Consider the following 72,089-nt stretch of genomic DNA (forward strand, 5'->3'; position numbering starts at 1 on the left):
ATTAACCACGCAAAATTTGCACTGTAGTCAAACTGGCAGTTATCTATGCCTCAATATAAAAGTGAAATTGAAATCTGTCACTCATTATATTTACATATCATAGTCTAAGATCAAGCTCACCCTAAATTACACTAATAAAGCCAAATTTGTGGAAATGGGGACCTAAGGGCAAATCCAGAAATCTTGTCAATTCTTTTATGTTATCTCACTCACAACTTAATGATTAGGAAAACGCAAGGATTCTTATTAACATGCTAATCACCTGTTTCTGAGTTTAGGGGTAGAATGTGTCTACATGTTTTTCTGGCTTTCTAAGTAGCCACAGATCATTCATAGATCAGTTTAATACTCTGTCACCTTGAAAGGCTGATATCTTGACTTTGAAGTAAGCTTGTGAAATAGAGATGGATATTGAAAGACAGAGTACAGACTGTCAGCAGAAATGTTAGAATCCCTATTCTGATTTTGATGTCTCTCTAAGGCTAGTTTTGCATCTGTAAAGAGGAACCAGCTCTCAGTGTGTACTATGGGAGAGATTGAGAATGGCAAAAGGAAAAATAGCGTAAGGGTGTGTGGTACACAAGAAGGCAAACAAACTAAAACCAAAAGCAAATCTTTCCATGACACAGTCCTGCTGCAGTCAGCTCTGTGTGTCCTCCTTATATAAAGTTCAAAACATTCCAGAATATTTCCTAAGAATAATATTTTTTGAAAGATACAATGCTGAAATTCTAGTATTCTTCTTGACCCTAATTACCTTTACTTTACTTGTATCATATAGTTACCTGGGTCTGAAAATATACTGGATTTTGAAAAACCCTGATCTCTGAGGAGGAAAAAATGAATTCTGGCATGACACCAAATCTGGTGGCTCCAAATTCAGAATCATTCAGCTGAGTATATAATCTCTTGTCAAAAACATTGGAAGGCTTAGAAAAACCTTCAATTTGTTTTTTAATTTTCTAATAAAACCTTCAACCTGTCTGTAACACATACTCCTAGAATTGTCCCTTAGGGAATTTGACAATCTTAACAGGTATGTGTAATTATAACCAGTGTAAAAAAAAAAAAACACAGAAGATTTTCTAAATGTTCATAAATGATTAATTTTTAATGTCAGAGCTGAGGCACTAGCGGTTCTGTAGAATTTACGGATTAAAGTGTTAAAGAGCGCTGACATTTTCTGGCACACGCTAGTATTTTTGTTCATCCGTACTGAGTGATTATAGAATCTTATAGAAATACAAACACAGTCCTTGCTTGGGCAAAAGATAAACAACCTTCTCTTATTTTGAATATTATCATCCATAATGACAGCTTTATTGGATACTATGTATTTTATAGAAAGATACATATTAGAATGCATTTGTATTTATGAAATGAATCTGCACTATTTTATAACTTAGAAATCTAGTTGGTTTTTAAAACTGGTTAAAAAATAGAAAACAACTGCTTTACTTAACTTATTGTCCATGCACTTAACTATGTTCTTAGAACTGAGAGTCACTGCCATTAATACAGAAGTGGTACCGTGTGTAGGATTTGAGGGCTAAGATTAACTTTGAGGGAACTCAAGCAGAGATTCCCCTGTGTTTCCAAGGTGTCAGTTCATTTTTAAGAAGGCTTAGGAGATAACATAATAAGGGCCAAGAACTTCTGCTTTCAAAAATCCTGGCAGTGCTGCTAAGAGATATAACCTTGTACTTCATCAAAGAGGAAGGTTCCCTGGACTCTTGTAAAGAATTAGGCAGGTTTGTAAAGCTGGCTAATTATGAGTATGTAGACCCAATAAAATTTCTCATCCTCAAACAGTAAGTATGCTCCTGGTTATTGAGATAAAAAAGAAGGTTCAGCCAATAGAAATACAAACTCTGAAATGAAAAAGTCAATAGAGAAATATAAAAGAGGTAAAACTGAGAAAATTAAATGAAAACCCACAACAAGATACACCAACAAATACATCTGAGAGTCTAAGCGTTAGAGACATGCAATGATTAAAACTAAACCTACAACTTAGATCATAGTGCCTGGGGGAAAAATATATTTGAAAATGTAATTTCAACAGAATGTATACAATGCAACAATATAGCTAACAGTAATTACAGAAATTAAAAGAGGGGCATCTAAACATTTCTGGGAGAAAGGAAGTGAGGAAAAAGCTGATTCTTAGAAGGCAAGTAGAGATGATTGTGTTTACAAATGATGGAAAGGAAATCCAAGAAGAATTACTGTTACCAAAGTCAGAGGGATCAAAGACTATAATGTATCTTTTGGAAACTACCATTTTTTTTTTTTTTTTTTTTTGGTACTGAAGAACTATAAATTATACAGGAGAAAATGGTAATAAGAAGATTTTGGATATGGCTACAATTATGATCTTAAAAGGCATGGTTCTTCTAGGAAATTTAAACTATCCTCTATGAAACAAGGAGATTTTAAAGGACTATAGACACTTGGTCACTCTGCCAGAAGTTGAAGAATATAAATTTCCGGAAGAAGAAACTAGATTCATGAGGAATAATTAATGATTATTATACTGAAGGCAAGAGATAGTGGTGTCTAAACTAGAGCATGGAGTGTGCCCTAATTTAGAGCTTTTCAAGAGAGTGTGTGTGTGTGTGTGTGTGTGCCCTCACACACGCACGGGTGTGAAAAAGACCTAACTGAGTATCTTCCTAGGTGGAGATACGTATACATGTATATAAATTTAGGTGAAGTTCACATAACATACAATTAGCTATTTTAAAGGGTACAATTTAGTTGTATTTAATATAGTCACAATGTCAATCACCTGCTCTAAATTTTGTGCTATAAAAATACCTTCTAAAAAAAATACCTTCTATAGTTTAGTAATCATTTCTCATTCTCCCCTTCCCCTATCCCTTGGTAACCTATAATCTGCTTTCTCTTTCTATATATTTGCCAATTCCAAATATATCATGTCAGAAATCATACAATATGTGACTTTTTTTGGTCTGGCTTCTCTGACTTAGCATAATACTTTCAAGGTTAATCTAAACCACAGTACACATCCACAGTTTGTTCCTTTTTATGGCTGAATAGTAGTTCATTATATGTATGTACCAAAATGTTTTTATCCATTTATCCACTGATGGACATAGAGGTTGTTTTGACTTTTCATTATTATAAGTAATGCTGCTATAAATACTTGTATACAAACTTTTGTGTGGATGTATATTTGAATTACTCTTGGATATATATGTAGGAATGGAATTATTGAGTCATATGATAATTCCATGTTTAATTCTTTGAAGAACCACTAAATTAAATGTCTTCTACAGTGCCTGCACCTTTTATATCCCCACTAGCAATGTGCAGGGGTTCAAAGTTCACATCCTCACCAAGACTTATTTTTCATTTGTTTTAATTAAAGCCATCATAGTGGGTGTGGAGTGACATCCCATTGTGGTTTTGATTTGCGGTTTTTAATGACCAATGATGTTGAACATCTCTCATATTCTGGTTTGCCACTTCTAATATATATTTAATATTTATATGATATATAAGTATATATGGTATTTTTGGAGGACATGTCTATTTAGGACTTCTCCCCATTTTTTAATCGGGTTGTCTTTTTAATTGGTTATAAGTGTTCTTTATGTCTTCTGGAAGTTAAATTGTTATGAGTTATGATTTGTAGATATTTTTGGCCATTATTTAGGTTGTCTCTCCACATTCTTGATAGTGTTCATTGAGGTACAAATACTTTTAATCTGAATGAAGTCCCATTTATCTAGTTTTGTTGCTGCTTATGTGTTTAGTATCAAAACAAAGAATACATCTCCAAATCTGAAGTCATAAATAGTGGCCTTTATGTTTCCTTCTATCAGCTTTATGGTTTTAGCTCTTTTAGGTCATTTTTCAATTTCATGTTAATTTTTGTATATGGAGTGAGACTGGGTTAATTTCTGGGTTCTCAATTCTATGAGATCAGTCCACACATCTCTCTTTCTGCCAGTATTATACCGTTTTAATTAGCAGTAGCCTCAGAGTAAGTTTTGAAATTGGTAAATTGAATCCTTGTGCTTTGGTTTCATTTTCCAATATTGTTTTGAATACTTAGGGTCTCTTGCAATTCCATTTGATTTTGAAGATAAATTTTTCTATTGTTGCAAAAGATGTCAATGGAATTTTGAGAGACATTGCCTTGAATCCATAGATCTCTTTGGCAAAAACATTGTCATTTTAGTATTAAATCTTTCAATGTGTGAATATGGTACAGGATGTCTTTCTATTTATTTAGGTTTTAATTTCTCCAGAATGTTTTGTAGTTTTAAGCATACAAATATTTCATCTACTTGATTAAATTTATCCCTAAGCATTTTATTCTTTTGAATATTATCGTAAGTGAAAATGGTTTCTTAGAAATCTCCTTTTTGGATGGTTTATTGCACAGAGAAACAAAGCCGATTTTTAAGTGAAAAGAGCTTTTTAAGATATATATTTTTAAAAAAATATATATATTTAGAGCATCTATTAGTTGGCAACCCAGGATTATGTTTTAAAGAATATTTCTAGCTTTTTGTAAATATTCTTCTCCCATTACATAGGTTGCCTATTAGTTTTATTGATTTTCTATCACTGTGCAGAAGATTTTTATCTTATAAAGTCCCAATTTTTGAAAATGACCTATGTAATAAAGGGTTGTATCCAAAAATCTATAAAGAATTTACGAAACTCGACACCCCAAAAAACAAATAATCCAGCTAAGAAATGGGCAGAAAGCATGAACAGACATATTTCCAAATAAGACAATCAGACGAATCAGACGGCTGACAGACATGTGAAAAGATGCTCAATGCCACTCCTCATTAGGGAAGTATAAATCAAAACCACAAGGAGATGCCACCTCACTCCTATCAGAATGGCTAAAATTAACAACACAGGAAGTAACAGATGTAGCTGAGCACGTGGAGAAAGGAAAAACTTTTTGCACCGTTGGTGGGAATGCAAACTTGTGCAGCCATTCTGGAAAATAGGAAGACTCCTCAAAATGTTAAAAAGAGAACTAGCCTATAATCCAGGAATTACACTAATAAGTATTTACCTAAAATATCCAAAAACACTGATTTGAAGGGGCACATGCACCCTGATGTTTATGCAGCATTATCAACAACACTCAAATTATGGAAGGAGCCCAAATGTCCAACAACTGAGGCCTAGATAAAGAGGAAGTGGTAGGTGTATATACAGATCTACCTACTACACACACACACACACACACACACACCCCACACACAATGGAATATTACTCAGCCATCAAAAAGAATGAAATTCTGTCATTTGCAACTGACATGCATTGACGCAGAGTATGTTATGCTACACAAAATAAGTGAGTCAGAGAAAGACAAATATCATATGATTTTTGTGATGGATGAAATTCCACTTACACGGGGAATTTAAGAAACAACACATAAACATGGGGGGGAAGGGAGGAAAAAAGGGAGAGAGAAGCAAACCACTGAGAGCAAAGTGAGGGCTGAGGGAGGGGAGATGGGCGGGGGACGGGCTCAACTTGTGGTGGGTGTTAAGGAGGCACTTGTGATGGGGCGCCTGGGTTAAGCCTCTGCCTTCAGCTCAGGTCATGATCCCAGCGTCCTGGGACCGATGCCCGCACCGGGCTCTCTGCTTGATGGGAAGCCTGCGTCACCCTCTCTCTCTGCCTGCTTGGGATCTCTGTGTGTCAGATAAATAAATGAAATCTAAAAAAAAAAAAAAAGGAGGCACTCGTGACGAGGAGCGCTGGGCGTTGTGTGTAAGTGGTGACGGTGAATGACTAAACTCTGCTCCTGAAACCAATACTACACTCTATGTTCACTAACTTGAATTTAAATAATATCTTAAATAAAAGGAAATTGCTACAGAGCAATAGGTCTAACAAGTCAGAGGCAGTTTTAAGCCCGAAGAGGTAAATAAATATCTTTAGCCTTCCCGGAGGGCGCAAGGCCGGTGAGGTCCCTCCCGAGCACGCCGCGTTTGGTCCCGAGCAGGCGCCTCGCACCTGGCCTGGCCCCGGGACAGGCTCGGCTGCAAAGGGACTCTCAGGGGGACAGAAGTGGAGGAATCGATGAGCATTGCGGTTTGCTTCCCAGGTGGTGCGAGCCAACCTCCTCCTGGACAGTCTAAGAGGACAGACTGGCTGCCCCGGAGACCCCGGGAGCTTCTCAAACCGGGACTCTCCTGCCAGCCCCGGTAGAACCTCCGGACGCCGAAATCCTGCAGAATGAGGCTTCGGGGAAATGCGGTCCCGGCGGAGGCGCTTGCGGCCTGGTCTCACCGTCCGAGCAGGGCTGGACGCGCAGCCACCCAAGCCCGCCCTCGGTGGACCTTCCGCGCGCCCCTCCTCGCTTCGCTCACGTCCCTGAAGTCGGACGGGACACCGGGGGCTCGAGCTGGTGCACGGCTTGTTCTTTGTTTGTTTGTATGTATGTACGTATGCATGCATGTATGTGTATGTATGTGTATGTATGTATGCATGCATGTATGTATGATGTATGTATGATGTATGTATGCGTGTATGTATGTGTATGTATGTGTATGCATGCATGTATGTGTATGTATGTGTATGTATGCATGCATGTATGTATGATGTATGTATGATGTATGTGTACATGCATGCATGCATGCATGTATGTATTTAAGGTTGGGAAAAAAAGATCTCTGGAGTGTGTCATGTAGTGTTATCCTCACCACAGTGGAAACCCGAACCCAGTTCCTGGTGAATCGAGGCCCGCAGGGGCAGCGCAGGTCAGAGAGGGGCCTGACGACAGACTCAGAGCAGCCAGTTCGCACCCCGCTGCTCTCCGCGCCCGCTGGGCTGGACCTTCGCTCAACTCTGTCCCTTGTTCATCGCACAAACGTCGGCCGTTGACCTCGGGCGGGTGAGCGTCGGCCGTTCGGCGCGAGCCCGAGCAGGGGCGGGCGGCGGGCGGTCCGCAGGAGCCGAGGGCGGTCGTGCGGCCCGAGGACGGGGCTGAGCCTGCCCCGAGGAGAGCCCCCCACGGCGCAGCGCGGTGGCGCCGACGGCTCTCCGCGCAGGAAGGACGCGGGGACTTGAATGGTGCGAAGTCACTCCGGCGCCACTGCAAGAAACGGACCCGAGGGGAGGCTCCTGCTCGCGGGTGGGGGCAGGGGGTCGGCGCGACCTCGGCGGCGTGCGCGGCGGCGTCTGAGAGGCTGAGCCGTCGGGGACGGAGGGGAAAGCGGAGACGCGCGTCACGGGTGGCCGGGCGGACCGGACTCGGTTCATTCCGGGGACCAAGGTGTGCACTTGACTGAGGTACAGCAGCAGGAGAATTGTGTTCGTATTTTGTCTAAAGTCCAGGAAGAAAACACAGTTCGTTTCCTGGATTTAGACCCACCGTGGCCCTGGGCTGAATCCTGGCTGGAGCCATCTAGAAGCAGGCAAGGGCCTCGCTGCTCTAACGGCGGGAGGAGCGGGGCGGCCGGGGCAAGTGTCCCCGGAGCGTAAGGTCGGCGGGCGGGGGGTGTTATCGGACAAGGGCCGGGGCCAGCCGGGACAGAAGCACCGCGGGGCAGCCCTGGGACACCCGACGGGAAAACAGCAGGTGAGGGAGGAGAGCGCAGGCCTTGCGGGCCTCCGGGGCCAGAGACCGGCCTCGCCCCCAGGAAGCTTTCTGGTGAAGGGCGCGCGGGCCGCCGAGCGGATGGAGGGTGCAGAGCGGGACCTCTCCATCTCGCTCCTTCTGCGCGGGGGAAGCAGCCTGCGGCAGCTGCACACCCCCAGCCGGGGGCGGCCGGACCTGGCACGAGGGAAAACACCGACCCAAGTGCGGTGCTGTCCAGATACTAACCTGCGCTGTTGACTTGTCATCACAAATCAGACGACTCTGACCCACGCATTAGCAAAGTATGGATACCAGCGTAGATACAGAGACTCAAACTGAGCTTTGATCAAAACTTTGCTTAGTGCATCTTTAGCTTATCTGTCTTTTACATCAGCGTGGCCCCTGGTTAGCTCTGCACTGTTACTCTTCAGGACGCTTCAGATGTGTATGAGGCCCTCTTTGGGTTCCTTAAATATCCCAAACTCACTCTTTTAATGAAATATTCACATCTATCGTTACCTTGGCTAGGAACGCTCTTTCCTTGGTCTCCTGCACGCTTGGCACCTTCTAAAAATTCAGTATTACGTTACAGCTTGGATCTTTGGGATGTATTTTCCTAGCTCCTTCCTGTCACATAGATCAATGGATAGATGAAGGAAAAGATAGAAAGAGAGAGGGAAAGGCTTCTTAGAGCCCCATTCATTTTCATATAGCCTGTCACATTTGTAATTTCACCTTTGTCTCTGTTTGCTGTGTATCTTCTCTGGTGGACCGTACGATTCACAAGGCGGGAACTTTGTCCCTTTCACATACATTTTACACTTAGCACTAAGCTTAGTACACATGGCCCCTGGTTAGATATTTTTTGGGGATGAGGAATAAATATACTGGGTAGTATATTGAATCACTATATTTAAAAACAAATTCCAATAAAGACAGAAATTGAATAAATTATAACATAAATATATGGCAATATTAGGAAGTCACTAAAAATCACGTTTCAAATATTTCCTATGGCTAAGGGAAATGTTTAACACATAACAATGAACAAAAATGCTGAATATAATACTATATATGTATGCATATATATATATATATATATATATATATATACAGTGAAATCAGGTTTTTATCTATTAAGCTGCTTTTTACTGAGTAATGCTGAGAAGGATGTACCACAGGGTATATTGAAAACCACTCTTTTAATTTAGATAAATACGAAATTGAGATAATGAAATGTTTTGTTATAAAACCATGTTTTATAGAGATTAGATAATAATCCTAACATCATATTGTTAGAAAATAGCCGTGTTGAAAACAGGAATCCAGTTATGGCTTAAAAGTTCATGTTTTTTACCAGTACACTGCAAGATTACATGTTAGCAATGAATATCTCTGACTGGAAAGAGGTTATTATTTTTAACACGTTTTCTCAATTTTCCTTAATGGTTAAATATTACATTTTACTTCAGAATGAAATAAGTGTTCTTTAAAAAAAAAGAAAAGAAGGAACCTAAATTTTGCTTTTAAAGATAAGGACACTATTAGTGTCAAGATTTTTTTTTTTCCTCTTTGTGATGTTTGAGCTTCTAAAGTCTGTTAGTGTTAACACTTGCATTAGCTAGCTTAATTGTCCTACTTAATCATTTCAACACCAATTTTAAAAGACTAGGTCTATTTTTGGAATTACTTTCAAAGTTAGCTTGATTTTATTTTTATTTCTTTTTATTTCAAACGTGTTTAGATGTAGAAGACTATTAGGATGTTTTATAATATGAAGCATAGTGTTTATCCAACCTTTAAGAATTAGTAAATGTTTAGTTTTCCATGTATTTGAAATATTCACCATAAATGTCCAAGTTTGTACATTTAAATTTTTACAAGTGTATGTAGCAAAGGACTGCAGATGGATGTTAATACCAGTAGGTAGGTTTGCTTGGTGCAATGTTACTTGGTAACAATATTAAAGTTGCTTTCTGTATATTTTACATTTGAGAAAATGAATAGATATACAAAAGATACTGATATCTGCATCTGCATTTGCCTCTGTTGCACCATGTGTCTACCTATCTACACATGTGCAAATTCAGAATGAGGGAGAGAGAAATTTAAAAAAGAAATATGTGTGTCTGTGTGTATCCCTCCAAATATTATATATATTTTTTATAAAATATATATTTTATTTTACATATATATTTTCCGAATAACTTATTTTTCATCTTATATATCTACCCATCAAATATTTATGTGTATATATCTTATATATTTCATATATGCTTATATCGTGTTTTATACTTTACAATGCAGAGCTGATTCTCATCATCGATAGACTCCATACTTGCCAATAAGCCTACTTGCTAAACATATTTGCAGCCCCCAAATCAAGAATCACACTGTTTCCACAGTCATTTGAGGACATGCCGAGTAGTAAAAAAATGGAGTTGTCTGAGGCTTACATTCCCAGCAGAGGTCAAACAAGAGGACACGGCCTTCTAGTTTTAGCTCTCATACATTACACGTGTTCTTTTCATCGTGGACTTAGTGCCATGTTTTTTCACATTCATGTGCTTTTTCTTGATGATTTTGCACTTAAATGGCCCCCTCATGTAGTGTTAGCAGCCAACTAGTGTACCTAGAAACAACAAGGCTGTAATATACATTATGGAGAAAACACATGTGTTAGATGAGCTTTGTTCAGATACAGGTTATAGTGCTGCTGGCTGTGGGCTCGATGCTAATAAGTCACCGCTAGTGTACATACAGAAAAAGGAAGAAGAAATTCGTCAATCTGTATGTGAGATCAATCTGGAAAGTGCTAGGGTAGCGTCTGTACTAAGTGATGAAGCTATGGGGAAAAAACAGAAAAGCAGCTAGAACTGTGGATTCATGAGCTAACAACAATAAGATAACTCCGTGAATAGCACTGTTGTAAGGTTGAAAGCCAAAGAAAGTTACGGTCATGTCACCCAGGGTCAAGAAAATGTTAACCCCTTCTTGGTAGTAAGTTATTATAAACAAAGAAACATAATATTTACTATTTGCAAGAAATGTATAGTAAATAAAGCAGAAACACACATTAAACAAAATTTATGTATTGATTGGTTGATGAAAAAGTTATAACCTGAGGCTTGTAGGAACTTAACGTTCTATTTCTTCCAAGAACACTGACTTAATAGTCACTAATGCAGGGTTTGCAGCCACTTTATAGAATTTAACTTCTGTAAATAATGATAACTGACTCTGTTTCTCTTTGTGAGATATATATATATGTATATATATCTTTTGTCTTCAGATACATTTAATTTCATCTCTTTCCACAGATAACATTTAGAAACAAGGAAATACCAGCTATACCGAACACATCTAGCAGCAAGGTCTGTCTTTCTAGAAACCATTCACAACTAAAGTAACCAGAGCTCACAGGTGATTAGAGAGTTGAGGCGAGAAAAGTACAAGATGACCCTGGTGCATTTTGTTGCACCAGGAAATTAGGAAATGCTGACAGAATCATGAGATAATGTGAAATGAACACTGAAGGTAAATAAAGCGGCACGCACTAGCCAAATCTTGGACAGTATGAGCATTAAAATAAATAATACTACTGGATTACAGCTCATTGAATAAAACAAAGATCCATTTTTAATAGTGTTGTAAGTAGGGAAGAAAACAATATCCTTCCTTAGGACACAACATAGAAGGATTAATGAACTATAAAAAGAAAGTAAGATGTTAAAGTTAGTAAGTAGAAGTTTGATAAGTAACAGAATATATGCAATAGTCTCAAAGTATCTCCCAAGAAAATATTTACTATTGAAAAAGGAAACAATAACTTTACAGTGGTGAAAACTGGGGGATACTTAGACCATCTGAATGATCTAACATCATCACTGTTGCAACAAACCTACATCACACCCCTCCTGAGAAGATTCACTGAGGACACTAGCCCTTCAGTGATATTCTTGCCAAAAATACATGACCTACTTCTATCTTGAAGAAACAGCAGAATAACCCAAAATTGTTCTATAAAATACCTGACCTGTTCGCCTCAAAAATGTCATTTAAAGAAATACAAAGAAAGGTTGAGAGATTGTTTCTTACCAGGGAAGACTAAAGAGTTATAACAACTCAATGAAAGTGGGATTCTGGTTTGTATATTGAGCTAAAAAACTTCATGGAATTCACATATGGATTTTGGGTTAGATCGTAGTGCTATATCATAGTGAAATTATCTGATTTTGATAGCTATACTGTAGATAGACAAAAGAATGCTATTTTACTTAGGAAGTGTAAATCAAAAATTTTAACAGTAAAGGGACATAATATTTCCACATCTCTCTAAAAAGTTTATAAAATATATGTTTTATACGTATGTGCCATATATGCCTCTAGACACTATGTACATATACACAAATATGTGTATGTGTGTGCATATCTGTGTGTGTGCAAAATACTAAAGCAAATGAGACAAAACTTAAACAGTCCATGAATCTGGTTAAAGAGTCTGTGGGATTCCTTATGCTATTCTTGAAAATTTTTCTCTAAGTTTTAAACTACCTGGGGCACCTGGGTGGCTCTGCGGCTTGAGCATCTGACTCAGGTGGTGCTCTCCTGGTCGCGCGCTCAGAGGGTGGTCTGCTTGAAGAGCCTCTCCCTCCCTTTCGCCCTCTCCCCACTTTTGTGCACATCGCCTTTCTTTCTCTCTCTCTCTAACAAATAAATAAATCTTTTTAAAAATTAAAATAAAATTTCATCAAAAGGAGAGTCGCCTGGGTGGCTCAGTTGGATGAGTAAACGACTCCTGGTTTCAACTCAGGTTGTGATCTCAGGGTCATGGGGTCAAGCCCTGTGTCGGGCTCCACACTTGACAGGGAGTCTGCCTGATGATTCTCTCTCCCTCTACCGCCTCCCCTCCCCCCCACTCATGCATGCGCTCTCTTTCTCTCTCTCTCAAATAAATAAATCTTTGAAAATTATATCAAAAAGATATAATTTACAAAATACATAAAATACGGATTTTTATAAATGACATCACATGATAATATCTCAAAAGTTCTCCTTTTTAAAGAAAACAGTTTAAACATACCACACAGGCTGAGCAATTTTTGAAAGATCTTGTTATAATGATGATTTTTTTTTTCAGAAAATAGTTACCAAAAAATAAAAATACCTCTGTTTCTTTCCTCTCTAGAATCTAGTCAAAATGGGTGGAAATTTAAATAAACAAAATCCAGCACTTGCTGGTGTGAATGACATTTAATTTGTAATTCTTTAAAATATTTTAAAAGGATCTAGTTTATTGCTAACAAAAATTATTATTAACAATGAACTTCCTAAGAAAATAATCTGAAATGCCCGTTTAAAATTCATTTGTTACAACTCACGTCATGTTACTATTTAACACTGTTTAATCCTTAGGCTTTGCATGTGCTTCTTAGTAAAAAGTATTACATATCTGTCTCTAAGTTTAGCCATGTAACATTTACAAAGGTAAAATATATATTTAGGGAGACAGTTGGTAATTTTAAACTTGGTGAAAAACTGGTTAACTATTTAAAAGTGACAAGAAAATTAAAGGTATGTAATAACTACCATTTCTTTAAAGGCAGCTTGTTATTTTAGGGTTATTATGAAATATGTGTTAAGAACATTGTCTCTGAAGCCAGATTACCACAGAATACTCTTATGTAGATGTTTACAAGTTGTGTGATACTTGGCATACTTTGTTAACCTGTTAAGATGTTAGTTTTCTCAGGGTGCCTGGGTTATGCCTCTGCCTTCGGCTCAGGTCATGATCCCAGGGTCCTGGGATCGAGCCCCGCATCAGGCCCTCTGCCCACCAAGGAGCCTGCTTCCCCCTCTTTCTCTCTCTGTCTGCCTCTCTGCCTACTTGTGATCTTTCTCGCTGTCAAATAAATAAAATCTTAAAAAAAAAAAAAAGATCTTAGTTTTCTCACCAGTAAGCTATGAATTATACTGATATCCACTTCATAGGATGGTTGTGAGGAATACATATATTAATATTTGAGCTATTACATATGAAACATATTAGCAGTGTTAGCAAGTGCTGGCAATCATTATTCTCAAAAGTAAAAAAAAAATAATGTCTTTCAGTTTATCAAGATAAAAACAAAAGCATGTTACACTGAAAATGTTTCCTTGGATCTGTATCTACCTGAGCATAATTGGAAAACAGTGTTCATCAAAACAACACAAAATAAATGAATAATTGTCACCCATTGTTATTTCTAGTATGCAATTTCCATTATATTTCACATAATTGTCACCTATTCTTATATCTAATTCACACTTTCCATTATTCTCCATGTTTTTTTTTCTTTTGTCCTTCAACCAGTTCTTTGTGTGTCCTATTAAATCCGTTCCACTTTCACGCTCTTTGTTCATAGTCTTCATCATTTCTTTTTTCTTCTCATCCAACGAGTATCTTTTCCATTTGCTCTCTGAAAATATTTTCCCTGTCTTGGCTGTCACTTGGCCTACCTTCTGTCAGAGTCTGGTTTCTTCTGTGTTTTGCAGAATGTCTCTCAGAGACGAAAGATCTTTAGAGGTACATGCGGCAGTGCCAATTTCGTAGGGCTTCATTTCTTGGAGTTTGCTCTAAATAGTCTTAAGATTCTGCTCAACCAGTTTTCACAACTATTACTTTCCAGTGAAAGTGAATGCAAAGAGCAGAGGGTTACAGGCCTGGGTCCGGACGTGGCCTGTCACACGCAAGCTCCCATGGCAGCTAGCGGGAGAGGGTCTCTGCCAGCCCTTCCAAGGCGGCGCTTACGAGGACTATGCAAGCAACTTACTCGTCCGTCCTTGTCGCTTGCTGCTTCTTACCAAGGTAATAATTCTTTCCGAGTGCTATATCTATTTATAACACATCTTTTAGAAGATACATATTTGAGGAAATAAATGCATATTTGCAACTTCTAGGAACCCAGTGATGATTATTGACAGTAATGCTAAAAATCATAAGAACATTGCTCTCTTCAGAATGCCTGGCTGAAGATTTTACTCAAATTCTCACAAAAAAAAGTATCTATCATTGCATTGCTCCAGGCATGATTTTTAAAAAGAAAATATTAAAAGGAAAAAAAATCAGATTTGTAAATATCTTTTTGCATGTATACTTACTATCAATTCACAACAAGTTACTTACTAATTATTTTCAATATTAGTGAAAGTAATCTGAAAACTCATGTTTACTATCTTCATTAGATTATATATTCATATTTTTTAAGTAAAAATGACATGAGTCGCATGAGTTTTTCCATATTGGTAGAAATGATTTCAAGTATCTTGAATATTCCCTTAAGGAATAAGCTACTTAGATTTCTGAATGATATATTCACTCTCCATGAGTCCATTTTATTCTTCTTTGTTTAATAAGGTTTGAGGTAATTTGATTATAATTGACAATGCATTAAAGTTATTATGAGATCATTACCTAACATATTTTCTTGGAAACATCTGCAATAATTCTCTGAACTCCATGCCGTGGTCATCGTTTATTGCTGAATTCATCTCCTATGTTTTTTATGTTTAAATCCTAATTCAGGTTTTAGCTTGTGAAGTTTTAGCAAACAGGGATCTGTTTGGCATGTTAGAAATGCCAAAACTCATGAAACAAATAGTAGGAAAACTTGATATTCTGGCCTCCAATGTCCTTCCTTTGCTATTTCTTGTAGCTTTCTATCTTTGAACCATGAAACAGCATTCTAACAAAATAAATTTTGTTGAAAAATATGCTTTTACTTATTGTTTCATAAAAATCTCGAATCAAGAAAAAGACAATTTTCTTCCTTCCCCGATCCACCTTTTGTTCTTCCTTTTGGTTGAGAAAAAAAAAAATAGGAAAGGGGGCTTTTATTTTGATAGATATTTTAAAATTTCGGATTTCAAATAAAATTAATAATAATAATAATAATAAAGGAAATTTCAATTGCAAGAAGGCAATGTGAAAATGTCTATTCATCAGGGAAATTCTGTTGTCAAGCACTTTATATTTAAATTTGTTTTAAAAGCATGCCTACAATTTATTTATTTATTTATTTATTTGTAAAAATATTTTTATTTATTTATTTGACAGACAGAGATCACAAGTAGGCAGAGAGGCAGGCAGAGAGAGAGGAGGAAGTAGGCTCCCTGCTGAGCAGAGAGCCTGATGTGGGGCTTGATCCCAGGACCCTGAGATCATGACTTGAGCTGAAGGCAGAGGCTTAACCCACTGAGCCACCCAGGCGCCCAAAAGCATGCCTATAATTTAAAGTCAATGCTTTCCTCAGTGGCTTTTTCACGTTGTCTTAATTTTTGCCCATTGAATAGGATTTGTTTCAGTTGTACTTTTGATATTGAAATCTTCTTTAATTTTTACTTTCTTTTTTCTTTTTTTAATTTAATTCTTCCAAAGAACTAACTGTCAGAATCTGTGGTACCAGGAGAGCAAAAAGAGACTCATATTATTTGAAGTACTTCCATATTCCAGAATAATAATCTCCATTGGTTCATCTACATCTATCTCATCAGGGATTCCCTTCTAGGTACCCCCCCGCCCCGGCAAAGATCTTATTCATTTATTTGAGAGAGAGACTGAGTGAGAGAGAGCATGAGTTGGCGGGGGAGGAAAAAGCAGACTCCCCACTGAGCCCCTACTGAGCAAGGAGCCTGCAGTGGGGCTCCATCCCAGGACCCTGGGGTCATGACTTGAGCTGAAGGCAGACGCTTAACCAACTGAGCCACCTAGGTGCCTGCAAGGTATTTTTAACTTCAGTTTGAATACACTTATTTCACCACGGCACCATATTTCTTTGTTGTCAGATGTAAAAGAATCTTTTTTAGAACTCGTAACAACTCTCTGTAGGTTTCTGTGTGCAGAGGACTGCTATAAAGAACTGTAAGCATGAACTGTGAATTGTGATTATCTACTCCAGAGTCCGACATTAACTTCTGATCCGCGCCTGATGACTTCCAGGAGTTTTTCAATGTAAGTTTTTAATATGTATTTTTCATTCTTTATATTTCTGTTTTATTATATACATATGTATTCCTATGTATTCCTACATATTCCTATATATATATATGGATTATATATATGGAGAGAGAGAGATTTAGAGGTTTTAGAGAAGAGTTTATAAATAACTCGGATAATGATACTGTGTGGGTCTCAAAGACGTTGGGAATACAACGAAAGAATAACATTACTCTGTAGGAAAAACTAAATATATATATATATATATTTAGTTTTTCCTACAGAGTAATGTTATATATATATATATATATATATATATATATATATACATACCACTGATACTTTGGTACTGTGGCTCCTACAAAAGTAATTTCTTCTGAAACTAATTTTTTTTCTTTCCAATCTCTGTCAAGCCTTCTAAATAAACCTAATCATGAAAGTTGTAATCACCTAGAAATGGAAATCACACCCATTTTCAAAGCACATGAAACAAATCAGGTGGGGACGGTACTTAATACGCTTGTTAGACACGTAGATAACGTAGGTGATGAATGCAGCGGGAAGCAGGGTCCCTTCTGCTTGTCAGGTCCTTGTTGTTTATCTCTTGCATCTTTCCCAGCACATGCAACTAACAGAGGCTCAAAAGCTCTATGTCACCTAATTTCATTATAAACAGGATTCATAATGATGACAATTTGCAGCAAGTCCTACGTTTTTGTATGAATATGTGAATTTATTTAGAAGATGAATCACAGTGACCATCCACTCAGAGATCTTCAGAGGGAAAAATGCTTTCCCGATCTTTTTTACTTAAGCCCACAGGATTTTCCTCTGCCATTAGCAAACTGAACTGAAGAAGCTGTTTAACAGTGATTTTTAAGTTTTACTCCTCTTTGATGCTTCAACAACTTAAAGGATATACAAGATAAATTGCACTGCTGTATTTTCTTTGTAATAAAATAATTTTCATTCTTCCATTCTATATTTAAAACAAATCATTTGACACTCTTTTATCTGATTCTAGTAATTTCATGGATTTTATTGGATATTAAATACTATATACTTTTGTTAGCTTGTATTTACTCACCAATATGTGAAACATTCAAAGAGACTTTTCAGTACTATATGTCAATAAACAGAATGTGGCCTCCATTGTTCATGATGACATTTTTAAAATAGTCATCTTCTGACATATAGATGTGCTTGATCATTAAATGTACTGCAACACAATTATTCAAAAAGACAAATTATTTTTGAACCATGGTCATACACAACGGAGTCAGGCCACACTCAAATAGTTACAAACTGACTTATAAAGGAAGTAAATTAAGACACAATAGAGCTAATAAGCAGAAAAAGGCCAATCCTGCATTTCTTTTTTCAGCATTGTTTTAACAAGTACAAGAGGATAACGTGACTTCTTTCTTGCTAGCTTTGCTAGCTACATACCTAGAACTATTTCTTCAAACATGTTCCAGAAGCTCTAAAAACAACAACAACAACAACAACAAAAAACTGAGCAGAAAATTGAAATTTGGGACAGTAAAGTATTAAAGAAAAAAATAATTTGTATGTCTTTGACAGAAGAAATAAATTTCTGTTGTTTCTAATAAAGGAATGTTCGAGGGGCACCTGGGTGGCGCAGTCTGTTCAGTGTGTCTGCCTTCAGCTCAGGTCATGATCCCCCTGGGATCGAGCCCAGGGAGGCTGTTTCTCCCCCTCCCTCTGCTGCTCCCCCTGCTTCTACCCCTTCTTTCTCTGTCAAATAAATATATCTTTGAGAAAAGAAAGTAAAAAGTAAAGGGGTGTTCTCAATGAAGGAAAAATAACTGAATTTTAAATGAAGTCACTTATTCAGAGGTTGTAAAATAGTAACTGCTTTCCATACCAACAGCGCCAGGGTGCAACTCTGTAGACACTGAGGTTTCACAGTAGGGGAGTATAAATTCAGTAGTTATTATATTGTTATTGTTATTGTTATTATAATTATTTTAATTTCAGAGGGCTGTGGGGCTAAATCGTCATTTAGATTTCTGCGTGATTTCTGAATGAATCAAATTTAACTTTATCAGTTAACTGTGCTAAAGTGTTTGGGCATCTTTTCTTTTCCCAGTTTATTCCATTCTTAGTTACATTAAATAGTATTTATATGGAAATTAAATATTCGTTAGTATCTCCCAGCATGTGGATTAAAAAGAAGTCAATGTATTGGTTAAAACTAAAGTCTTGGCTGTAGACCACATCTGAGGGTTCTTGGAAGATTTTATTTGGATGTTTCTGCAGGAGCCAACAAGTACCCAACAGGTACCCTTTCAAGACTTGAAAGTCAGATTCGTATGCCTCTATACAACGTCTGCTTTTGGAGCTTGTACTGTGTCTCTACTTGGGTTTGTTCTGTCCCCCCCTTGTTTTTTTAAAGATTTTATTTATTTATTTGACACAGAGAGAGAGCACAAATAGGGGGAGCAGCAGTCAGAGGAGGAAGCAGGATCCCCACAGAGCAGAGAGCCCAACCTGGGGCTCTATCCCAGGACCCTGGGATCACTACCCGAGCAGAAGGCAGGCACTTAACTGACTGAGCCACCCAGGTGTCCCTGTTTGTTCTGCTTTAATCCAAACTTGACCCAACAACCATCTGCCCCAGCCACATTACGAAAACTTTTTGCTGCTTAAAAGAAAATATGTTAAAACAGGAAATTGTATATAGACATATGCATGGTTTTTCATATTCTCAAGTAAGTTTCCACGTCCCAAATTTTACATAATGAATGTATTTTATTGTATATCAGAAAAAATGTTTTAAATATAAGCTAATTGAGAAGTTGATTTGTGTCCTATTTATAAGAGACTTTTAATTTGGGGGCATTAACTTTAAACTTACAAGTGCTTGAATAACAATTACTTTAAAATTTTATTGTGATATTATAAAATCAAAAAAAACAAAGAAGCTTCATAAATAATTTAGAATTCACTAATTCTAGAGAAAACTCTATTATATTATTTTAAACTTTTAATTCAGTTAAATATTTACAGAATATTTATTAGTGAACATGTATCCTTAAAGACTAATTCAGAATAAAATTAGAAATTAATGGGAATATAGAAAAGATATAGCATAAAATAAGATTTATGACCTCAACTAAATCCAAAAAATATTTTCAGAATATTTGAGCTTTATTAATTTAGAAATTCAGAACTCAAATCACAAAGATATGTGTGCAAAGACAATTTCAGAACTAGCCATAAACTTTTTAAATGGAACTCTTTTAGAAAGTTTTAAATACATCAGTTATTTCTAAGGCTTTGCATAAATTTTCAATAGAGGCATTCTTAACGAGAACAAGAATTCTGAGCTCTAGCTACCGGTTCTTGGCCCATTTAATAGAAGTGAAACTTGATTTGTAGCAGAAATAAATTTGATGCTGGCAATGAGACAGACTCTCTTCGGACTGGTGTGGTAGTAACAGTGCACATCTCCGAGATAACTTTCACTCCGCACGTTCTGCCAACATCTGAGCAGTTGCTTGTGGACAGTGTTAACAGATATCAGGTATAAAAAGTTAAATGAAGTAAAAGTAACAATTTCTACCTCCTAAATATTTCCCCAGCTCATCTTCTCTTCCAGTTCCCAAATTTTATTTCTGTCCATCATTTCTATTCTCAGTGTAAGATCTTCCTAAAATGTTCTACTATATTTTCTCTCTCTAATCCTCTGTCATTTTTTCTTTACACTAGTTCTAGTATTTTTCTAAAAATAAAACATGATGACTGATGAATAGATAAAGAAAATGCGGTGTATATATACAATGGAATATTACCGAACCATCAAAAGAATGAAATCTTGCCATTTGAAATGACATAGATAGAGCTAGAGTCTATTTTGCTAAGTGAAATAAGTCAGACAGAGAAAGACAAATACCATAGGATTTAGCTTATATGTGGAATTTAAGAAACAAAACAGGCAAATATGAGAGAAGGAAAAAAAGAAAGAGAGAGGAGCAAACCACAAGTACTCTTAACTATGGAGAAGAAACTGAAGATTGACGGACGGAGGTAGACAGGGGATGGGCTCTATGGGTAAGTATTAAGGAGGGCACGTGTGTTCACCAGGAGTATTACATGTAAGTGATGAATCACTACATTCTAGTCCTGAAACCAGTAGTTTACTAAATATTAACCGTCTAGAGTTTAAATACAAATTTGAAGAAATGGGAGGTTATTAATCTCCTCTTTTTAATCTTTTAATAAATCAACACAATATAGTTATACTAAGTGTGTAGTTACAGTCAGGGAAAACAAAAACAAAAACAAAAACAAACGACCTGTATGTGTCTCTTACCACATGACAACAGTAAAGAATCTGAAGAGGAAGTTCATGTCAGCTGAGTAGAAATCATTTATTTCCTATGGATTTTAAAGATAAAAAAATGAAGAAATTTTCCATAACTACCGTACTTAAAGTAGATCCTATATTCTATACCAAAACATCCTGTTCTACTATCTTCTATGTATGGTTATCCATCCATACATAGAAATCTATGTCGTTTATCTCTGCATCTTTGGTTCATAGAGAGAGAGATATAGACAGATAGATATCTATACTTTTTATCTATCATCTTCTATCTATATTTTCCCATAGTATATTTAGATGGATAGATTGATAGAAATCAGTTATTATATGGCCTGCCTATTATCTTTTGTTCCCTGTTGTATTATTACACTCCTTCAGGGCAGAAAATACATGTGTATCTTTCATCCCACTGCTTAAAATACTATTTGGCATAATACATAATTCTTACTGAATAAATTGATGATTACTGAATGCTGTCTGTGCAGTAGAGGAGTGGCTCAGCTCACTGATACACTACTAAAGGGTATGAATTAGTATTTTTCTCCTGAAAATAATTTTGCCTATATGTCTACAGTGAATTAGAAATGCACATTCCGTTTGGTTCAGTGATTACTACTTTAAGAGTCTATGCAAACTACTACCACTACTACTACTACTACTTCACAGACAAGACAGAACCATATATTTTTTTAAGCTTATGAACTCACTTCATTGGCAACCATATACTCTTCTCCTCTTTCCTGTTATGATAAAAAAGTTATCTCGGTTCATTTCTAAGGCCAACCATTTAACTTGTATAATGTTGCCTTCTGCAGCACGCACGGTGAAGTTGTGCATTGTTCCATTGATTTATTGATTTTGCACAGCCTCTCTAAGTTCTCCTTCATTTAAGCTCATCTGTCTTTGAAGAAAGGAAAAATCAAAAAACAAACACAATGAGAACAAACAAAAACAACTGAAGCCCCATAACAGCTAGTAATTACCCTTTATACTATCTTTCAAAGTCATTTTTTGGGGAAAAAGTTTCTATAAAACAACTGGCTTCATTTCCCCCACCAGCTACCCTCTCTTCAATTCAGCATCTAGAAAATCTATGACTCCCTTCATCCATCATATAAAAATTTTCAATATTCTGCATATAACCTAAATAATAACAAAAATAGCAATAATAGAAATAACTAGTTTTTATACTTGTACCGCCTTGGTCTTGTGATATGTATTTTATGTGTATATTCTCATGTAATCTTCATTGCAATCCTATGGGATAGATACTACTGGTAACCCTCTACATTTCACAGATGATAAAATTATGCATTAAAGAAGTTAAATAATTTGCCCAGAGTCACAGAGTAAGTAATGACCAAGCTGGGACTTACACTATGTCTGATACCATCTCTAAGATTCTGCTGTACTATTTCCATAATCCTTTAAAATATTTGCAAATTATCTGTATTTTTAGAGATTTTTTGGTGTGTCTTAATCTGAATTTTTTAAGTATTCTACTGGTGAAAACGGGCTTATTAGTCACAAAAACATTAAATTTAGTATCATTTTTCTATTATTTTTCTGTTTAATTTTTATCAGCTGAGTGAGAAAATGCTAAATGGATGTGTTATTTAGATAGGATAGCAATCTTAGTACATAGTCAACATCTAAATTGATAACGTATATAGCAGAATAATTTTTAGGTAATTTTGTTGTTTTATATTTAGTTTTTGAATGTCATTTGTAATTGGACCTTGGCAGGATATGAAAAAAAAAAATAAGCACCTTTTATCACAAAGCCTTGCAAGGGAATAAGGGAAGAGACTGCTGTACTGAATATGATGAAAACTATAAAATGATTAAAATGATAGTAATTACCCATCCCCAATTCCATTCTCCTATTCCCAACCGCGTAATGGAAGACTGCGGCTCGGAGCATCCTTTTCCTGTTAATATATACTGGCAAACTTGCTAGATAGATTTATGACTTTTTAATCTTGGCTCACTTAGTTCTATTTCTCTAAATTCAGAGAAAGAGAGAGAGATAGAAATACAAATACTGATAGAGAGATTGAGAAAGTTATTCTATTGAATGCATATTAGACCAGTCACAACACCCCTAGTTTATGAGACATTTAAAGCACAATTCTGCTGACCTCCTGCCTTGGGTACTGTCTTCCAGAGTGGGAAGAAAAGAAAAGATCTATCTTTTATTACCCAGCAATGTGGACAGTCTAACAATTAATGCTTTAGCTGCTGTATAGGCTGTTAAATTTAATAAATCTGTGCATTTCTCTAGCTAGTAGATGGATATCTTTTCTCCTTATCTTGTTTCGGTCACAGATTCAAACCCCTTCTCATTTTATAGGAAACCACAGTTGTGAGGTGAGACCTTTCAGAGGCAAGACACTGTGTTCAAATTTGAAGCCAAAGGTTTACATTCCAAAAACTGCAAGAAGTCATTAATTACATCAGCAAAAATCGGAGGCATGTGTGTGGCAGTAGATTCTGAAGAAGGTTCATCTAGAAGATAAGAATGTCGTTTTTAATCAGCGTTGCTTCTTTTCCATATGGGCGCGCTTGCCAGAAATCTTAGACTCGGTGTTTGAGCAGTTGTAATCATTTCCTCTACTAGTGGATGAAAAGCATTCAAAGGCCTCTAAGCTGGAAGGAACTGAAATGCCAGGCACATCAGTCAGGATGCTGGGACAACGGGCACTGAGGAGCTTTTAACAGAGTTGTTATTTACCAGGATGAAGACGAGATGCGGGCAGGCCACAAAGACGGCAGCATCCCCTTTTAAGAAGCTAAAATTATCAAGAAGGGAGACATACACTATAAAAATATGCTTATCTGTTCTATGAAGAAAAAGAGCATATAGAACCAGGATGGGGTTTTATCGAACGAGAAGTAATAGTGTGACGGTAGTTCAGTAGTGAGATGGGAAGGAACGCCTCTGAAAAGAGTGAGCCGTGTGTGTTCTCGAAGGAAACGCCTTACTGGCAGAAGCATTTACAAGTGCACAGGCGTGTTTTAAAAACTGCAAGAAGACGAGTGTGACTTGTCTTCAAGAGTAGGTGAAAGAGGGTGTGATGCTCTCCCAAACCTCTAAACTATTTATGCTGTTCTTCTCTGAAGCCCAACCCCAAATCCTTCTTGTCAAGAAAATCTAAATCATCCAGTGTGAGTTGTTTGACCACTACAGTGCACACCACTCTGCTGGGGTAGGGTGAGTCAGCATCAGGATTGCCCGTAGTGTTCTATCTTTTTTTTTTAAATGATTTTATTGATTTATTTGACAGACAGATCACAAGTAGGCAGAGAGGCAGGCAGAGAGAGCGAGAGGAGGAAGCAGGCTCCCCGCTGAGCAAAGACCCCCCCCCCCCGATGCGACACTCGATCCTAAGACTCTGGGATCATGACCTGAGCCGAAGGCAGAGGCTTTAACCCACTGAACCACCCAGGTGCCCCAGTGCTCTATCTTTTTAAACAAGTTTGAGAAAAGGGTTTTGGCCTGGTGGTTGTGAAAGCATGCAGGAGGCTAGAGAGGGAAGAAGACTGAGCTCTCTAGGGGCAAATCCTTACAATAGTGGATAGGAGCTTAGACCAAGACTGTGATGTCTTGGGGACATCATAGGGGAGGCTGAGGGTAAGGAAAATATAATAGAATTATATAATACTAGAGTTGGGAAAGGACTCAAATAAGTTGTTTGTTTGTTTGTTTGTTTGTTTTGTCAAGTCACTATAAAACACTGGAAGCCAGAAAGTTTTAGAGAGGTTAAGGGACTTTTTTTTTTTTCAAGGTTGAGATCACACACTAATTAGGGACAGCCCAGAGATCAGGATACATATCTTCTGATTCCTCATAACTGATGACCTAGAAAATAATGTGACTTAGTTCTGAGGAAGCACTTTCCTAGAGATGCCCTGAGAATACTTCCAAACACAATTAATTAAAACAGAACTGGTGGCAATGTTAGAAGAAATCAGAAAACAGCATTAAAAACAGAATAAATTTAGTGTACATCAAAGTGTGTCATCATGGGAATGGCTCTCACATCAAACCCTGAAGGAGAATAATGTGGCCTCAGATCATTTCAGAGCCTAAGGCATGAATCTTCCATGAAAAATGCTGTTTGTCTGAATTCTTGTAGTAAAAATATGGGCACTCATTAAAGTAAAATCTCATAAGGAGAAAGAGAAAGCCACCAAAACTAGTTGAGCAAAATTTCTTCACTGTGTTAATGCAGCTGCAGAAAATAGCAAAAAGTATGCATTTAAGATTTAGAGTCTACATTACCCTTACTTGAATCTTTGCTTGGCCACGTATTAGATATACAAGATGGGACAAGTTATTTAATCTCTCCAAACTGCAGTTTCCACATTAATTTAAAAAATAGCAAAAGAAAAAAAAAGTGGATTCTACTCAATATCACCAGCAATATTTTGAGGATTATTTATGTCCTACACATTTGTAAAATGTGTCCTACACATTTGTAAAATGTCCTACACATCTGTAAGCTCCTGATTTGCAGAACAGTCAGAGACATTATTTGACACAGAGACTTTCCAAAGGGGTAATTCTGAATTCTTGATCTAGAGTATTTTTCTTCTCTTTGTTCGCTGTTCTGTTTCCTAACTAATAAGATCTTTCAAAGGTAGTTACCGGGAGTGGGATTTGGTGAAAACATTTGTTGTTCCCAGTAATGTTCCCAGTAATGAACGTTGCTCAACTGCTTGAGGTCCCCGAAGACTGACACTCCAATAAAGGCTATAGCGAGTAATTGGCAAAAGAAAGGTTAAACTGGAGAAGCAGAAATTTCTAAGTTCTAAGGAGACGGTTCAAAGAATCAATGAACTAATTAAAAAGTTAAAAAAAAAAAAAGTGAAACCATGGATGGGTCTTGATGTCCTCAAGTACTAAGAGACACAGTTGTCATGGAGGTGACTGAAAGGCCAGAATGTTTCTCCAGAAAAAAATGAATTAGGGCACACAACGTGAATGGCTTCAAGAGACGGAATACACCGGAAAGACATTCGAATTACTGAGAATTATAAGGACTTTAGATCTTCCCTTTTCCTTTTTGTAATTAATGAGTCATCTGTTTCAATTTTCTCATTCACAAATGAAGCTGGTGATACTTAAAAGCGACAAGGAATATTCCCAAATCCATTCAATAAAAGCCAAATAAATATTCGTTAAATAAATGTCTTATACTAGAGTTCAAATGAAGAAAACTGGTGGGGACTTGAGTCATCAGGGAGTGTGCCCTGGTGGCAAATTCCACGCTTGGTAACTCTAAGGGACCCAAGCAGTGACTAAGTGATGACAGACAGTTGTGCCTCAGGTCACGGCTCTGGTTACAGCTATTTGGCAAGGTCTTATTTATCTATTATTTGATTATTTATTTTTGTATTCTGCACTTTGTATTTTAGCTTTTTGGTAGTATAACTTCAAGGAACAAACGTATATGTAACTTCTCAGCATAAATGTATGCCTTTTGGCTTATCTTAGTGCATCAGGAGAGGCCGCACACTGACAGAAGGGCCCGCACTTTCCCTCTCTGGAACAGTCCGGCCTATACTGAAGGGGAAGTACAGCAGGAGTTCACCTCTGAAGTCTGTGCACCGCCCTGCTACTAGAGTAGTGTTTCTACTTTCTTACGATGTTACACGTAAAAAAATCAACTTTTACAATCAATATTTTTGTGCTTATTTGAGGATTCTTAAAAAAGGGTTCATTCAGCTTAAAAGAATTCCCTTAAGTACACAGCCAAATTTGTGTTACCCGTAACAGTAGCAAAAAATAAAAACAAAAACAAAAATATCCCCACCAAAATGAAAACTATAAAGGTATTTATATATATTCAATTATTACACATTAATATTTATGTCTGTAGTATTTCAAAACCTTACCTGTCCCCCATCTGCTAATTTGTTGACAGCTCATGATGAGAGCATTCCTTTCTGCATTAGCTTGCCCCATATACCATATATTGTCTCATATTTTTCCCCTCAACTTAAAACATCTTGCATCCTCTTTCTTACTGATGAAATAGTCTTAATCCTATTTAAGTGCTCAACTACGGCATTGTCCCCTCCGAGAAGCCTTCCCTTTGCACTCAGGTTGGATGATGTTTCTACTCTCTGCTCCTATTCACAGTCCTGTCCTATTAGCATTCTTGATATTTTACCTTTTATAAACTGTCTACTCCACTCCCAGAATTTTTTATTAGAGGGCAGTAATACTGTTATCTTCATCTTTCACCGCCAGGGCCCACACACTGACTGTTACTAGAAGATGTGTAATAAGTGCTCATTAAACAAAAGGAAAATTAAAACACAGTGTAAATCTCCCAGACACGCTGACATATATAAGCATACTCTGGGATTACTTACTTGAGGCATCACGATCTCTTTTGACATACACTTCAATTAGATACAGTGTGCTTTTTAAGGAATAGACAAAGAAATTCTAATTCCAAGAGTAACTACCACCTTTTGGGAGAAGTGGGAAGACCCCTCTCCCCCACCTTCTATAAACCGAGACCATTATTGTTAATGATATTTTGTGTACGTGAAAGGTCTCTTGGGGAGAAACAGTTCTTTCTGATATTGAATATAAATTAATTGTAAAGCCTGTTCTGTTCCCTTTTTTCCCCCAAGTGGATAAAATATATTCATGATTTGAAAGCTGTAAAAAGCTATTCTGAAACTATCTGCAGACAAGGTTGCTATGGAAACCACATTTTTTTGAATAGTACAATAAATAGTCGTCTAAAAGAATACCGAACACAGTGCACCTTGCTCTAGTAATTATAGGGGGTCTAGAATTGAAATATCTGTGACATGTTTTGCTTTCAGGTGTGTCACCACAGCATATTTATTACCACAGTAGAATATTTTTTTGTAAAGAGGTGAGATACAAAATGTTTACTTGCAGCAATAACTCGAGATCTAGAAGGAAAAGAACAGAGATTTTTGCTTCGGGGTTCCGTGGGTCCCACCCCTCTTGCCTTACCTGTACCTACGCCACAACTATAAACCAATGAGGCTAAACGCTTGAGATGATAAATCACGAGATTCACTGGAGATCTAACAACATAGAAAATGAAGCTTTTGAGGATATGTGCAAGGCTCAGCGAATTCTAGATCATCTGCCCTCATATCTTCTAACTTCCGGTTGAGACACTAGACACCAAAGAGACCAGGAGAATGAGACGGTGTAGAGTAGAGATGAGGGGTTGTGAAGGAAAGAATTAGAAGGACATGCTTGTTCCATCTTCTCCTTGTGTAACTGGGCTGTGAAAGATTGCCTACAAGTTAGGGGAGAGTCTCTGAACACAGAAGCTAGTTTTCATTCTCACCAGACACTTGGTGCCTGCGGTATCTACAGAAGTGCTTGGTGCTTTAGGGGTTGAGGGAAGACAGTCTTGAGTAGTGGCCCTGCACAAGGTGAGCAGACCAAGGCTGCCCATGCGGAGCCTTAGCTTATGGAGGCAAGTGCTCAGGAAGGCTGGCATGGGCTCGAGTGGCCACCCAATGGCACAAACAGAGCAGGGGACTTGCTAGAGGTCAGGAACTGGGGAAGAGGTCCCGTCTCCATGTCTTACTTGTGCACAGAGGCAGACGAGACCCATGATCATGCCCACAATGAAGTCAACATTCATCACTACCCTTCATGAAGGGGCAAAGGAGAGATTTCAAGGAATAAGCTTTGAATTGGACAGGGGCCACATTTTTAATACCCAAACTAAAATGATTCTTGACTTGACCAATATATTTCCTACAGGCAATAAGATTGGTCTTTACTCTTGAGCAGAATGAAAAGTTCTAAAGGAATGTAGTTTGTTGTTCTAAAAAAAGTTTTTCTTTTCTCACATATTATTACATTTTTGCCTTATACACATATCAACTTCACCCACAGATATGATGTGAATAGTGGGAGGTTGCCAGTTCTGTCCAGGGTCCTAAAGAGTTGGGACAAGAAAAAAAATAAAATGAAATATTTAACCCCAGAAATTCTGATGTAAGATCCTTTTCCCCCCAACTCTTCTATTCATTCCTCTCATTATAATGAGTTCCCCTAAGCCCTTCTTGATACTAGAAGGAGGAAGGTAAAGCATGACAATAAGAACACTGGTATTCTAAGAGAAATTGATTTTCTTGTCCACATTCTGGGAAGATAAAATTAAAGTGCATGGCAGAAAATAATCTTGCCATAAATGTCTAACAGTGTTAATGCAAAAAGAAAAAAGAAACTTTACTAGTGTACTATGCGTACTAGCTAGTTACTTAGTAGGAAACAAAACAAATTACTTGGAAAAACTTGCACTCTTCATCATAGAGGGAGAAGGAGAGAAGGAAGAAAAGGCAGAGGAAGTGGGAAAGGGAGAGAGAGCCGGAGGAAGGGAGGAGGCAGCAGTCATGCTCATTAAGTCTTTTTCAAGTGTATCTATATTTGTAACTTTTTATTTTACCAAAGACACTCTTGTTACACTTATTTGACACATTCGTCAGACTGCATGTCTTTAGAAGTTACCTGAAAGACCTTATATATCATTAGAAGAGATGCAAAACTAAGCATGTTATTTAATTTTCATATTAAATGTCAAGACTAGCTCACATTCCATAATAATCCAACATAAAATACTGATTATTAGCTAAGAAAGAGAAACAGAACCGTTTGAAATAAATTCATTCTCAGAACTTCACAGAAGAAATAAATACATCCAAAGTTCACTCAGCTATGTTAGATGTGCAACTTGAAATGTCAGAAATTTTCATTTATTTGTCAAATTTAATGTTTCGAATTAGACTGTTAGTTTTTAAACATCCCACAAGCATATGACGAAACAATAATCAGTTGCTGTCACAAATATGAGCCTGCACATAGTTAAAGTATTCTCTATTACAATCAGTCTAATTGTTTCAAGAAGATTTCTCTTTTATAATTTTGTTTTTAAAAGGATGTTAGGTCAATTAAGTAAGTGGTATGAGATTGTGTGTGTGTATTGGTGAACAAAGACACAGAGAAAGACAGAAAAAAAGAGAAACAGAGCTCTACAAAATTGGTCATTATTATTTTAGAGAACATAAAAAAGGTCTCAGATTTTAAAAAGCCATTTTTATTAAAAATTTCCTCCAGACAGTCCACGGACTCCAATTATACTTTTCAGATTCTTAAAGCTACACTTAGTAAAAATAAGTTTCTTCCTACTTCTGGTTGTTACTCTCCCCTGATATTCATGATCGATTTGGAAAAGAAAAGGTCACTTCAGTGGGGACCCCCCCCACCAGCTGCATCACCAGAAGGTCCCAGAAGTAAGCACATAGTCACAGGCACACTGGTTGAACATCTTGTAGAAATGGTATGGGACTAATTGATCAGCAAAGAAGCTGACAGTCTAGAGCAGAAATCCATTTGCAAGTTTACATGTTCAGTAACTACCCAGGTTGTAGCAGTGTGTGAGAAACAGTAAATTAGGTAGAAAACCTCCAAATGAGATTCTCTTAATCTATTCCACAAATGAATAGAAATGTATAGGAAACAGAAAAGAACTTCTTGGCAAAGTTAAACTCATGATTATCTGCTAAAATGAATATTCTAACAAAAGTTTTGTTCCTGAAAATTTGGTTAAAATTCACTGAAAATGCATTTAGCAACATATAAATACCATTTTTACTGCTGTTGTTATTAATATGATTATGATTATTGGTTAGTGCTTATTATCTGCTGCAAACAAACAAACAAAAAAATGACTGGTTGATGTCAATCTTTGTTTCATAATAACAACCCTAAACTTAGGGCTTAAAGCAGCAATTTATTATCTGTCACAACACTAGGGATTGACCCAGCTCAGCTGGACCATTCTTGCTTTAGGTCGAGGAGGGTCCCGGCTGTGATTTCAGTCATCTGAATACTCAGCTAGGCCAGCTGAGGACTGATCTTCAATCCTTTCCCTGTCTTGTTCTTAAGCACGGATCTATATGGATTCTTTGTGACAGTAAAAACTGGGAACTATCACAACTTGAACTCTCCCTAGGCCAGTTCATTCTTTATCCGTATTTACAACAACCTTGGAACACTCTTTCCATACCTCAACTACTTAGAAGAGTAATTTACACATACCAAGGTCTCAATAACTATATATTACATTAAATTGAGCAGGTCACTTAGAATATTACCACACTTACGCATTTGATTATCACTTTTACAAAGAAGCATCCGCACAGTGTATGAATTACACGAAATGAAACAATCCTGAAGGATCCACTACTTATCTTGAAGATTTCTGCTGGGTAGGATCTCTTACGCTTCTAGATTAATTGTTGTTGTTGTTCTTCTTCTTTTTAAATCTTTTTTAGAGGGTGGAGATGTAGAGGGAGAGAAAGAGAGAATCTTAAGCAGGCTTTATGCCCAGTGTAGAGTCTGACACGGGGCTTGATCTCACAACTCTGAGATCATGACCTGAGCTGAAACCACGAGTTGGACACTGAACCAACGGAGTCACCCAGTCGCCCCATATTATTGTTTATTTTGGAAGGCAAGAAGTGATAGTTGAGGTTTTAGAAATAACAACAACTAGTAACAACAGTTAACAGTATGGAGGTTCCTCAAAATACTAAAAACTAAACTACCATATAATATAGCAATCCCATTTCTGGGTTAATATGCAAAGAAAACGAAAACGGAATCTAAAAGAGAACCCTGTATTCCCGTGTTCACAGCACCTTTATTCACAATAGCCATGAGACGGAGACAACCTAAGTGTCTATAAACGGATGAATGGATAAAGAAGATGTGATACACACACACACACACACACACACACACACACACATAGATAATAGAATATTACCCAGCCATGAGAAAGAAGAAAAACGTGTCATTTGACAACACGGTTTGCTCTCGAGGGCATTCTGTTCAGTGAAATAAGCCAGATGGAGGAAAACACTGCACAGTGTCATTCTTATGTGGAATCTAAAAATGAAAGTTAAACACATAGAAACAGAGAATAGAAAAGTTGTTGCCAGGAACTGGGAGATATGGGGAGAGCTTGGCAAAATGGTACACACTTTAAGCGACAAGATGAATAAGGTATAAAGATCAAATGTATGACATAATGACTACAGTTGATAATACTGTGTTTTATAATTGAAATTTGCTGAGAATAGGACTTAAATGTTCTCACCAAAAAAAGAGGTAAATTAAAAAAATTTAACACTGATTAAAGTCATATTATCACTTAACGCAATATCAAATAATTACATGAACTATCTCATTTGGACCTCATAATTATCCTGTGAGGTTCACATTGGTACAGTCTGATTTTGTGACAAGGAACTGATGGTTGGAGAACTTATTTAATGTCACACAGATATTGAGTTATGGAGCCGGGATTGGATACCAGTTCTTAATCCAGATTCAATTTTCCTAACCACAGTGTTATATGAGTGGAAAAAGCAGTCCTCAAAGAAACAAGTGAGAGATGCATAATTAATTACACATTTATGCATAAAACGTCACAATGCAATCCAGTGGCAGTGTCCCATAGTGTCATCCTTCAAAATATAATGTCTTTTGGGGGGTGCCTGGGTGGTTCAGTAGGTTGAACATCCAGCTCTGGATTTCAGCTCAGCTCATGACCTCAAACTCCACATCAGGCTGTGTGCTCAGCAGAGAGTCTGCTTAAGGATTTTCTCTCTCCCTCTCCCTCTGCCCCTTCCTCTGCTTTTGTGTGTGCTCTCTTTCTCTCAAATAAATAAGTAAATCTTTAAAAAAAATGCAATGTCTTTTGGAGTTATTACATTGAATCATACAAAATTGCCACTTTGTAGGTCTTAAAATTTGAATATTGACAATTTCACATGATTCAAATTAATATTAACAGTACAAATTAAGCATTTTATATAACATCAACAGAATCCTAATAACCAACACTTTATATTTTAATAGCATGGCACATAAAAAGCAAATAATCCAGTTTTGAATTAGAAAGTTGCCAACAGTATTACAATAAATATTACATTGTCAGAAATACTTAGTGCAATATTCAGAGGGTCATCTGAGCGATATCAAAATATCATAAAGTAAGAGATTTAACTCAGATTGATTGTGTTGTTCATAACAAGTGATAATAAATGATCTAGAAGAAGCTGAATTCATTCTTTTATTGCTATTAAATAATCTAATTTTACAGTCACCAAATAATATTGTCCTTAAGTTTAATTTATGTAATAAAGAGCAAATCCTGAATGTTTTATATGTAATTATATTTGTGAGTTTGTGTGTACTTAGGGAAGAGTATGTATATTCTGTAGAATCTCCCTGATAAAAACAAATCCGGGGAAAAGTGATTGATAGACGTGTAAAAGAAAGTCACTCAGGCTGGGAAGGTCAGCTTGCTCACTGGTTGTTAAGGGGCCTCTCCAACAAGATGTTGTCCAGAAGTCTCTCCAAGTTGGTCTCTCCAACTCACTCGTTGTGAGTTTGTCTCATTGCAGGATCTGGAACTCCTTTTTGCAGGCTCAGAGACTTGAATTTATGAGTTGACAGGGTACTGGTCACATTGAAAACAATGAACATTACGCCGTTTTATACAAAGTATGTTTGTGTCTTAATTTCTCAGCAGTTTGCAGGGAAAGCATGAAGTATGAATGAAAAGAATCAGGTTTAAGACTCACAGACTTTATGGCAAGAGATTAAGGAAGATTGAGTTAGACTTCTGGTATACACAGATTACTCTTTCTTGGATAGATATCTCTTCTCTCTACAGGGCCCAAAGAGAAACTAAACTGGGATTGTTGATCTTTGTCTGTGATGCCCTCAAAAGTGTTAGGGATATCTTCCTTGACTATAACTCCTGTTGCAAAGTGGTTACACTTCTGTACTTGCCACTCACCCCCCCATTCGTTTAAAGATGAGTCTGTCTATCTACCTATCTACCTATCTATCATCTATTTATTTATTTTAATTTATTTATTTGAGAGAGTGAGAGTGGGAGGGGGAGGATGGGTCAGAGCAGAGGGAGAGCGAGCCTTTTTTTTTTTTTTTAAGATTTTATTTATTCATTTATTTATTTATTTATTTATTTATTTGAAGGGGAGAGAGCACGAGCAGAGAGGGGAGGGGCAGAGGGAGCGGGAGAAGCAGACTCCCCGCTGAGCAGGGAGCTGAAGGTGGGGCTGGAGCCCAGGAGCTTGATATCATGACCTGAGCCGAAAGCGCAGCAGACACAACCAGCTGGGCTCCCCAGGTGCCCTGGGGGGAAGTGTTAAGTGGACTCCATGCTGAGGGCAGAGCCTGACTTGGGGCTCTATCTCAGGACCCTTAGATCATGATCTGAGCCGAAATCAAGAGCGTAACTGACAGCATCACTGTGGCGCCCCAAGCCTCCATTATTTTAGACCGAAAGTGAGCCCCTGACCCCAAATAACTGATCTCCAGGCTGACCAGTCATCTCTGACCACAGTGTGTATCCTGGTTTGAAATGACGAGTTAATCGGTTTTCTCTTTCAGGGTTTGGAATGGGAGTAGGAATAATGTCATTACTTCGGAATGGTGAAATTGAAATTGTAAGGAAACGGTCACGCAATGTTAGCAAAGAAGATAAAGAGTAGAGGCTGTGTTAGTTTATACAGTGAGAAGAATGAAGTATTCTACAAAGAGAAACAAAGTAAGAGTTTGTCCTTACAGCGAAGCCCTTCAAGCAAAATCATTTTCTCCATACTATTTAAGTGTCTTTGTTTCTTACAACTTATAGCAAGTCAAAGAAGCACTGTCAAAATGTCTTCTATGATTTTTTTCAATTGTTTATTGCCTGTGAGTGCATATTTGTGAATAATACATTATTCACTTTATCATCATAGACTTTTCTTCCCCTTCAGTTATTCTTTCTCTTTTAAGAAGACTTTGAAAGATTTTATCACAGATTATTTTATGAGTTAACTCAAAGGGCAACACAATTTCTCTTATTTTCAGCTTCTTCATTGACTACATCTTATGGTTTCCCTGTAATCTGCTTATGATATTAATAAAGTTAAACTGAAATTTCAATATAGGAATATTTACCTATTGTAACTTGGCATTTACTTTAGGTCCAGTTTGGTATAATAATTAACTTTACACTACTAGGAATGAGAAATGTACCAATTGGATGTCTGAGAAAGCAAAAAATAGTAGAATTTAGACAATATATTTAAAAAAATAATTTTATCTATGCCTTTTACAAATTGTCCCAAGTAATTTCTAAGTATTTTACAAATATAAACTTTTAAACTTTTAGCATACATTTTATTATCCAGTATGCTATGAAATCTGAAATTTAAAAAAGGATCAAAGTAAGGGGACTAAGAGTACTTTCCATGATGAGCAATGAGTAATGTATAGAATTGTCAAATCACTATATTGAACACCTGAAACTAATTCAACACTATATGGCTGCAATGCGGGAATTAAAATAAAAAGAAATAAAAATAAAAGATTAAAGTGTACCCATGGCACCTTATCAAATGTAAATATAGATATTGGAAAGTGCTTGTTGTATTATAATCTTTATTGTTTTTGCCAGAAAACTTTGTATCAGATTTAAGACTCATGGAAACCTGACCACATAGATTTGACACTTAAAGTGATTTTATTTATTTTTACAGAGAACTGTATGAATTCAAGAATGGATTTCACTACTCTTAAAAAATAGGTCTGTTTTTTTCCATTAACTTGAATCATAAGTCATCTTTATCAGTCTTATTCCCTTTGAATTGGTGCTTTTATGTTCCCTAAGAACATTCTGAAGTACTTTCATTGCCTGGATTTGGTTCAAGGATCCTGGATATATAGAGATAAGCTACCACCTCAAATTCTCAAGTCAACATTAAAATTTCAATGACTTTTACTATTGTTTGGTGTTGTGCTCAATCTGAATTTTATCCCAAATCTGAAATGGCAATGCAACCTATCAAAAACAAAAATTGAATAGTAGCTTAGTACATGGTCTTAGTGGAGATCAGATTAATAAGGAAATCTCAGAATTACTTTCAGGGTGTTAAACTGTTTAGTAAAAGAGGTTATTTTGGAGTAATCAATAACTAAGGTTTAATTTCCAGACTACCATTAAGACTCTTAACAAAGTGGCATGTACGTACATAATTTTGCACCCCTCATTAATCTTATACATCTCTTTTCCACTTGTGAAAGTGAGGCAGGATATCCTGTATTAATGTGTACAGGTAGCTATCTATTTAAAATATACTTGGGCTAATGTTGTGTACACCTATAAGTCTGTCACCTTTATTGCTTAATACTTAAACAATAAAAACTTAATAATAATTGGATTTTAATCAAAAATAATGACGGGGTCACAAAGAGATTGTCACCATACCTTTAAATAAAAGTTATCATGCTCTATTTCTTCAAAAGATGATAAAGACATATTTATACACTCTTTTCTCATTGTCTACTTCCCTAGACAAGTTTCCTTAATTCTCTGATGGCTCTAACTGACCACTCAGGTAACTTTTGCTTATTGATTTCTAACATAACAGTGCTGTGTTACCAAAAGATATTTCTCCTGGTCTAGTCCTTTGACTAAAGATTTTCACTAGTATTGATTGTCTCATGAAATAATTGTAACTTTGAAATTCCTTTTTAGCTGGGCTTCTAAATCAAATCAAATCTTATTAATTTTCCTAATTGTTTTACAACTCTCTCTGCAGGTAGGTTATGAGGAGATCCTGGGTTCAGCAGCTTTTTGATGTCCATCCTCATGCTTCTAAGTGATCACTTCCTGCATCCAACACCAACAACACAATTGTCAAAAAGACCTGCGTGTGCAAGTGAGAGTTCCCAAAGAAGGTCTAAAGGGTATCTGGTCCTAATAAATGCTAATAGCAAGTGCTCTGTGAAAGGAAGTACCTTAATTAGAAAGTTGAATTTCAGGGCAACTGGGTGGTTCAGTCAGTTAAGCAACAGGGTTTGGCTCAGGTCATGATCTCAGGGACTTGGGATTGAGTCCCCACTGGGCTCTCTGCTCAGCGGGAAGCCGGCTCCCTCCATCAGCCATTCCTCCCTCTGCTCGCTCTCTTTCTCTCTCTCTCAAATAAATAAGTCAAATATTTACAACAAAAAAAAAAAAGTTGAATTTTGTGGATCATTTCTCCAGAAAAAATAAATATTGAAATTAAAAGAAAAAAAATACACTTAATTTAGGAGGCTCATAGATCCGGAGAAGGTGTGTTCAAGACTTCAACTCTTACTACAGTGTTCACCAAAATTTAAGGACTCTTCTTTGAAAACATCAGGAATTGGAAATTGTTTCTGCATTGTTAGAAGTCCCTGCTTGAATATATATACAACACTGTATATCATAATACATATGTGTTTATGGTACATTATACATCTAACATGTGTTATATATAATATATAAAATAATTTTAAAGGCTCTGAAAAATCCATCTAATTTTATTTATCCAAGCTTTTCTGAAAACTTTGTTTATCTGGGAATATTATTTCTGCACAAGACATCTTAGTATATGCTATAAGAATCCCAAGAACACAGGTAAGAGATTACTGTACTAATCACCTTGATACAGTAATCACCTTGTACAGATCAACTTGATAAATACCAAAGTTTCCTCTATGAATAAGTCATTTTTCAAAATTCAAATACAGTTTGGAGTATATTCCATAATTAATACATAATGGGCACTTTGAGCAACTTTATATTTATAAATATATAACATTTTGAGCAAAGAATATTAACTAAAATTGATTTGACTTGATAAGCCTGACTGAGTAGGACACGGTTTAATGCCTCATGCATCCTTCAAAGCTTGTCCTCACCTTCCTATTTCTAAAAATGAAAGTAAATATTCCGTGCAGTAAACTTCTGTTATGATCTACCAAACAAAAGCCTCTATAACTCTAAGATCTAAAGTGGCATGTGTACTTTTTAAAAGTTGCAGATTTCTCAAGGACTACGAAGCATTTTCTTAAGTTAATGCATTTATCTCTTACACAGTTTCAGTGACCCTCTCAAACATTTCAGGAAAACCATTCACATTGTGTGTTTTATTGTCCATAAGAACACCATTTAAGTCATGGGAAATAAACAGTTTTCAGTGAACAGACTGACTCTTCAGAAAGTTCAATTTCAAGTTAGTTATTTCATACTCAGAATTGTTTCCTCTAGAAGCAATGTTTCCTTTAGAAGCACTAGGTAGGGGATACAATACATCAAGTTCTCAACCAGGACACTTCATCACCTTTTATAAAATGATTTCCTACAATAGGAGTTAAGCAATGATAATGATAAAGATAGCTTTTTAAAAATTTTTCTCTTATGAATTGTGTAATTCATAAAAATTTAAAAATTTTAAAAATTTTCTCTTATGAATTGTGTGATCATCAAGTTACAATGTTCTGGGCAGGCATTCTACTTGTTGTGGTAGAAAGTCTATTTCCTGGATTAATCTGAAAGAAATTTCCATTGATCAAACTCTAAACTATGTGCAGCAAACTAGACAATAAAAATATGTTGGCTTGAGTATAAAAATTACACCAAAAAGCTTTAAATTAGTTTCCAAATATGTTCATGTAGTTATGAATATCTTAATTAGTGTTTCTGAATTTTTTGTGGTCTATATGCCCTCTGGAAAATCTATTGAAGTTTGTAGACTATTTTTCCGGGGAAATAAAAGTTGAAATTCCCCCAAATTACATTTAATTTAGGCAAGTTACAGGTGATGAAAATTGTATCCAAAGTCTCTAGTGTTAGCGTGATTTCACCACAATCAGGAGCTATTCTCTTAAAACATCAGAAATGAGAAATTGTTTCGGCACTGTTAGAAATTCCTGCCAGAATATCATTTTCTAATAAATGTCCATAACTACAACTACTGTTCCATATTAAAATCAAATAAAACCTATATTATTTTGGGTACAGTTTGAAAGCTTAATACTTAACACAGAGGGAGGAAACACTTGCTGGGATATCTAATAAAATCCAGTAGAGTTTCCAGATTAGCTGTTAAAGACACAGAGGACATCAAGGAAGTTATAGGAAGGAACTTCTCTGGAAGAATGATGTATATTTTAATGTTGAGATTTGTCAAGATCGTCCTTCATTCCCTCTTCATAAGCCCTATCCACAGTATATGATGTGGGTCATTTGAACTCCGATGCATCTGGAAGCATATAAGGATTGAATTACTTAGTGCAGAAGAAAGTTTAGATGACTTTCTTATGGCCTACATGAGTCTTCAATGAAATACGCATGTTTGAGTCAGAACTGAGGACTGATGTTGCTGGTTTACCATTTGATACTTTGATCTCATAAGGAAAACAAAAGCTCCCAATTTACTGAAATCAGATTGATCTTTGTCTTCTTGTACATTAGAAACCCCAAGTCCTTAAATCCATACTAAAATGACTGCCAAGACCCTGACAACAATGAAGTTAAATATTTTCTTATTAAAAGTATGTCAGTTTTTGAGCAATGCTCATTATTCCACACAGTGGTCCCATTAGTGAAATGGCACCATCATCATCTTCTACCCCAATGAGCTGATAATGTATCATTCTGTCAATTTATGTAGAAAGAGACCTCAGGAATGATGATTCACATTTCTTTGCACATAAATATTATTCCCACAGAATTCCTTCCAGAGGATCTCCATTTATTTGGTTACCTGCCTAGATACTGCTTAATTTCATGCACAAAAAGAAATAAAAACAGAACACTTGTTTTTTCTAATTATTTTCACAGATGCAAGCAATAGTCTCTTAATCCATGGAGATAAATTTTAAAATAGTCATTTCTGTTAGGGTAACCAAGTTAACTCTTTAGACTCAGATTTTTTAAAATGCTTTAGTTATATAATTTATCATAAAAATGTTCAGTATTCTGGTTTAAATTAATTTGGAATACATATCACACACATAGATGAATTTATTTATAGACCACCTGACATGACTAAATTGTTCTCTTTTGCAGCTCTTTGCCTATTTATTTATAAGGTATGTAAAAATAAATGCAACTATAGCACATAAATATTCATAGATTCTATGTATCTGAATATTTATATAGCACCTGCCAACTACTTTGACAGGCATGATAGGTTAGAATGCATATTACAAGTGTGGGGGGGGTGTTTGTTTGGCATTAGGTTTCAGGTCACTTCTAAAACAAATGCAGTGCAAGTTCATACAGCACTCACAAGCAAAAGACTATGTTGCTTAGAAATGGACAAACCATGGTAGGTTTAATTGCGTTATCACCTTTACAAATATTCGGTTAAAATCATCTCTTTATGGTGAAATGTTGGTACTCATTTTAATCTTCATTGTTTTGTAGGTTCCTTTCCTGAAAAAAATGTTCTGGAATCCCACCCATGTGAAGAGATGAGATGTCCCTTTCAATAAGAATATAGGATATGAGACTTCATTTTCATAATAAAATTCCAACATAACCACCTTTTAAAATATATATATATATATATATATTTTTTTAATTTATTTATTTGAGAGAGAGGGGTAGAGGGAAAGAGAGACAGAAAATCTTAAACAGGCTCCACACCCAGAGCAGAGGACAACACAACACGGGGCTTGATTCATGCCCCTGAGAGCGTGACCTCAGCTGAAATCAAGAGTTGGGTGTTTAACTGATGAGCCGTCTAGGGGCCCCCAATATAACCACCTTTTTATTTCGTCTCCAAAACACCCAGAACTACCTTAATGAGCTGTCTTAGTCTTGTGCTGAATCTTATTACATAATGAAATCTTACCGGTTTATCACGGGGAAAACCTGGCATAGAGAAAAATGTAGAGAAGTTAACACAAGATCCATGATATTTATACAATTCTTTACTTAAACCTAAGAATTTAATCTCAAGATCCTTGTTAAATTCCATTATCAGAAGACTATGTATTTTGAGCACATAAATTACTTGCCTTTTGCATTTTTTGAATGGATTTTAGTGTGAGGTCTTCAACATCTACCAAAAGTCCTCACCTGTCCTTTCCACTCCCAGACCCTTAAACAGTACAAACTTCTGCTCAGGGACTTTCTCTAGAATATGAAGTAGGAGTATATGCTCTAATGCTTAATTGGCTTAATTTAACTTTCAGGTCTGACATTTTTTAGCAATGGGAACCTGGGAAACAATAAGTTTCTCTGTCAGATAGCAAAATAGTAGTACCCATCTCACATACATTGTTGTGAGTTATCAAAGGAATCTAAATGAAACATTTAGATCTGTGGTTCAAAAAGGTAAACTACCCCCAATTTTGGAATCAACGTGTAAACGCTGCCCTTCTCACTCAGACGCATCCTCCCCTTTGGCTGAAATTCACATCTACAGTCTGATGACCACATAATTCTTGCCCATTTAGTTCTCCTGACTAACTAGACATTAGTGTTACCTAATTGTTCTTTGACAAAGAACTCTCCCCAACTTGAAGACAACTTGAAACTTGGTTCCTTCCAGCCTAGTCACTGGATTCTGCTCTCTGATATTTTGTCTCATTTTATGTGTTAGGCCCAGATAGTAGCCCTGATCTAGCAACAGTCTAACATTGTCCTTTTTCCTATCCCCACTTTAAAGAACACAGCTCAGGTGCATATCCATTTTTTTTTTTTCCCACTCATCTACCATGCCCTCAAGATCTCATTTTCTCCTAAATAGTTCTCTATTTTGTCTTTTAAGATCTAACTCTCTTTGAGAAGGAAAATTCTCCCTTTCTCTAGCTAATGATTACTTCTGATATTTAACAGTGCAGCATTTTCTCCCTAAGAAGCTTTAGTTCTTCTTTGATTTTTCTGAATAAATGTAATACCCAGAGACCGAATATTAAAGGCAAAGGGCTGTGTAATGTCTTTCTCTCCTTTTGGATTTGCAGTAATTTAAGAATTTCATTGTTTCATTTTTCTACCAAAGTTCGTGAAAATGGAATACACTTTTAAAAAGAATATAGGCCTTTATTTCTTTTTAAAAATTAACCACTCCTCTATGCATGAAGCTCTGACATAAAAACTAATGATGATGGCTTCTGAAAGTAACAAATCCAGAGCCAACTTATTACCATATGGTTAAGATTACCCTAACTGACCAAAATAACTTTAAAACACTAACAGGAAAAGAATTTTACTGCTAATCTAGCATAACTAGTCTCGTGTTGAACTAACATTTTAATTCCAGAATATTCTTATCCTTCCATAGCTTATGTGGAACTCAGCTGTTTTTGACCTTTAAAGATGTAGCTTGCAGAACTGGCTGAACATATCAGTGAAAACAGGAAATATTGTTATTAAGTATCTTCCATTTCATATTGTTTCATTGGATCCACATATCTCTCTTAGGGTTTTTCCCCTTGTTTCTCTCTCATCTGAAATTCCAGGAAAAAGCACATGGCTTATGGTCTACTGCTGCAGCAAACACAGTGAGGCTCCCACGACCTGTTTACCAAGGTTTCCATGGCAGCCATTTGTTTGTTCCCCCAAGCCTATTATTTGCTAATTTCTCTGTAGCCAGTGATTGCTAAAGCTAACACAAGGCATAATGACATGCCAAAGGAAAAAAAAAAAAATTGAAATGGTCATATTTACTAAAGCTTAAGGCTTAAAATCACTGATGGCCTTTAAATGGGCAACATTCATTTAAAGACAAACACACAGATGTGAGACTATTAACATTCCTGCCACACTGTCTGTGTCTTCAAGACCTCTGGTCACATTAGGTGATTTGCAGTTCCTAGGGCACAGCGCATCCTGTCCCCGCATTTCTGTTTGGCCAACCTTTACTCATCCTCAGGTCTTAGCTCAACAATTTCTTCCAGATATTTTTCTTGACTTTCCTCCCTGGATATTGCCTGTGCTTACTTGTATTATATTTCTCCTAGCATGACATTTAGGATATTTTTATTTTGGGGGTTTTTGGTTTTTTGTGTCTTTATATTAAAAACCGTACAAGCTTCTTGGGGTGCCTGGGTAGCTCAGTCCGTTACGTGCCTGGCTTGTCATTTCGGCTCAAGTCATGATCCCGTGAGTCATGGGATGGGGCCCACGTCACTCAGGCTCCACACGGTGGGCAGTCTTCTGGAGACTCTCTCTTTCTCCCTATGTTCCTCTCCTGGCTCCCACTGTCTCTCTCTCTCTCTCTCTCTCTCTCTCAAATAAATAAATACATCTTTAAAAATTTTTTAAATAAATAAAATCACACAAGCTTCTGAAAAGGAGGCAATGGTGACCCACATGGACCATTAGATGAAGAAAGCAAGTCTGGACCCACAGTGAGGATTAGGTAAATAAAATTCTCTACCGCATGGGAACACTCTACTTTCTGCTGCATGGCAGAATTCTCGTAGGGACACAATGGGTAATTTTAATTGAATGAATGAGTACAGAAAAATGCCCTAAAAGCCTTATTTTCCGTTTCACTTTGGTATTGTTAAATATGTTGCCTATATGTTGACCTGTATTTATAGCATTTTTTCCAGTTTTGATTTGAGGAATATATAGAATACCCTTCAGAAAGTAGTGACATATTAATTATGTGTTTTTTTTTTAATTTATTAGCCCAAAATCTAAGATCTGCTTAGTTTCTTAACCCTTCCAGATTTTGTTTAATCTCACAGCAATAGATGGAAAGAAAATGGCGGTGAGCTTTTCCCTGACTTGACACACGCCACTGAATGATAGTCTTTTGCAGTCCCTTCATTGAGTGGAGGAATCTGTTTCCTCACCCATTACAACGGAACTGTCCTTGTGGCTTGCTTTGACCCACAGATGTCATGGGAATGGCTGTGTCGGTTTCAAGCCTGCGCTGCACAAGTCCTCACATGCATTTACTCACACCTTTGAACCTCTGCCAAGTGGCCACATGAACAATTTTGAGTTAGCCTTTGAGACGATAGATACATATATACATGGTCAAGACATTTTTGTCAATAGCCTGAAAATATCCAGATATGTGAGGGAGACAATCCGCCATGTGAGGCATGAATGAGTCTAGCCAAGATCAACTAACTACGGTTCAGACCCACAGATTTAGCTGGTGGCCCAAACTCTCATGAACCCTAACAACTGTTGTTTTGACATGATTTGTTAAGCAGTGATTGGTTCTGAGTAAGTCCTACCTTAATGATCCCATTTTATAATAGCAATTCCTCTTCTCAGCATCCCTTTCCTTTTCCCATATTTCTATGTATATGTTCAGGAGTCTATATTTACATTCATTTTACATAGTTTTTTCCTACTCCCAAATTGTAATTGAATCTCCATGTGGACAGGACCTTATTTTGCTTTGTTTTTTTGCTGTCTCTCCAACACTTAAAAAAATGTCCTGCACAATATGGACATGTGGTGAGTATTCATTTAATTAGTCCATTAATTAATCTTGGCAGTTTCACTTATTTTTATACATGGAATATTTGCTTCTTTTACCCAAATAAAATTTATCCCCCTCCCTTATTCTTCATTTGATCAATTCTGTTGCAGCTTGCAGATTTATTGTTATCCACTATATTAATTATATTAAACAGAATAAAATAAATGGATGCATGAGTAGCTTACATGAGTCACTGCAAGAATGTGTGAAACCCTGTTCTAATGAATAAAAATTATAACTGTTCCTAGTGAACTGCAGGCATATCACCTAAGAAAAATAAAATCCCTGTTTTTTTCTCAACATTTTCTTTAAAATGCTAATAAACATTCTAAGAGTCTTACATAGTATAGGCACCTACTTGTTTTCAATGAATTTCTGCCTATATGATTCCATCATCTCTAAAAAACAGAGAAATGACTTGCTGTTTCTAGCAAGACAAGAATGGTTACTTCTGCCCTATATCCCATCCCCTTCAGATAATTAAGCATGAAGATTTAGGAAAGGCACATGTGGTTTGTTGATGGACATAAACTAGCCACATGGTGAATTAGTTCTAGAAATCAATTGTTGAATGTTCCAAGTAGATCACTTTCATATTGTATTACATATCCAAGAACTGGAAATTATTTTCTAATATAAATTGGCTATAAACAACCTAAATTTTCACACAATTTAATACAAAATCTATTAAATGAGAAAATCCACACAAAATAAGCTTAGAGTTTAAAAGATAAAAGATGTTATTGAAATTCCAATTGTATTACTTTTGTTATTCTATACAGAGTTTATTTGAATATTAAAAAGGTGTTTCAAAAGGAAAATATTCTGAAATCTCTTTTTCTTAAAAGTTAAGCATATAAAAATTCTGCTTAACAACCTTAGAAGAGTTGTAAAAAATAGAGAACATCTCAGAGTTCATGATACTAAAGCAAAGCATAATTTTTCAAGTCATAGTAATTATGCTGGCTATCACCCCATTACTGATATAATGTGAAGCTAATAAGCCAAGTAATTAGTATGCTCTAGGTCAGAATTTTCACCTCAGTAACTGAAGGGTAAATGAAGACAAAGCAGTATAATATCGAACATACAAGCAAAGGAGTAGTTAACATGTTATAATGAAAATCTGAATGGTCACTTAAGAAATAGTTTGTTTTTGTTTGCTTATTGAAGAAAAATAGAAACTGGTTTTTAAGCTTAGTAAAAGTTAAGACATATACTTGTGTTGCTAATGACTTATTAAATACATAAACTTAAATGTTAATATGTGTTGAACATGTGCACAAATCATGCATTAGATAACTTATGCTCAATTTAATTGGCCATTGTAGTTTCATAATTATAATGAAAGTCAATATTTATTTGTTGTCTTGAGGGAGAAAAATAAACAACCTTGTACCGAAGATCTGGTGCCCTCATAAAGAAGAAGAGGAAAAAAATGAAAAGGTAACCAGATGTTGAGCGTTTTTCTATTGTCCAGTAACTGGGACTAACACAATGGATTTTTCTGAGGATAAAAAAGGGAAAATTATTCCTCAATTCTGTGTTCAGAGAGATACTAAAGATGACAACCTCCACTCCCTGAGACTTAAAAGCTACAAAACTGGCACTAAATTCACCAGCATTGCTCCCCTTTCATGCCAGAAAGAAGGGTGACTCTTCAGAGTAGTAGGACATTCTGGAGAGATGATTGTCCCTACCCTCAAGAGTGGAGGAGTTGTTGCCATTGTCCTCAGGTCGAGTTTTGTACAATAAAAGGATGTTTATTAGGAAGCACTACTGAGACCAACACGTGCGGAAGTAAGGGCAAGGAATTAAGAATGGGTAGAGGGAGAAGTTGAGTTGCGGTGCAAGGCAATTGCAGTGAAGGACCCAATCAACCATACAGAAAGCTTTCAAGTCTGATGGACCTTCAGAGCTGACCTAAGTTGAAAGGTCACACTGTTACACCTGCACAGTGTGAAGTTACTGAATGTAGGGCTGCACGTGGAGGAGGCACAACTTTGGGAAGAGCATTTAATCAGGAGATTCCTAAGAAGGCTGAGAACTGACGGCCATTTTCCAGCAACATCCCCAGCAACTATAGGAAGGAACAAGTTCTTCATTTCTGAGGGTGAGCTGGGTAGCCTACTGCAGCATCCATTTTACTAACTCTTTAAATCTTGGCAAGACACGCAATTGAAAACTTCCACATAGAAAAAGGGCAGGATGGTGACCACGGATCCCAGCACTTCGTGCGGCCTGGACGTGATAAAAACGAGGAGTCTGAGAAAGAACTGAGTGAAGAAAGGAGATGAGACCAGGAACTTCCACCTTCTTCAAACAACGTTCTTGTGGGTGTGTGAAGCTGTACAAAGCTGTTGTGTGCAGGCTGAGAGGTACGGGTCAGAGGAAAGGACTGCTGGGTAGCACAAGAGAAAGTCAGTTTCTAGGGATTTGTACAAGAACGAGACATTTTTTGCCCACATCGAGGCCATAGATGTGGGTTAACCAAGAAGGGATTTAATCTGTCTCAATTAAATCAGTAGACGTTATCTTTCTCTGTGCTTTCTCCCTGTCCCATGACCAGAGGAGGAAGGCCAAGAGCATCTGGGGAAAGGCAGTATGAAGAAAATGTCACCGTATCCTCACAACTCCAAACCACCACAGCCACAGACACACACCACTCCTCCAAACCACTCCACAAAGCCTCCAGACCACCACAGCCACGGTGTCTCCTAGGTGACACTGAAAGGGAGGAGGTATGAGCAATCCGAAGTATTGGAGATTTAAGATCTTTGGGGTAACAGTGGACTCTTCAGGGGTTGCAGCCAATAAATAAAAACCTCCATCTATTGCTCTCTAGAGCAGACAATTCTGTTATGTCTCATGAGACCCCTCATAATGACCTACAGGAACTCAGCACCAGTTGTCCTCAACGTGGCCAACTGAATACAACCTCTTGGTATTACCTTTCTCTCCTTTCTTGTTTCACTCTCCTTCCTCTTCCTCAAATCTCTGTCCTGCTATGATATGTCTAAACCTTTGTCTCAGGTTGCACTTTCCAAGCTAATATATGCAAAAGTGTACTTTTCTTTGTTTTTATGTTAAAAAGGAATCTTTTTATTCCCAGTTTTATAGAAACCAAACATTCTATTAACAATACAAATTATAGCAGGAACACATTTGATAGTTAGGAGATATTTTTGTCTCCAGTGCTTTCAGCATTTTTATTGAAGAAATTGAGATATTTCCTCTCAGGGATCTTTGTACTGGAAGTATAATTTTCTTTCTCCCTAAATTTGATCAAGGATACCTGATTGCATATGTATTCCTCCCATATCATAGATCTTTGTAAGCTTTATATTGTGGTTTTAGAAATTTGATAGGCTTAGAAATATTTCTACTTAAACTCTCTAGCACCAGAAAACTATAAAAATAATATATTGCAACCTTGGGTTGGATTTGTATTTAAATAATCACAGAGACTATCCTGGGTTCTCTTTTTGAGAAACTACAGTTGTAGGACTATCAAAGTCACTCTGAAATATTCATGTTATAACTTATATATAATATCAGACCTTCCAATAACACACACTTTCCCTTGCACTTTATGGTTTCTGCAATTTTTTTCTCTCAGTAAAATGAATACACCTTGGACATTTATATAAATCATCAGTAGAGAAATGTTTGTACCTGTCAAGCTGAACAAATGTTCTACACCCCTTTCATTGCCATGAATCTACCAACTGACTGCTTATTTATTCATTGTGTTTGCATGTTTGATTTATAAAGGAACAAAACTACATGATTGGATACATTAAGTATTACATCATTTTTTATAGTGAATAAATGAGAAGCACTGGTAGGTTTGAGGGAAATTTCCATTAAAATTAGATGCTGAGTATCCTAACTCTAAATTAAAAGAATTTGACCTAGAATAAACACGTATTGAAGCATTCTTTGAAGGGAGTCTAGATAAATATTTGAAGTGTATCTCCCAAAAACTGAAAGTGAGGGAGACATTTAGATAAAACTGCTATCAAACATGACACAGGGGAAAATTAAAAAAAGGCATGTATAATCATCATGCTTAGTCAAGTCTTCTTTTTTTAATTTAATTTTAATTTTTATTTTTTTTAAGATTTTATTTATTTATTTGACACACAGAGAGAGAGAGAGAGATAACAGGTAGGCAGAGGCAGGCAGAGAGAGGAGGAAGCAGGCTCCCTGCTGAGCAGAGAGCCCGATGCGGGGCTGAATCCCAGGACCCTGGGATCATGACCTGAGCCGAAGGCAGAGGCTTAATCCACTGAGCCACCCAGGCGCCCCTTAGTCAAATCTTCTTAAAATATGGATGCTATAGTGTGATTATGTGTGTGTGTGTGTGTGTGTGTGTGTGTCTGTGTGTGAGTGTGTGTGTGTGTATATATATATATGTGATATATATATATATATGTAAATGTGATTGGTATAGGTCATAATTAATTTTAGCCTATTTGTCATAGTCCAAAAATGCCTTTTTTGTTCTTTTATAAGAAATTTCTTTTATCAGAAATAACAGTTGCATTTGGAAAGTAGTTACTATATAATATAATGCCATCTTTTTCAAAGACTATCCTTAATAATGGAAGTAAACGTTTAGATATCCTGTCCTTTCTCTCCTCATTCCCCAGTGCTGACTTATCCTCTCTTTCCTACACATGGCCTTGGTTGTATATCAAAGCTAATAAAGTAATGCTATTGTAAATTCTAGTCCCTCACTAATAGCTTCTTTTGATAGAATTTAATGCGAGAAGTAGATGAAAGGCTTAAAACCTAATCCAGTTCAATCCGACTCTACAAGGAAAAGGTTCAGAAATGGCTCCCCCTTAATCTCAAACTCAACTACTTTGGCCATATGTGAAGAAAAGATCAATTTGCCAAAATGGAGAAATTCCTACCCACATCTTAGGGATGAATTCCCATTGCCAAGTCTGTCAGAAGCAGAAGCAAAGTCAAAGGAGGCATAAAGACAAAATCTAAACGGTTGCCTCCAAAGACTTTTTGATCTAAGAACATGTGAGCCCAAAATGAAGACATATCCCAAAGAAAAGGCATCTTTAGTATAAAGCACAGCAAAATGAATAATGAGGTACAGACTACCAGCATTTCTGGAACTGACCGTATGGCTGTTCTGTACATATTTATTTAGTCAATGGGAGGAGATGTGTAATAAGCCATTAATTGCGGTTAATAAATGGGCAAAACAAATAATCAGAAATAAAGGTCTAATGGTCTCTAGCCTCAAAGCTCTGGTTGCCTCTTCCCTCTCTTTTGTTCATTTATCATTCCAACAAACTTTTATTGAATAGCTGCTCCATCCCGGGTGTTTATATTTCATTTACTAAATTCTTCAAGTAAATCTCTAAATTTAAAAAAAAAATTATTCCATTTTTAGGAAGGAAAAAACTGAGTTTTGAAGACATGAATATTTTGCAGTTTATAGTTGTTAAGTATCAAAGAATTCAATTCCTGGTCTTGCTGCAGAAATCAGGTCTGCTACTGCACTAGACCTAGCACACTATATGCCAATCAACAAAATGTCTTAAAACTGTATGAAATGTCTATCCAAAACAGTTCAGTTTACATCATCTAGCAACCAGATTATTTCCTGATAATTTTTAACTTCTTTTTTCTGCTTTTTTCCTACTTCAATATCCAAATTGCTGCCACAATTATGGTTACAAAATGTGCATCTGTTCCTATCTTTCCCTTATATTATACCTCTAAATCATACCTTCTTAGATCATGATTTCTACTTTTCAGTTAGGCTGCAAAGTAACATAAGGCATGCTTTATAATCACATGGTACATTTACCGTCCCTCCAGACTTACATAATAAATTGAAGAAATCTGAACCCATTCATGTGGATGTGCCATTACTGAGCCCAGAATAAACAACTCAGCATATATTTGTGTGCAAGCTGTGCTCTAATGATGATAGGTATCTGTAGTCCTGTACTGATGAGAAGGATGAGGAAATATCTACCAGGGGAAACTGACAGGAGAGCAGAACCATAAAATCAGTGGATTTGCCATCTCATGGCTTCTCTCTTTGCCTATAAAATCTTTGTGCACACACTAAATCGAGCATTACCTCCTCTTTGAAATCATCGTCAACTTTGGATAAGCAAAGTTAAACACAATCTTTTATGGTTTCACCTGACAATTTTTATAGCTGTCTACCTAGCCCTGATTACACTTGGATTATAGTTAAAATGTGTATGTGTTTATCTCTTCAACTTCGTAAGTTCTTATGGGTAAGGACCATGCTTTCCTCAATTTGATCTAAAGATCAAATAGATGCCCTTGGCTGATAGTCTTAAAGTTTTCAATCTTATATTCTTTGTCTTGAGATGAATTAAATATTATCATATTTAGTATGAGCAAATAAAAACCTCTAAATAAAACAAATATTTATAATGAACTTAACATGTCTTAAAATATTAGGGGTTTTATAATACTAGTGAGATATATATATTATACACACACACACACACATATCTTCAGTACAACAAAATACAAAATATAAAGAATGAAACAAAACAAACCAATGAAAAGCCACTTATTATATTAATAAGTTCACAATGTAGCCACATAAAATCATTATTAATTTCTGTCATTAATGAAGAAAAGCACTGCACTTGAATTGTTATACACATAACATATTATTGCAAATTATATTCTAAAGTTTTATTTTCAGCTCTAATTTTAGATGAAAACATTATTCATTCATTTATAAAAATATCATATATATATATATATATATATATATATATATATATATATATAAAAATTGTGGGGTTTTGGTTTGATTTTCATCTCTGAATTAGTTTCCTAAGTAGTTTGGCTTTCTCCACAGATTAATAAAAGTTCTCTTTAGAGTTCACATCCTATGCTGAGCTACTATAACTGATTTTGTTCACTGATAGAGTGATATCCTTTCGTCCTTCACTGGGAGAGATACCCATAGGGACGATTTATATTTGTTCTATTTGTTCATCGGTTCTCAAAGCATTCACCAAGTCCATCAATTTACTTAAAGGAGATAATGAATGAGAAAAAAATGAAATTATTTGGACAGCATTTCTATTCTATATTTATAGACTCAGAAGTTTTTATATGATGAATAAATCACTATAATTTTTTTTTAAGTGAGCAGGATAGTCCAGCCCTAAGGATAGATATGTAGATGTGACTACTTGAAAATTATTAAATCTTCTATTTTCTGATGTTCTACCTATCCATATGGATTTTTTTATGGGAAAATTTATGCTGAATAGTCTGTCTATAACCGCTTTTCAGTAAACTACTTTGTCTATGATATGCCGTGTCAAACCATAGTCCGTATATCCATGGTATATAAAGGATCCATGACACACATGACAAGGCATGTCAGAAAAATCTGTTTATCAAAAAGCTAAGGGAAAAATGTCATAAATAAAATTGTTAACTCTTCAGGCATGAAGTTGCTTACTAAAATTATATTGCCTTGAAAACAAATGGGTTTGGGATGAATATTTATAAAATACAGCAAAAGCATGTCTTCATGATGCTATGCAATTTTAAAATTATTGCTACTTCTGATTTTCTTTATTTTTGGTTAAATAGTTATTTATATCTCTGTGTTTTTGAAAGTCTAAAACTAAATCTAAAAACATGGCAAATGGGGTACCTGGGTGGCTCGCTCAGTTGAGCACCTGACTCTGGATTTCAGCTCATACCATGATCTCGGGGTTCTGGGGTCAAGCCCCACATCCAGCTGTGCACTCAGTGTGGAGAATCTGCTTGGGATTCTCTCCCTCCCCTTCCCACTGTCCCTCCCCACACTACGCTCTCTCTCTAGCTCTCTAAATAAATAAAAATTTTAAAAAATACAAATTAAAAAATCAAAAAATAAAACCACGACAAACAAAAAGGTAATGGAGAAGTAATACAGATATTTCTTTCAATATCTATTATGTTTCAAATAAAGGATAACAGAAATAATTAGGCAGGGGTATGAAATATATATTTTTTCCTCATACTTTCTCTGGAAAAAAGAATCACTTTAAAAGGTAATTTTTTTTAACTTTTTAAAAAGATTATATTTATTCATTTGACAGACAGAGAGAGACAGCGAGAGAGGGAACAGAAGCAGGGGAGCAGGAGAAGGAGAAACAGGCTTCCTGCCAAGCAGGGAGCCCAATGCAGAGCTCGATACAGGGCTTGATCCCAGAGTCCTGGAATCGTGACCTGTGCGAAGGCAGATGAGTAACGACAGCCACCCAGGCACCCCTAAAAGGTAAATTTTATAAGTAGATAGCTTGCAGGAAAAAAAAAAATAGTAGAAAAGCCATGAAACATTTGAATACTCAACTCTGTTTTTTAATTAACAAATTTCAAAGTGCAAATAATAACAAAGTTCTGTTTTGTATTGACTATATAGTTGCAAATTTAAAAGCTTAATAGTGCTCCTGCTTGTGAGAATTTGGAGAGCGGTATCCCCATGCTGCTGCAGAACCTAATGAAACATTTTATAGGATAATCTGGCAATTTTACTCTTAGTAATTTATTCAATGTATATATTTCCATTTGTATTTATAAATATATACACAATGTTGTTTGTTTTTCTCTTTCCAGTAGTTACAAAAATATCAAAATAATGGGTGGAAGAAAGGTATGTTTTTGTAGCACACTCTACAAAGAAAAACAATGAAGCTTCCATTTCTATAGATGCTCATGTGGAAAAATCTCTAAGATCTATCTGTATTAAAAACAAATATGAGAGAGAAATAAGCTTAGTATAGTAAATGCATGTGTGTTGTGTATGAGAAAGAGAGAGCAAGACAATGAATGTGCCGTAAGTTCCAAAAAGGGCTATTTCCAAACCATGAAAATGTGTAATTAAAAAAATCCTCAGAAGTTTTCATGACAAGAAGAATGAAATCTGACATTTCATCTGAAATCTGACATTACTGAGGGAATAACAGTATAGGGAATATATCTCATTTAAGTCACTGAGACATATTAACATCAGAAAGTAGAAGAAATCTGACTACTAGCTAGAAAATTTTAAGAGAAATAAGAAATGGGGAAATATAAACAAATATACAGTTTTGACATCATTTACTAAAATATTGTGAATAATGTTGACAATTAGAGCCAATATAAAAAAATGGTCTTTCAACAATGGAGGCTATAAAAGCAATCAATTTACCTCCTGCCAAAAAAGGTAGGTTAAAAAAAAAATGATTTAAGAGCTAAAAATAATGAATTAAAAACAACAAAACACAGATCTGGCATTTAAAAAGATTAATAAATATGACAGTCTTCTTGCAAGGCCTGTGTGCGCGTGTATGTGCGCATGTGTGCGCGCGCGCGCGTGTGTGTGTGTGTGTGTGCGTGTGTGTGTAAGGAAGGGAGGAAGGTGGAGATGAGGAGGAGGGAGAGAGAGAAAGAGAACATAAACATTAGAAATATAAGAAATATATACAGGGGAACCTGGGTGGCTCAGTCATTAAGTATCTGCTTTCAGCTCGGGTCATGACCCCAGGGTCCTGGGATCAAGCCCCACATCGGGCTCCCTGCTCTCCTGCTCCCCTGCTTGTGCTCCCTCTCACACTGTGTCTCTGTCGAATAAATAAATAAAATCTTAAACAAAAAATAGATACAAAAAGTCACAGAAGGAAATTAATACTCAAAACCAAGGGAATATAAAAACCAGTTAAATATCCTTAATGACAACTTCAGCTTTAGGTCAAACCTCTGCCTTTTCAAATTGTATCAACAGTGCCAGTCTCATTCACTTCCTTTTTGTTGCAGACAGTTCTCTAGTCCACATGATTTTAAGCATCAAGAGCGCCCTGAGAGTGATGTAGTTATCATTACTTGCCAGATTGCCTGAATAATGTCTTCCTCATAGGTAATTATTCACTAAGTAATGAGTAATAAATAAACTGATATATCAATAGCATTACATTGAATTTAATGAAACAAACAAACAAACAAAAAACCAACCACAAATGTATCCATCCTGTAGACATAAGAATATTAAGACAAATTTTGACCCAGAAAAATGCATTTTTAATTCATTAATACAGAGTGAAAGAGTCTTTCTCTTAACAAGTAAAACCTGGACTAATTTCAGTTTCTTCATTAGACAGTATTGCATCTTATTTATCTTATATGAACAACATCAAAATGGTCTGAGATAAGCACTTAGAGTTTATTTGCTTCTTTAAGTCATATTTTTCAAATTTGGTTATGATATCAAATATCCACAATATTGATGAAATATATAGTGTTTCTCACCCAGCACAAAACTATTGAGAAATTTTGATCATAGGAAACATTACATTTCTTAGAAGAGTTTCATTCACACCTAATTATGAGAAAAGAAGAGTTTTCTACAGATCCTTTGAGAAATGTTTAAAAGGAAGATTTCAGTTACTATACCACTCTTTTCTGTATTCCTAGCCCCACCTTAAAATAAAACTAGGGCACATATATCCTATAATAACTTCATGAAAAATCATTATCTAAAACTCTTATTTTTGTGAAATGAATGTCCTGCTCTTGAGCCTGTCTGCAGGAGAAACACTGTAAAAATGCATCTCTAGACAAGAAATAACATGATAATAGTGGACAAGATGGAAAAGTAAGATAAAGAAACAACACATCTCTGTCTTCTGATAGATTGTGTGGGGAAAAAATTGAGAAGGAAAAAACGTGGACTTATTTGGACAACTGAAATGGTTATTATTTCAACAATGTGTATCACATATTAGTCAAGTGTCAGAAAATAAATTCATTTTTACTATGCTATAATAAAGCAGGGTAGAACTTAATGATATATAATATGAAGTAGACTAATATGTGATAATAATATATAATAAGGTTTGTTTGGCATAATTATATTTCCTTCTTTGTGCTTTTAGTATAGCACACTTTAGGGTATTTTTATATTAAAGAAAGACATAGAATGCAGAGTCTCTCAATATACATACTTTCTAGTGATTATATTTAAGTCACCCAAATATAGTCATTGTCTTTGGCAAAACCTATTTTTTACAAGATGTCAGTCCCACTAAAGAATGAGCCGCTGAATTTAAGAAATAGAATGGCTCATCCTTGCTCTACATTTTCTTTTGTGTAAGGTTGTCTATTTTCTCAAGCGTAGGGGTATCTATTTCCTTAAATGCAGGGAATTTTTTTTTATGGCACCAAAGCAAAATAAAGATTTTCATTCATTTTTCCCATGATAACACAAATGCTATGACACAAAAGAATCATGAACACTAACTCAGTATACAGTCACTTGCCAAAATGTCTGAAATTCAAATTATATAATAAAGAAATAAAAATATTGCACATGATTTATGTTATCACAAAGGTTAATACCCTCTTCTTTGTTTAAAAACAAAGTTATAAATGGTTATATCTATCTTCTTTACCTTGTAATATTTTATACATATATACACATGCACATATGTTTTTATACATATATATCCATATGTGTGTATATATATATATTTATGAGAGAGAGAAGAAAGGAAGGAAGAATGAAGGAAGGAAGGAAATGAGAAAGAGAGAAAGACTGTACGTGGCCTACATTAAATTGAAAACCTAGACCAGAATGAAAGATAAGACTCCAATAACACTGAAAAGACACAGAGAATTGAATCTGTTATAAATGATTTATGCTCTAGGATCATGAGGTTAAAAAGGCAAAAGCTTTAATGCTCACTTAAGCGAGAATGTCAAGTCACTGGTCTAGATAAAGAATTTGACAGTAATAAGATTTTAAAAGTGGATATTTTCTGGTAGCATTGTCTGCCGTAATAAATAGAGGTCATAAAGCTTTGGTCTAAACATATTCAGGGGGATTAATACTGCAAGCAGATCATTCGTCTGAACTTTGAGAGTGTACTTACAGGCCAATTTAATAAATGGATAATGACATAAAGACTGTTTGTGAGTCTCAGGGAAACATATGCCTCTTCTGAGATTTTTATTTTTTTTACTTCACTATAATTCTTCTAATGGATAATTTTTTATTGCAAATTTGAACAAAGCTACTCTGTTTTTAGAGTAAAAAATATATAAATCACTTCTATTAACTACAACAACAGAAATGTCAGCACCACCACCATTTATTCCTGCATGCCCTAAAAGGTGCTTAGAAAAGTGAACCATATAATGGAAATGGATTTCTTTTAAAGAAAGATAACTTCGAATTTGAGGGAATCACTTATTTACAAGATTGATTAATCTTGTAGGAGTTCACCTTTACAGAGATTGGTTGTCTATTGTATCTGACATGTAATCCTCTTCATTTAAGCAACATATCAACTTAAAATACAAGTTTGTTTCAAGGGATGTAGGTTAATGATCAATCAAAATTATTTGGGTCTACCTGAAACATATCATGTAAATATCTGACATCCATTTAGTATAAAGACAAAACTGAAGTTTCCCTTTGAGTCCTAATACTAATGTTCAACAGAAATATCCGGATGGAATATAAATAATAAATCAACCATTTATAACTATGATTGTTCTCAACTTAGTTTAATCCAAAAAACTTAGATGACTTTAACACCTTCACTGCATATAAGCATATAATTATCCAATACATTAGCATATAACTTTCTTTAAATTAATTGCACATAAATTTTTAAATGTTGAAAAGTGTGTGCTTGGTAGTGGTTCATGGATGAGCCTATTATTGTATTTCCATTAAACACTCACGGGCAGGAGAGATACAGTTCTTAGAACTTATATATGCCTCTGTGTGTAAATAAAATTATAGGAAATTTGAAATTTGCATGATGCATGAAGAAAATAATATCATCCCTACCAAAATCGAGAAATAAATTATACAAAGATTTTAACACATCCCATATTCCTAAGAATTCCTTATGTGTAATTTCTCTTCTTAAAAAACAGCATATATCATCATTTTGCCATTTTAATGGCTGCAAAACGTTGCCATTTTACTGTACCACTATTTAATTAAATTCTCCACTATTTATTTATTTATTTATTTATTTATTTATTTATTTGACAGAGAGAGAGAGAGAGAGATCACAAGTAGAGAGGCAGGCAGAGGGATGGGGTGGGGAGGCAGGGGTGGGGGGCAGGGAAGCAGGCCCTCTGCTGAGCAGAGAGCGCAATGCAGGGGTTGATCCCAGGACCCTGAGATCATGATCTGAGCCAAAGGCAGGGGGTTAATGCACTGAGCCACCCAGGCGCCCCATCTGGTTTTATAGACCAGACAATTGAGTCAAAGCTGTTGCTAATTGCTAAGACAAAGCTTAGTTAACAGTTGAGACAGGATTTCAACCTATGCGATCTCTCTGGAGCCCATGCTCTTAACCACTACCTAGTAATGTCACCAAAATCACATGATGTGAAGACCTTTTACTTTTAGAATTTCCTTGGATGTTATTAAAACTGATGCTGGTAAAGGTACTGATCCCTAAGAGAGCCTTGAAAATACTGCTGCCTCCTTTTCTTCAATCCCTGGTGTCCAGCAATCATTCGAATTTTGTACTTCCTTGCGGATTATATCCCTCTCTGTCTTTCAAATACATATTAAAATCTTGTCATTGTTACCAATGTTCTGAAATTTTATTAATATAACTCTGGATGTGAAAGAGATATTTTGAATGCATATAAATACCCAGTTGCTTATTTAGTGATGGCATCCATTGATAATTCTTACTTGAGCTAATTATTGCAAGGATGATAAGAGAGGGGTGATTTTCTATTCTTAAAATTCCTGTTATATTAAAGAGTGAGCATCCAGTAAGAAAGAGCTCTTACTTTACATGTGTGTATGGATTATCAATATTACCAATGTGGCTTTACGGATTCTTTTTTTATATCATGATGCAAAGCTATTGCTATCATTTTAATATCCTAAATTTGGCCAGTGGAGATTGTCTTGGACTCTTTTGGGTTTTCTCTCTCTTATCATTTTATTTTTGTTTTGTTTTAGCAGTTACTTTATAGAAAATAGATTTTTAGGCTATATCCCAACCCCAGGATCAATGACTTCCCCCAAGGTGTCCTAGATTGCCTTGTATTTAAATGGAAAATTGTATTTAGAAATCAATATATGGGTACTAGGCTTCTTCACTGGTACTGAAATGTTATCACTCATAGGCATTGCTTCAGACAAACACTGAACAAGTTAGAGATAAATTATAGAATATTCTGAGATTTGCTTCAAAATAATACAATTGAGAAGAGGAAGTTGGAAGAGTTTAACACAAAGTAGTCATAATCACTGAACCTAGTTGATGGATACCTGAGGCTCATTATACTATTTTATTTACTTTTGTGTGTGTTTGAAACATTCCTTAATAAAATCATTTGAAATCAACAACCCCAGCAACAAAATGCAAACTCCAAAAACAAAAACCAAATTTCCCAGTATTAATGGTCCTTCATCTGAAAATCTACTCAAATGGATGTGTGAGTATTTGGCATTCAGTCATAAGGCCTAAACCGAGCAAGATTCCCTTGTAATTAAAAGCAATTTAATTTCTCATAACTCATTTTCATATATCAAAATTTCATTTCCTATTCCTAAAATTCTTCTCCGTGAGTCAACACTAATTATAGTAAATTGTGTTTAATGCTTTGGATTTTTTTGTCCATAGCTTAAATTGATCTGAAATCTGGATCTTATATAAAACTTTCCTAAACGGGTCACAAAAAGTCATCTTCTTTCCCATCTAGGTTTGAGAACTGTTTCCCGCCACCAAGCCACTCTGCTCTTCAGCACTGCGCGCTTCTTCACTTCTGTGATAACCAAGATAAAAATTACGGTGCCCTCAAGCAGCAGGCATCATACTCCTTCTCGGTGTCTCCCTGTCTTAGGACTACAGTGTCTCACATCCACCAAACTGTCCCTATGATGAAAGAAAAGACACTATTCCCTTAACTCTGTATATACTTATTAGCAGGAAAGCATTCTAATTAGTTCAGCCTTTGTTAAACATCCAGGACTGTTGTTGATGTCAAGAAACTATGTCTGGCTATCCCCTGCAGAACCAACTTATTCTGAGTTGCTAAAAGAAAAAAAAAAAAAAATTGCATGTTTCAGAAAAATGGGGTAGAAAAAAGTACTAGGAATATCCAAAACGAGATATATGCTCTCTTATTCTTTTCAAGTCTCAATATCTTATGGGTCAATTTATATGTCTAATTAACTTTCTAAAATCTCTATTTTATTAAAAAAATTACAAATGCTTTATATTTTACTTAATTGTATTCTCCATTAATGGATAGTTGGTTCTTAAATTCTATGATCATGTTCGAGTTAAAAAAAAATCATTGGAAATTTAAAATTAAGAACTATAAAGCCTAGAATTTTTCAACTGATTTAAGATTTCAGTTATTTTCATCATCATATTAAATAATGATTGCTGGGAAATGTCAATTAGATAATAGATTCTTGACAAACATATTAATGTAGGTTTTCTCAATGCAGTCATAAAAAGAGAAAATAAACATTTGTTGCACTGAGAGTCCATTTGTTAATGCCTTTTCTTCGTGAAACAGGAAAATGGTATCGGGCTATGGTTGAGACACATTTGCAAGCAATAGCAGAAGTCCACTAGCAGTTGGCTGGGGATGCCCAAACACGTATCTTTTTTCTTGATACACACTACACAACCATTACATTTGTTGCCTAATTGAGAAAAATGTAAAAAAGTCACTGAATGTAACTAAGAATATCGTGCAATTTAATGAGCATGGAAATAAGTAAGGCTACAACAGAATACAGTTTTGAGGTCTTTTAGGCTTTATAGGTTGTGATAATGTCTATCATAATTCCGAGGCCTGTATTTTCATACTCTGTTCTGTTAAATATTTTTTCACTGGGTTATTGGAAGGCAAAATTCCTCTGAATCCATTTTTTTAAATATTTTCCTGAAATTAAATTAAACACAAATACTACATTGTGTAATCACAAGAAAGAAAACTCCATAACTCAAAAGGTCCAAGAACTTAACATCAAAATGCAGTTAACACTTGTCTACATAAGCTCAGCTCTGGTTTAACTAAGATTACATTTCTCTCTCTCTCTCTCTTTTTTTTTTTTTTTTTTTGTAATTTTTTGTGTCTCTGTTACTTTAATTGCTGAAAAGTAAAAGGTATTAGAAGTATCTCTTTATGTTGTTATAATTTTTTTCTTTGACTATCTTTCCTGTGTATTACCACATGGCTCTCCATTACTTTATACCATGGTCCATAAAGAAACAGGCTGTGTATGAAACAACATCTTGATAAAAAAGAAATCATCCACTCATGGCATATCCCTAAGCATCTGGTTTGGGAAAATAGAACACAGCGTCTAAGCATCTCCACACATCTGTATGAAACACAGTGGAGCTGGTTCATTTGTTTGTTTCCTTTTAACAGTTTAGAAAATGAAAGCTGATGCATTTGAGGCTTACAATAAGGAGAGCAAATATTCTGAAGGCTTTCATATGCAAAATATTTTAATTGCTGAAGGACTTGGAATAAATCTTGGCTCACTTGCATTAACATTTCTCTTCTTGAGACTTCTACTTCATTTTCGACAAAGTTTGTCTTATTAGTACTTTGTCAAATTTCTCACTTTTTTCTTCTGATCTCCTGAACAGTAGACAAAAAAAAAAAAAAAAGCGCTCACACTGAAATTGAATTTCATAATTAGTATTCAAGCAATAGCAGTGTTCTTAGAAATTTTACATAATAACTGATAAATCAGCAAACCAAGTCTATTCCATTTTAAAACATCAGGCTTTTGAAATTTTTAGGAAATTGTAGTGACAAAAACCTGAAGAGATGTTAGATTTAACTGAGGCAACATTTCTCCTAGAAAAAAAAATTATCATTACAAAGGCATCAATTGTTATAAATTCAAATGCTGGTGATTTCTAGTATTTGTTTTAACCTTCTATTCAAGAGTTGAAATAAAATAACTTTTCCAGTCTTGTTCACAATTAGATGAGGCCCTTGACCTATTTCTGACTGATACAGGGTAAGCTGAAATAATGTATACAATACAAAGGCCTGGATCATTAAAAAAAAAAAAAAATTACAGGTTGGTTCTGTATCTTCTCCATCTCTCAGTTGAGGGAGAGGTACTGGCAGATTCTGGGGCTCCAAGGAATGACAAAGCCACAAGATGGAAAGACCACAGACCGGGGGATTCCTTGCCTATTACTGAGTGAGAAATAAATGAATTTATTAAACTTCATTTGATTTGAGGGTTTGAAAACAATTATCTTATTCTGATTCATCTTCAGCACTATCTTGTCTATTTTTGGCCATTTAAATCTCCATATTTCCTTTTTGGAATCAGCTAGTAAATTGCCATGTACTCACACACTCACAGGCATGAATATACACACAGAAAATGCCTGCTAGGATTAGAACTGCAATTGTATTGAGTCATTTATAGGTTAATTTGAAAATAATTTACAACTCCATGACATTAATGCTTCCAACCCAAGGCCATAATGTATCCCTTTATTAAATTCTACTTATGCTTGTACAATATTGCATTATAGTTTTCTATGCAGATGTCTTATGCATTCTCTCATGAGATATGTTCCTAGGTATTTTAAAGTTTTGATATTTCTAAATAATATTTTTTGAAATTTTAAATTCTTGTTGCTCATTGCTAACATACAGAAAAATAATAGTTTTATTTTTAATTTTTTGAAGTCTAACACACACAAAGTGCACTAATGTTAAATGTACAGCTTGTTGAAATATTGAGTAGGTATATATTTAATGCAACCAACACAGACATCAAGATAAAGAACTTTTCTGGAACCCAGTAAGTTCCCCCATGTACCTTAATGGTAAATCAATATTCTGTGACCCTATTTTAATTTCTGCCACCTTATATTATGTATATATATTTTAAATTCATATAAATGGAATCATACAGTATGCACTCTTTTTGTTCCCGGTTTCTTGTGCTCTTTATAAGGTCTTGAGATTTACCCATTTTGTCGCATGCTCCTTTCCACTGCTGGATGGATTACATGAGTATACCTCAACGTGTGTATCATTCACATGTAAATGAACAATTAGGTTTCTCCAATTTTTGTCTATTAGAGAAAAAACACTCTTAACAAATCTGTATAGGTTCGGGCTTTAGATAGGATCCTAAGAAGATCCTAATTCTTCACTCTCACAGACTCCCTGAATCTACACCGTGTATGTAATGATTTTCTCTGAAAACTGGCTCAGCCCAGCAGGCAAATAAGAGGGATCCCACAGGGAAGCGGGTAGGAAAGGCCAAGCCAATCTTGCCATAAACCCCATCCCAACCTTGTGACTCACAGTAGGAAGGGAATCCACAAACTGGGAATCTCTGCCTGAGCAGGGTTTAGACCCTACATCCCGGACTCCATTTTCCAAGTCTGCTACCTGAGAGACAAGGCCCGAAAGCTGAAGACCAGTCGTGTATGCGCAGCTCCTGTGGACAGCGGCAAACTGAGGCACGGCTGTGGAAAGGCCGTGTTCTAAGACCCACCTGCCCCCCGTCCAGAAGCCCTTTGAAAAGTGCCCAGACTTGACAGGAAAATGCCTCAAGCTCACAGATACAGAGAACAGACCGGTGTTTGCCGAAGGCAGGGGTGGTGCTGGGCTAAGTGGGTGAAGGTAGCCAAGAAGTTTCCTTCCAGTTACAAGCTTTGTAAGTCATAGGCTGTAACGTACAGCATGGTGACAACAGTTAATGATGCTGTCCTGCAGACTGAAAGTCGCTATTGAGAGTGAACAGTAGAGTTCCCATCATAAGAAAAAAGGTCTGTAAATCTACGTGGTGACAGATGTTACCAAGACGAGGAGGCATCATTTTGCCACGGATACAAGTATCTAATCATTATGTGGTACACCTGAACCTCATGTAGGCCAACTATTCCCCAAGGAGAAAGTTAAAGTTTTAAAAAATAATAAAGAAATTCTGTACATATCTTTAAAATCTCATAAGCACTCTTTACCTCTGGCAGATACCTCAGAAGGAAATTCCTGCGTCGTAGGAGATGCTTGTGTTCGGCTTCAGAGAACACTGCAAAACAGGTTTCAGCAGTATGTAAGCCACTATTTTCTTCGAGCAGCCATGCAAGCGAGTTTCCGTGGCTCTACATCCCTGTTCACGTTTGGTATGGGACGGTTCTTCTGAAAATATTCACTTTAGCCATTCCAGTGGGTGTTACATAAATTTGCTGTGGATTTAACTTGCATTTTCTTGTTTAAGGAGGCTGAGCACATGAGTACATGTCTAGGGACATTTGGATATTTTCCTTCATGAAGTCTCAGTTCAAATCTTGGTACACTTTTTATTGATTTTTAGAAGTTCTTTGTGTATATTGCAGACTGGAATTTACCTTTTATTCTCCCATTGATGTGTGCTGATGAGCAGAAATTATTAATTTTAATAAAGTCCAATTCATAAATTTTTCTTTTTATGATTAGCTCCTTGTGTTATTTTAAAGAAATATTTTTCTACCTTGTAGTCATGAAGACGGTCTCATGTTTTCTTCCAGGAGATTTATTGTTTTACCCTTCACATATATGCGTATGATTCATCTTGAGTTAATTTTTGTGTAGTGTTAGGTAGGGTTTTCCACATGAGTATGTAAACTGACATGGTGTCATTTTTCAAAAGCTATCCTCTTCCCGCTAGATTACACTGGTGGCCTTATCTTGAACCAAGTGACCACATGTGTGTCAGTTTAAATGGGCTCTTTTCTATTGTTATCATTGTCTATCCTTGTAAATTTCTTGCCATTACCATGCCCTCTTACTTAGTATAATATTATGGAAAATCAGAGTTCTTATTCTTCAGATTTTCAACTTATTTTTCTTTAAGGTAATCTTGGCTATTTTACATCCTAGCATTTTGATAAAATTTTAAAATCATCTTGTAATTTTTCACAAAATTCTGGATTCCTAAAAAATGATACTGTTATTTCTTAAATGTTATATTTATATTTGTGTTATATATTTATGTTAAATGCTATATTTATATTTATGGCTTGTTTTTAAAAGTAAAGGCTTGCTCTATATTGATTTCATATATTCTGTGATCTTGCTAAATTTACTTATTATCTCTATAGTTTATCAATTTTTCAATCTTATTCTATATAACTTATTTATATATAATTTATATGTATATTATATATTTATAGTTTATAAAATTTTGTTTATTTCTACTTGCAAATATATCTTAGCACAAGGACTTTTTTCCTTTCAATTATTACAGCTTTTTTTGATTGAGGGAACTTATTATACCAGATAGGATCCCTGATAGAAAGTGGCCAATTATTATAGTCCCACTGTAAATCTCAGGCAGGGTACATTGAATATTTCACTATTAGGGGCACTCAGGTGGCTCAGTCATTAAGCGTCTGCCTTCAGCTCAGGTCATGATCCCATGACCAGGCTCCCTGCTCAGCGGGAAGCCTGTCTCTCCCTCCACCACTCCCCCTGCTTGTGTTCCCTCTCTCACTCTCTCTCTCTCCCTGTCAAATAAATAAAATCTTTTAAAAAATTTTACTATTATATATCATTTGCTGTAAATTCTTTTGTAAATACCCATGATCAGAATGAAAAATTTACCACACTTCTATATTTGCTAAGATTTTTTTTTTAAATCATAAATAGATCTCAGTTTTGTCAATCTTTCTATATAAATTAAGATCATGTGATTTATTCTGATAGGATATTAACTAATATTAATTACATTTTGAATAGTAAATGAACTTGTTTAATTGGAATAAAGGCCATTTGATCATTATAAAGTATCCATTTTATATATCACTGATTTGCTAATATTTTATTTAGGGGTTTTTCATCTACAGTGATGATAGAAAGTCCTTTAATTTTACTTTTTGCAATATTAGGTTATGTTATCAAGATTAAGCTGGGCTTATGGCAGAGTTTAATATGTTTCTTCTTTTTGTATCATTTGAAATTTTTGAGTAAGCTTGATGTTACTACTCCCATATTTGAAAGAATTTGGGAAGGCAACTGAGTTGGAGATTTTCCCATTAGGTAAGTTTTTATTACTGATTAAGTTTATTTATTAGATACAAAGATACTGAAACTTCTTATTCACTCTTTGATATGTTTTGTTAAGTTGATTTGAGGTCATTGAATCTGTTTTCAGGTTTATTAGGTATTATGTGCTGACAATACATTATTTTTTTTTTCTTTTTGAAAAATATCCATAGTATCTATATTGATGGATCTTCTTTTAATTTCTAGCATCACAGGTAATTTGTTGTCTCTCAGTCTCTCTCTCACATTTTTTAGTGATTAGATTAGATTATACTATGCTAGACATAGTGTTCACGTATGGCTTATCGATTTCATTAATCTTTCCAAAGAAGTAACACAGTTTGGCCAAATTTCATTGTTCTTTTTAAACCTATTGATTCTGCCCTTTATTTTATTTCTTCTATTTTCTCTGAGTGTAGTATAGTGTTCCTTATGTAGATTCTTGAGGTCAATGCTTATATAAACAGTTATAGCCTGTTTTCCAAGTACGTTAATTCAATACTAAATTCTGTATTCCAGAAGTGTTGATATGTCATATTTTCATTTGTATACAATTCAAAATATTTCCTATTTCCACTATAATATTATATGCCAAATTGGTTATTTAGAAATATAATGCTCGATTTTCAGATATTTGGAGATTTTCTTATCTTTCATAAATTCCTATCGACCTAGGTTCCACTATGGTCAGAAAAAATTATTTGTATGAATGCATTCTTTGAAACTCTTTGATACTTGCTTCATAGCCCAAGATATTTTTATTTTAGTAATTGCTCAATATATACTTGATAAGCATGTGGTTTTTTTCTTTCTAGACATTACTGTCCACATAGGGAACTAAGAGCAGTTTTTCTCTCTGTTGTCTGAAATATTCTGTATATTTGCTAATATTTGATTATTTTATCAATGCCTGAGAAAGATTAATTAAAACCTCCATATTTGATCACGAATTTGTTCATCTGTTTTTGAATTATGTCAGCTTTCAATTAAATATTCCAAATCCATAGTATTAGATGCATAAATATTTAGGGTTACTGTCTTCCTTTCTAATTCCAATCTCCAGTATAGACTATATTAACTTTTGGTCTTAGATAAATTCTTAATCATCTCATAATTTTTATCTTTTTAAAGCTAACACAATAAAATAAAATTATGTTAATTTTGTATATGCAGTTTTTATCATTTAAAAACATTTTTATTAACTTTTTAATCAGGATAAGTGTACTTTTTTTTCTTTTTTCTTTTAATGTATTTATTTGACAGAGAGAGATCACAAGCAGGCAGGTAGAGAGAGAGAGAGGAGGAAGCAGGCTCCCCACTGAGCAGAGAGCCCGATGCGGGATTCGATCCCAGGACCCTGAGATCATGACCCGAGCCAAAGGTAGAGGCTTAACCCACTAAGCCACCCAGGCGCCCCATGGATAAGTACTCTTTAATCCCCGTTTCCTATTTCACCCATCACCCCACAGAGACCTCCCCCCTTATAACTATCAGTTTGTTCACCATAGTTCAGGATCTGATTCTTCGTTTCTCTCTCTTTTCCTTTCGCTCATTTATTTCTTAAATCCCATATATGAGTGAAATCATATAGCATTTGTCTTTCTATGACTGACTTATTTCACTTAGCATTATATTCTCTAACTCCACCCATGCTGTTGTAAATGGAAAAATTTCATTCTTTTTATGGCTGAATAATATTCCATATAATGTGCTCTGTTATTTACACTTCAAAACTACACATTCATGACATTATTTTAATATTTTCCTATTTTATGAACACTTTCCCTAGTTCATGATATGTTTATATTCAATTATTCTACATTCAAATTCTATTCTCTTTCACTCCTCTATGCTGAATTTTTAGTCTAAAAAAATAAATTGATGGCTAACGTCAGTGTTTTTCTCCATCTTAATTATTTATGTTTATACCTGTGGCATTCTAACAGCTTTAAATACAGTCCTCATCTGGGTCTTAATAAAAGCATTGCTCAAGGTAGCAATGATGTTTGAATAAAAGCATGATCAGATTATAATTATTCTTATTTGTTGTGATAAAAAATCAAGTCATACTGAAAAATTTAATATTTAAGAGGGAGGCTTATTTTGTTTCATCTTGTTTTTGATTAGTTGGTTGGTTTAGCAAAGAGATTAAAAATCATGTAAAAACTCTTACTTTAAAATGAGGCTGATGTTATTGTAAGTTTGAAAATTGATTTGCTGACGAAACTTAATCATGTGTCATGTTGGTTGACTCTTGCTGATTGGTAAGCTTTATGGGTCATCAACATTAAGGCTTATTCTACTGAAGAACTTTTCCTATTGAATAATATGTGTTATAGACTAAATTGTTCCCCCCAGTCATATGTTGAAGTTCTAAAGGCCAATGTAACTGTATTTAGAGATAGGGCCCCTGAGGGGGTAATTAAGGTTAAATCAGGTCATAAGGGCAGCACCCTACTCCAACAGGACTGAAGAAGAGGAAAAAACACCAGACACTTCCTTCTTTCTCTCCACAGGTACGCGGAGAAAAAACAATGTGAAAGCCCAGTGAGAAAGAGGACATCTGGCAGCCAAGGAGACAGGCCAAATCTGTTGTGATCTTGGATTTCCAGCTTCCAGAACTGTGACAAATAAATTTCTGTTGTTCAAGCCACTCAATCTGTGGTAACTTGTTATGACAATTACAATGGGTGTTAGTAAAGAATTGAGAAGGCAGTTACAAAGAAAAGAACATGTCCCCTCACTTTTGCACACACAATTTTATATAGACCTTAAAAATATATTTCCTTGTCCTGAAAAGATTATTGAGTTAGAAAATAGTAATTTTCATTGTTCAGGCTATTTTATTTTGTAGTATTGGGCTGGGGTTGACAGGAAGAAAAAATTACTAAATCATTATCTTATATTTTAATAGTCTATTATTTTCAGATACATCTTTGTTTTCAATAATGGCTTGTAAGCTAAAGTTTATTACCTACAAACTTAAGAAGTCACTGGTTTCAAAAAAATGTGTTTTAGTAAAGTGAATCATATTTGTAGTATTACTACTAACATTTTCAGAAATACAGAAAGTATATTACATGCACTGGTAGAAGCACCTACTGCCTTTATATTTGCTATGAAATATTTCTAAAGGACTTTCAGTGATTATTCCCATTTTTTACAGTATGACTCATCAATTGGCAATGTTCCACTGTTGTTTGCTACAAGCAAATTTGGTAGCAGATGGGTTTTCTGCACTGCATAACTGCTAGAGTTTTTAGTTTTATTTTTATACAATGGTATCAAGTTAATTCATGTACTATCATCAAGTTGGAATTTTGCTTCTCTTATATCCACTATTCAAAATTTTTCTAATTTTGTCTTTTGAGAGTTTGAAGCTATGGCAAGGAAGTTTTGGAATCTGGAATTTAGGATGGGAAATTAGAATTCACCTGTGAAAAGTTTTCTACATCCAAAGGTCAGGGAAAATCTTATCTCAAACATTACATCTTTGAATCCCTGTCCAGAAGGTAGTCTTATGATGCTTTTCAGTGGACAATGAAGCTTCTTCTTCATGTTCTGAAATATTGTGTTTCCATGAAACAGTGAACAGCCTAAAAGCTCTTGAATCATAGATTTTACACTCTTGTAGAAATCAGTTAGCAATCAAAGTCATTACTGACTAATCCCATGTACACAAGTGAAAAATAAAGTATTTAAATCATTGTTCCAAGAGGCCTTTATTCAAATTTTGCTTCAGCATCATGAAACTCCTTTAAAACTGACCATACATTTAAATACTCATTTTCTTGTTTTCTTGAAGAAGAAATGAAGATCGAAAGAAACTGTGACTATCTACTATGGTTATTGAATAAGTCGAGTAACTATGTTCCCCTTTTGTAAAAACATATTGTTTACATTATTCCAATAAACAGAGCATGAAATGTGCAAAAAGTTCCCATGAAAACTTTCTGCTTCAGCAGGTTTCTGGCTTGCTATTTAATTCTTGTGCTAAAGAACTGCTTACAATAAAGTTAGAGAGTAAGGACTGGTTATCATTATTTCCCATTATGTCTACCCTAAGATTGGTTACCATAAAAAAGGGGTATATCGCTTTCCTCTTTTGAAGCAGATGACAAAATTGGAGTAAATAGGTTAAGGTATCCAATTACCACAGATACAGGAAAAGGATTAAAGTATGTAATAGAAGGCAGAAACCAGTATATTAATATCTTCATGCAATACAGTATTATTTTGGTTAAAGAGTAGAAGAGCAGCATAATAATCATTTGACTAATATCTAGGTAGTTTGGTGCACTGAATTCTCTACTGTATTACTTTAAACATAAAGAAGAGAAAAAGACTAACAAAAATTAGATTTAACCTAAAGAAAGGGTGCTTTCTTTATTTTAAGATATACATATTTTAAAAACACATATATATTTTAGTATATATGTACATGTCATTATGTGTATGTGTATACATAGAGGTTGCTTTCAGCTAAGATCTTGGAGAAAAAGGAATATGAATTAGAGTTGTAGCTGGTCATACAGTACAAGTGAAAATTTTTTTTTTTTTTTTTTTTTTTTTTTAATTAATTTATTTATTTGACAGACAGAGATCACAAGCAGGCAGAGAGGCAGGCAGAGAGAGAGAAGGAAGCAGGCTCTCCGCTGAGCAGAGAGCCCGACGTGGGGCTCGATCCCAGGACCCTGAGATCATGACCCGAGCCATACAGTACAAGTGAGAAGACTGTTGTTGTAAATAAATCACATTTTGGAGTCATTTGTTATGACTAGCGTAATCTAGCCAGTCTTGACAACTATACCATATTATAAATTATTGATGCTATTAAGCAAGAATTCCATATTTTAAACCTACCATGATTAGTGACTTCTCAAAAATTTGACTTCTCTAAGTCCCAAAGAACCCATATTTTCATACTATTATAACTTCATAATATTGGAATTGATCAGTAGCTTTGGAAAGGATGTAGGGCTAAGTGCCAGTCTAGAGTCATGCTGGTCATAGACATTTCATATACTTTCCAATTTTAAGAGCTTATCTTAGATTTGGCCATCTAAGACAGAGGTTATTTTTCTTACAGACTACCTTCATCTTTACTATGAAAAAAAATAACAAACTAAGTATTATTTTAATTCTGGAATCTCAGTTTGGATATTAGATATTTTATCATCTTTAGTTTCTTTTCTTTTTATCATCTTTAGTTTCTAATATATCACCATCTGCTTTTTGTGTTATACATTCTATGTGTACGTAGTGCATGTATCCTAATAGGGCATGTTGCCACTTACTACACAGTTCTAGTCCCCTTAACGTTGTTCCCAATTATTTCTAACATTAATGTATCTTTTTTTGCAAAAATATGACAAAGACCAAATAATCTCCAACATTCAAGTCCTCTCATTCATACTGTCCTTCAGTGTCTCTTCCAAGGCTTCTGATAACTAAAAACTCACCTGCTACCCATTGGACTCTGCCTCATAGCTTGGACACTTGAACCTAAATGTGGTTGAGGCATTGTTGTGGTCAATTAGCCACAGACACATTCTATTCTTTTTCGTTGGGTTGACCCTCTGAACACTGAGAAACTATTATGGGAGTCGGTCTTAAATTAAACATTAGAGATATAGCCATAACTTAATGAGAGTTTGCTATATACCTGACATTTAGCAATCTTTGTAATACATTATCTTATTTAATACTCATAATAATTATTTTAGACACTATCAATGTGTCATATTATATATGAGGGAAGTATGGCCCCAAAATAGTAAATAACATGCTCTAAGTCATGAAAAACAGAAATGGAGGAGACAAGTTTAAAGTTGCTTTTGATTTAGAACCTGGACTCTTGATCATTAATTTATGGTACTTTTCTCATAGTACTCACTGTCTGTTTTCACCAGAGTACATTCTTTCTCAATAAGCAACCAGTTTCTCATCCCAACAGAGTCTTGGTTAGAGACCCAACCATTTTTTCTCACATACTGAGATATATCTGAATGCCAGTAGTTGACAGAGTGTAAGCTTAAAAAACATAAATTATAACTAAAACTTGTGTAGAATTTAGAGAGGCTCTTAAAGAATTGGAAATATTCCATGTTGTCAATGAACTCGGGCCTCCTGGTTGATTTAAGAATATATTAATAGGGCCAAATCTATTCAGTGAATTTTGGTGATAAATGATTTTAACACACCAGGTTAGGCAGCTTAAAAGTATTCCTTTTTTTCCCTAGAATTTTACATATTCTTAAACTCCCTGTCAGCAGAACACAATGAAAAACAAAACTTATTTTATACCCAGTAATTTGACATAATGAAGAATTACAAACTATTCCATCCCATTCCTTTTGAATCTATATTTTAAATGTTTAAAATACATGACTAAAACTGAATAGATATACCTACATATTTCCTAAAATGAAGATAAAAAAAAATGAAAATAAGCTATAATGATACAATGTAGAATGTCACGTAATATACGCATGTCCATATTTATATTATTTAGTTAATGAGGTTGCATCTAACCACAATATTTTATAAAATGCTTTCTAAAAGCATTTTTATTGTGAAATACGACAGAGAAAACTGCATAAAATATAAATCATTATGAAGTGGATTTGCCTATAATTTTCAAATAGGTTAAAAAAGAAAGTATTTCAGAAGGCTTCACGTGACACTTCCTGATCATAACCTCCTTTATCCTCTAAGCAGC

The 72,089-nt window shown here is 35.5% G+C and overlaps 1 long non-coding RNA gene across 2 annotated transcripts; it reads left to right on the forward strand.

Moving 5' to 3' along the window:
* Window positions 1-6,933: 6,933 nt before the first annotated feature.
* Window positions 6,934-37,005, forward strand: LOC116597171. Of its 2 annotated transcripts, none has more exons than XR_004288477.1 (3): window positions 6,934-7,891; window positions 16,456-16,578; window positions 36,617-37,005. It is a non-coding gene; the product is annotated as an uncharacterized LOC116597171 (long non-coding RNA). The 2 variants fall into 2 exon arrangements; XR_004288478.1 differs by lacking the exon at window positions 36,617-37,005 and adding an exon at window positions 17,948-18,164.
* The last annotated feature ends 35,084 nt before the right edge of the window (window positions 37,006-72,089 follow it).

The sequence above is a fragment of the Mustela erminea genome, chromosome 8 (assembly GCF_009829155.1).
Source record: "Mustela erminea isolate mMusErm1 chromosome 8, mMusErm1.Pri, whole genome shotgun sequence".
Lineage (NCBI taxonomy): Eukaryota > Metazoa > Chordata > Mammalia > Carnivora > Mustelidae > Mustela > Mustela erminea.